Here is a 72,089-nt window from a genome sequence, read left to right as displayed (position 1 = left end):
AGAGAAAGAAGCAATACGACTGATAAGTTAGCAAACTAAGCTGGGAACCTTGGGGGGAAAAAAGAGCAAAAATGGTTCTGTTTAATATACAAGGATACAAATAGGCACTTCCTAGACCACCTTTTGGATTTTTGTATTTTCAGTGTCCTGTTTGATCTTATCTGATTTGACCAAGCCATGAGTTCCTTTTAAAGGAAAACCTGTGATTAAAGGTGCAGCTTGTACCCAGGTTTGATGGTGGCTTTACATTTTTAAATTTTTCCACCGCAATGCCACAATTTTAAAGTTTATTGGCTCTGCCAGGGCCCACTTTCCCCAAGATGGAGCGATTTCCAAAAATATTTGTGCAGTGATAATCCTTCTAGATTTATGCTCTCAACATGCAGTTCACCACCTGGGTTGAGGATTAGCAAAGGATTAAACCAAATTTCAGATAAAATTATAATGTAATGAAAAAACTGCAGTTTCTGATTTGGATATGCTTTCCTTGTTGCAGTCTATTCGTAGCAACTTTCCCTTTCCTCTTTTACAAATTTAAGTTCATGTGTTATTTTCTTCTGTTTTCTATGTTTCGATACAGTACTATTAATGTTGTAAGTTTTGATTAAAAGGTGAGTAGTTTGTGCAAGAGAAAATATCTTGGAAAGTATCACTTTAATTCACACAGCTTGCACACTACTGGAGTCCTTCCCAATATCAATTCTATCTACTTCTTTCTCATAAATATTCACAGAAAACTCTCCTTAGCTTTAAAACCTGACCCCAAGATCCATCAGCCTTACTGTCTCACTAATGCTATTGGACCAGGATTTTTATCGTTGTAATCCTGAAGAGCACTGCCATGGTAATGCTGGTTTCTAAATGGTAAGAGGCAGTCATCTATTGAAATGAACACCAGAATAAGTATTTTTTACATTCCTTCAAAAATCAGAGACCTGAGGGTGTTTTGCTCAAACTTTCCCCAAAATGTTACCTTTTAACAGGAGCATTGATAATTTTAAAATAAAGGAGATGTGGTTCAGAAAATCTTGAGCAGGGACCTCCAAATTTTGTTCACAAATGGATGCTTAAAAATGAGAAATCAGGTTAGGAGTGCTATATAACAAAATTCATCTTCAATGCAATGCCTAAATTAATTGCAATGTCTCAAACAAAGCCTTTCTTTGCAAGTCTTCTACAAATTCTTTGCAGGTTGTGTGTGACCTTTGGGAGCATCTGGGAAGCTCTGGCTCAGAGCCATGGAAACAAAGGTAACTGATATTATTTGGTTTTGTTATACTGCCTATTGTTTTCAATGAAGTTGAAGATGTGGCAATAGCATAGACAAGAAAAAGAAAAGCTCTTAAAAATTCGCTTGTCAGTACACTTTTCTTGGTTAAAATTCACAATGGCAAATGATGTGGAAGAACTTAGATGCACTGTCAGATAAAGCTGACATGGACTGTCTACATGCCAGCTGGAATGGAAATTAGACACTTTTTGATCGCTGTCAGCAGAGGAAACCTCTGTTTTTCCATTACTCAGTTTATGTCTTATTTGGGGTATTTCATCCATTTATCACTTGGTGGTTATATAGAGAGCATTAATGAAGAAATACACCAGCTATCAAGGTAGTGTGCCAAAAATAGAAGTCTGAACTCAGCTGCAGCCTTCTGTCTGCCCTGCTTGCCTGACCCCTGCAAGCATGTTACTCACTGGGAGATGGGGGATTAATCAGAAAACTGGTAATGATAAAATAAACTGTGTACAGACTCTGCAAACCCTTGCTCGTGATTCATATCTAATATTAGGTGAATTCATGAAGCCAGGATCAAGAAGGCATGATATGCAGTGCCAGCACTGACACACAACCTTGATTTCCATGTGAAAAAATTATAGCATAATAAAGATTATTACAGTATTATTACAGCCCAGTAAGCTTTCTCACTTCCACTCAGGTCAGACTGATTCTAAGGAGAGAGCTCCCTGTGTGTTGTTACATCTGTGTTGTAGAAACTCCAACCATTCAGAGGAAGATTAATTTAAATACCAAACAGTATCAGAAGGTAAAATTAAAGGGCTAGTAAAAATCAGGAAAGCAAGCTAGACTCACTTTTTGTACTTGACTTACCCAGTTGATGTTAGGCATCATGTTTGCTGAAAACTGCATCATCTACCCTACTTCAGTAGAGAAGCTTACTTGGGTGAGTGCACTGAATGTAAATGTCTCTGGGCTTTTGGGTTTAAATCAGCCATTAGCACTGCCTTTTATTTTATCTGATTAACATTTATGCACTCAGTAAGGGAATACTTTCTTAGCCTAGCAATAGGGGTTTGTATTTTCCTCTTTACATCCTCAAGTACAGACAATAACCCCCTAATGAGAGTTGAGGGGGTTTTTTCATTTGATACGTTCGGAGGGAAGAGATTTCAGTGGGAAAAAGTGATTGGTGATGGGTAATTGTCGTTTCTTTCTTGAAATTTTGCTGGAAGTCTAGAAAGGCAAATAAGCGTTAAAGGCTGCCACATTCCTCAAACAGCAGTTTATCTCCTGTACTAAGGGAGAGAACAGCTACCACACACAAATGAAGATCACAATGCTATTTTAACTATAAATTTACGCAAGCTATATCCTTTAGCTTAAGCTGTATGCTGCAATGAGTCAGCTAATAAAGAATAAGGTTTACAGGAAGTTAATGAACCAGAGAATGTAGCAGGACCTAATTCAGTTTGATGAACTAACATGCTACATTCAATGTGAAATATGGACTATCTTGGGAACACAGCTGGGTACTTTGTGGACCAGGGTCTTGAACCAGAGCCTAACTAATAGTAAGGATTCTCTTCTTGTAGAAGTAGTCACTGGAATTACTTCATGTTCTCCCAGGTGTCTGCCAGGCTCTAGTGCTCTTGGTTATACCCACCTCAAGAGTTTTAGAAGGAAAGAGAACAGGACAGCCCTGCTCCCTGCCACAAGCTCTCTTTTTAACTCCTGATAAAGCGTTCTGGGCAGCTGCTATGAAACATGGGTAATTGTCACTGTGTCTCAGTGCCATGCTTGCTAGATCAGGTTAAAACCATCTCTTTCATGGGAATATACTCAGATATGTTGTGGGGAACATACAGCAGATCAGACAAACAAGGAAGACATATCAGATTTTTTAAAAAAACAAAACCCTACTCAGTTGTATCACTGATAAAGAAGCATAAGATTACAGTTGTCATAAACTTTCTAATCCTCAGGAAGATTACTGGAAAGTTCTCCTCTAGAGTTGCTTATGTGGCAACATCAATAACAAAACAAAAATAAAGCTTCATTTCTCCCTGAAGTTCTTGTAAGTTAAAACTATAGCTCTAGCTACCCATATCTGATGAATAGAGAATGCAGCAGTATTCTCAAATTTCTTAGGTTTTATAGAGACAATGATTCACCCTTAGAGTCACTGGTAGTTGTGTGATAATTGAAGATAAATCTGAGATTCTGTGAAAAAATGAAGAAGCAAACAGTCTCGAGCACCTTTTAAAATAGAGATTTCCCCCCCCCCCCCCCCCCCCAAGTATTTTGTTCTCAGCAAATGCACATTTAAATGTTTGTGTTGGGGATTGCAATCTGTATACTGTTTATTTTAGGGAGAAGCCTTATAACAGTTTTTTTCTTGTAAGTAGCAGAAGTGGTAGATCAGAATATGCCTGACTTTTATCAGAGTTTGTATATATCCACATTTTGCAAAGTGAGCCTTCTCATTTTGCTACAGGTCACACAATTTTTCCCCTTTTTTTCACCCTCATAAAGTTAGTGACACTTCTAGTAGCTCATCGCACGCTTCACAGCACTGACAGATGCAGCCTCAGTCTAAGTGAAAGGTGGGGAGGCTTGGTCGTTACATGAATGTGGAAATGAATGTGTGTTACGTGAATGTGGCTTATGTGGTGAGTCCTTTGTCTTCTGAGGTAGTCTGAACAGTGCTAATTATCTTGATAGAAAAATATTTTCCTTTTTACCTAATGCTGCTGCTTTCTGTGTAATGGATAGAAACAATTGAAATATCCTGGTTTTCTCCTTGGATTTTCAGCTGAGGAGAAAATAAACATCCAGGCACTGTTCTGTGACAATGGCTCTCTGGGGAAAAAGAGATACATGCTCTTTTTTTTTTCCCATTCTGCAAAAGATCCCCAAGTAATTTGTCCAGGTCATTTTATACAGTCAGCATAGCTCCCTGACACATGTGTCCCTTTTCCCCTAGAGCAGGGAACACAATAACTCATTACTACTGTAGGAGTCTTCCTCAGTGATTTAGTCTCTGACTCCCTGATTAATTCACACGGCTTCCTCAAAAACCCTTAATAAAGTGACAGAGTTCTGGCTCGGCAGGTTCACACTAGCAGAATAATCCTGTGGCCTTCTGCAGCACGCAGGCTGCTGGAAAAGCTTCTGGGTCTGGACAGGCTGTTTGAAAAGTGACTTGGCTGCAAGACAAAGCCATGCTGGCTGAACCTCCACGCTATCTCCCAAGGAGATTGCCATGGTAGTGCAGATAGCCTATTAACAACCTTCTCTGTTTGATTCTGTCTCACTGGGCAGCAAAAATACTTGTTTAAAGGCAAACACAAAGGCTGTCAAACAGAAAGGGAAAATAAACAGCTGAGGTCTGATAGTACATCCCAAGTCATGAATCAGTGGCCAAGTGCATATGTGCAAATCAACACATGGTTAAGAGCTACTTATACACAAATGCCACCTTTTAGAAGCAACCATTTTTCCTGGTCTTCCTAATCTGCACCTTGGTTTCATCAGCCCAGAGGTCATCATGCCAATGTATCACTTCATGCACAATCACTAGCCCATGTTTCTCTTCGCCCTTCCCTACCTTCCTCTTGATTATGTGTTTTCACCTTTTTCCTAGTTGTCAGTTGGTATCTTAGCATATATCTTTGAATTTTCTGTTCTTTATCAGCAGCCTTCTCCCTCATGGCCAATTTCTATTTCACGGTAATACGCAGAAAGTGGATATATAGGTAAAAGAGCTAATTAGGAACTTTGAACTGAGTCTCAGAAGACCCAAGTTCTGTAGTTATATTTAAAAAAATACTTTTTGTCTTCTGAATATAAATCTGAAAATATATAAACTTTCATAGCATCTTGGAACAGAACAGAAAAAGTCTGTTTCCTGTAAATACAACAGTTATTTTTACCTGTTGTAAAAAAGGCGATTGGACGAGATGACCTTCAGTGGTCCTCTCCAACCTCAATCATTCTGTAACATCTATACATCTGAGCAAGGAAAGTCACTTCTAAGGATCTCTTATCTTATTACTAAAATAACCCTGACAAAATCATCTCTACTGTTTCATGCATGTTGTAATTATGTCTGAGAGAAGGCAAATTAGAAAGTTTATGTGTTTCACAAAATGAACAAACTAAGTTGTAACTGTGAGGTGGGACTGGGAATGCTATAACATCAACAGCGTGCAGCGAGCGGGGCTTGCCACTATTTATTAGTTATTTCAGAAGGATTCCTTTGACAGGCCCTAACAGACATGGACACCCTGTGGTGCAAACTCTCAGTATTTGTTCTTACTCCTCCTTTGCAGAGAATGTGCAAAACAGAGTGGTTTGTAGTTTGGAAATATTTCCTTCTATGGTTTAACATTATGTCTCAGAATATTTTAAATAGCTGTAAATAGCAGTTAGGAACTTGAGACCCCTTTTCTTCCCATTAGATTAATAATTTCTATAATGTAATCATGGATGTGTATGGGCAGGGATCAGGTCTCCAGTCTTCTGAGAACATGTAAGAGAAAAATATTGTCTCAGACAACTTCTAGTTATATAAAGCATAAGAAATAGACTTAGTAACACACTTGGATGTTAAGTAACAGCACAATGTTCATAATTAAAGAACACCACTGTGTTCTTTATGGACTTTTCAGTTCAGTGGCTGATCCATAAAATTATGGGAACAATCCTTTGGAAGTGTCCCCTCCAAAAATATTTTGCTCAAAAACAAATTAAGATATTTATTTCTTCTGTTTGGGCTGGTTTTTCACTCTATTTGTAATTAAAATATTTTCATTTTCTAATTGAAACAGTTCTAAAATTGAAGATTGAAATGCTCTATTTATAACATGTTAACGTCAAGTGATTGCAATTATCCAATGACACCCTCTCCATGGCTATTATTGCTTTAACCATAATTGTCATCAAATATTTTGTAGGCAGCTTGGTGCAGGATATTTAACACTTTTCTAAACTGTGTCTTCTCTTCCATGTACTCATTGCAGGAAGAGTATCAGATGATAGTCACTAATATGAGGCAGCCAAAAGATTTGTCTTTTGTTCCTTCATACATTTACCCCACCATGTCACTTCTTACATTCTAACAATGTCTCTGATGATGAATAAGGAAACAACATATCTGCAATGTCAGAATAAAAATGGAAGAAAATATAAAACAATAGAGGCTTTTGTGAAAATTTAATTTGTATGATTTATACTTTAATTATAATAAAAGTAGATTAGAGAGGATGGGGGTGGCATTGGGATTGTTTTCTCTGCAGGCTTCTGCTATCTGGAGCCTACAGAGAGACAGTTTTGAGATAAAGTGGGAAGGAAAATAAAAATACAGCTAACTATAAAAGATTATTCATGTATTCTCTTTATAGTTATCCTCAGCATTCTCCTGAGCTACGATACTGAAAAGATTTTTTTTTTGATTTAGATTTATACTGAGTTTTGCTGCCCTGAGTTGCTGTCCAGTGGTTTGGGAACACCTAAATAACCTCAGGTATATGTCTTTCTGGGATAGAACCTGTGTTTGTCTAGCTGGTTCTTTGACTCCAAAGGCTTTGGAAGAGAGCATAGAATACCTTGGGTAGTGTAACAAGCTCTGCAGAACATTCATACTTCATTCATATTACATAAATTTAATTTTCTAGGACTGATATTAGGGATGCTAGTGGCAGCAGGCAGAGGTAATTTTATGTCTCTTATATGAACAAAGAAGACAAACAGGAAATATTGTGTTCTCAGGCAGGACAAGCTATATGCTAGAGTCAGCTGGAAAACATAGTTTCTGTTTCATGTGAGTTGTTATGACCCATCATTACAATAAAATTGGAATTCCATCTTGAAATGCTTATCATTAATGAAATCTATCATACCTTGTTTACTCACTCTCCTTGTCATTTTGTGGAGCGGTAGCAGTGATTGAGCAGCTATTAATTTATCTGCTATAATGTGTTTATTTTAGAGAAGACCATGTCAATGAAATCCACATAGCAGTTCAAGCAAAAGATGGGAAGAATTGTGAGAAAATTAGTTCCAGGGAGAATTTCACACTGCAGATTTACTTCAGCTCCCATATGACTGCTTTTGGCATGGCTGTACTTTCCATGTTGTAACATCATGTCCTTCTGCAAATAGGCTAAATAGAGTCCAGGATCCGAGAAGGTGATGGAGCCCACAAAGATTAGGACCAAGACCTTGAACTCAGCTGAAGATCTGTGAGAAGTAAGCATTAACACTCAATTTCTGCCTCCTGTACTTTCAGGTGAGATGTCATTCTTCAGTGCCTATGGATTTGTTTCAGTTGCAGGATCTAGCCTTTATCTGCATGCAGTCACACATAGATTCTATTCTCGTAACAAAACTTTACTTAGTTTTCGCACCTACTTCCAAAGTATGACATTGGGCAGTATTTCTCTAGAGCTAAAGTAGGTCTGCCAGGTTTGTTCCATGACAGCTGGTGCGCTGCAATGGCTGGGTGAACGGAGGGTGAGGCAAGATGTTGTCCTGTATCATTTCTGATCTTAGGTCCTAGTGTTATTCTGCTTTCTTGAAGTACAGATGCTGTAACTGGGAGTCTTTTCATTAATGTTTGCACCAATGCAGCAGAAGATAAAGCATCTTCTTTTCTTTACAACAGTATTTCTTGAACTGCTGTGAGCATGACCCATTTATGGGCTCCAGCCTCTTCTCATAACTCTCCTTTCCTCTCCCTCTTTCCTGCTCTAAGAACTCCTGCAACACTTGCACCTTTTATTCCTGGCAGCAACTCTGCTCATCTAGGGCGGAGGGATGAGAACCAGTTAAAATTACAGAGGACAGTTTTAGGAAGACAGAGTTGTGCCCAGCAAGTCTAAACTAGTGTGATTTTTGTGACTCATTTATGGCCACTACAGGGCTGTAAGCCATAGTCTGAGAAACATTTTCTAGGAACTCAGCTCTGGTCACTTACTCTAGAAACTAAGGTAAGTTATGATTGGTTAAATGCAGTATAAATAAGCTCAGACTTGGGCCCAAGTCTGAAAAATTTTTATTCAACACATTTTTAAGCTAAAATACTTATAAATGTCACTAAAATGTTAGACTGAAATGTCACCTGTTCTTTCATTACCATCGCCATTTTGTATCACGTTGTGTTGACTTTCATATCTCAGCAACAACGCAGATGCCATTCTCATTTGTCTCTGAGGCAAAAGAAAAAAAGAAATAGAAGCAAGACAGACAAAAGCATATTTCCTGCATAGAACAGGGTAAAGAGCCAACCAGAAAATACACATTTTTAAAATTAATGTTTACATTTGATTGGAAAAGTCTGACCTTTATTGCATGGGCATGTATTTTTCCTAATCTGCAAGAAAGCAGAACAGTGACTGGTGATAGAAAGGTCTAATGTGTCAGAGAATTTACGTATAATTTGCATATAATTTCTTTTTATATATATATTTTTTTAATTTTTCTTGCTTCTGTTTTGCAACCTGCAGTTCATTTCATTTCATCTTTCTGTATTCTGTCTGATGAGACAGAATTTTAGTTACTGAGTCATTTTCAGGTAATCTACTGCTTCAGCACATCAGAGACATTTCATGGAAGAAACTTGGGTATAGTTTGGGGAGATAGAAGAAAACACAAGATCTAGTTCTTCTTTCTTCGGTAGTTTAACCCTATTTCTTGCAGTAAAGTGAATTGTTTAACAATAAAGTATATGTATTCATTTCCTCTGAGATTAGATAAGTGTTATTAGGAATTAAAATTCATATATCAAAGTACACAATCTAATGTGTGCATATGCCCATTTTGTGTGCATACACGCACCAATATGCACAAGAGTGCAAATGTGTGCTCTTTTATCAAGCAAGTTAAAGCAACATGCACCAGAAGCTCTTCCTTGGGGAAACAGAAATCAGAAACTGAAAGATAAAATTTCCGTTACTAAAAACATATTCAAACACCCAAGCCTTTCAACTGTGTGTCTCAGCACTTTGCCCAGTTTACCTTTGAAAGATGAAGAGCTGGGCAAATTACTTCAACAGTGTCTTTGAGGTAAGAACTGCAATTCATCATAATAAGTCACAGATGACTCCTGTGCTCCCTTCAATCTATATCTATCTGTAATTTCTTTCCTTATATTGGTATCGTAAGCTCTGCTGGGGTATGAAGTAGGTTTTGTTCTCCAGCTGAAGTATATTCCTCACAGTGGATTTCTAATTTGTGACTAGAACTGTTGTTGTGATATTATACTGCACACAGTAACATATTTTGCAGTGATACAAGGCAAAGACATGGTTTTCCTCATTTACCCAACACTACCGAGTCACTACTAGTCTACTCCCCAAATCTATGGAAGCAAAGACATTTCTGGAGTAGCCTTCCCTGCTCAAATGAAGATCAGAAGACAGTTGAAGACGGATAGAGAGTAGTAATACTCTGAGGGAGAGACCAAAAGCTACACGCAGCTGAATGATCTCAAAACTTAAGGTAATGACTTAGAAAGGAAGACATCTTCCCTCAAGCTACCCATATGCAAAAGTATAAGTAAAGGAAGTTCCCAGTGGATTGTATAATTCACAGGGTAACAGAACTCCTGCAAACCCAGGAGAAAGCAATTGAATTTCGAGGATTAAATAGAAAGATATTAAAAAAAAAAAAAAGAACAGGCACAACCAGCTCATCAAAGTATTTATTCTGAAAGAAGGCTACAGGTCGGTATGGACATTAAATCTCAAGAGACTTGTTAATTAATTCATTCCCTTCAATATTTTAGCCTAATTGGTTGCATATTTTTCAGGCTGTGCAGTCCACCATTATGCTCCATGGGATTCGTGTTCTGAGACTGTCTCCTTAAGAAAAGTAAAAGACGACATCTTCATGTGATCAAACACACCATGAGCAATCACTCTAAGATAGCAGCTCAGTCACATTTAATCTCCCCAAAATATTACAAAGGAGCAGTCTAACTTTGATTACTATTAAAATAAAGGGAGGGAAATGTTCTTCCTGCATTATTTTTTTTAGGCAGCTGAAGCAGTTTGCAGCCTTGCTCATCAGTGACCCTGAAACTGGGGAGCCTGATGCAATCAAAACTGTGCAATTGGGAATGCGTGATTAAAAAGAGGCAAAACAGCAGATGATGGCAGTGAGGATAGAAAGTGCCAATAGGGACAGCCTTAGTTCACCCTTGGGAATAACTGAACAATAAAAACATGATAGAGAAAATGGATTGCTTTTGAATTGAACAGTGAATGCCACAGAGTAGCACAGAACCATTAAAATGATTAAGGGATTGAAGTATCTGTCATAGATGGAGAGTCTGAGAGAGGTGGGACTGTTCAGCGTGGAGAAGAGGAGGCTCACGGGCATCTTCTCCACGTGTATAAATATCTGATGGAGGGAGAAAAGAAGATGGAGCTAGACTCAGACTCTTTTCATTGTTGCCCAGTGAGGGGACAAGAGGCAATGGGCAAAAACTGAAATACAGGAAATTCCATTTAAACTTAAGAAAACACTTTCTCACTGTGAGGATGCTCACACACTGGAAGAGGATGCCCAGAGAGGCTGTGGAGTCTCCATTCTTGGAGACATTCAAAATCCAGTGGGGCATGTCCCTGGGCAGTCTGTCCTAGCTGCTCCTGCTCTGAGCAGGGCTTGGACTGGATGGTCTCCAGAAGAGCCTTCTCACATCAGGCCATCCTGTGATTCTCTGAGCTAACTCATTTACTTAAAATCAATTAGTTTTGCAGCACTGTTTGGTCAATGATGTAAGTTGGTCAATTTTCCTACAGCTACAATTGCATGAGTTGCCTCATAAGCAGGGAAATGACCCATAAAACCTTATAAATACCACAGAAGTTTTTTCTGATCCATCCTTTAGGAACATCACTGTGGCAAAGCTATCAAAAGATTGACAAAAGTAAGGTAGGTTTTGTTTACTTCCAGGTGATGCTTTCTTGAAGTTGTAGCTAAGCCTGCTTCTGACCCCTTTTTATTTTTGCCCAATTTAAAATTCAATTATTTTCTAATAAAAATGTATTTTTCATTTAAAAAAAAAATAGGTTTTGAAAACTTAATTTTCCTTTGAGAATATTTTTGGGATATCATTTTTAGCCTTAGTGTGTTTTTCTGCTTTCTGCATTGTACTTACCAATTTTCTCTCATCTTACAGGATAAAGTCTGAAACTAACATTCTTTGGTATATATTCATCCAATGTCTAGTGTGAAGTGCCTAGCACCCCTACCTGCTTTCAGAGAGAAAATTAATAGTCATAGTAGTGATAAAGCTGATGCTTAAAAGGTAAGTTTTCCAAAATATCCACATTTATTTACCAGAGTTTTCATAAATAAGTAGTTTTACCTGCGCTATCTGCTGTCTTGTTTTATATCCTTGTGTGTTTAATGTTGGTTCTATTGCATATAAACCTAAGTAATAATTTTCAAAGTCTTATTAAGACAAGATATAAAATTTTATTTGTGGAGGACCTTAGAAATAGAAGCAAGCCTTCATTCTTCTAATTCATGGGAGAGAGGAAACAGCTCCTATTGTTCCTACAGTTCCCAGTCTGGGAGGAGGAATCAGCCTTTTCAGAAGCTTTCCTTTGTTATTTCTTTTTTTTTTTTTTTTTTGCTAGCCTTCCGTCCATATACTTTCCTGATTTTCCTGCAACATTTCTTCTTCTCCTTGTTATTACGTGAATATAACCTGCCTTCAGGGCAATGGGAGGTCACCTTACCCTTACTCTCTTAGAAAATTCTGTATGAACTGGCTGAAGACAAAAATGGGGTAGAGCCAACCACTTTTTATCATAGTCCTTGCAAGTGTGTGTCACTAATTGTCACTCACAGGCATACAGACACAACAGGAAAGTGGGAGAATGTGAAGCAAAGACTGTGAGCTTGGATTACTGTAATATTACAGTACAATCAGTACATGCACATTACTTCCACAGAGTAAAAAGTATACCTTATCTTTACTGCTACCTGAGAGGATGGGTGGGTAGGAAAAAGGAAACAAAAGGAAAGGGTAAGAAAAGTACAGTTAACATGTAGTTAATACATGAAGTAGATTGTATAAAAGGGATGGAGATGTAAAAAACATATTTAACAATCAGAGTGCTTAAGTTTTGCTTAATAAACTGTCCTTATTTTAAAAGTACTTTTTTGCTGGATTCAGCGTTGTCTGCCCTTGCTTAAACATATATATGCTAAAATATATACTAAAAACTAGCAATTTGACATTTATATAGCTTATTTGACTGCTACAGATGTCCATGAAATCACAGAAACCCGGGGTGAAATTCAACATTATTGATCAGCCCTCTTTAGGTCCTTTTTTAACTTGACTGGCTGATAAATTTGTTAGTTTCCCTGGAGATGGATGAATTTTGCTCGTAATAATTAAAAATCAGCAAGGCTACGAAATTTCCATGTGTACTTTGCCAATGCAAGGCAAGCATTACAGTGACATTATCTTCAGGCTTTTCAACCTTCTTAGCAGAATCTAATAAGGATACCTGATCAATTGTACTCTACTACATATCTATGAAAGCAGCAACATTCTCATCAATTTGATAGAGTACTAAATTATATCACCTGTTATCTGAGGCATCCTGGGTACCACAGAAAATTAGATACTGTGTTTGTATGTGAATCAATACTTAAAACATCACTGTCATTGTCATTAAGTGCTAACTAACATGAATTAGAAAACTGATGGCCAAAGGTAGCTGAGCACTTGAGGTTAGGACAGGTGCTATCTGTTCTACCTCTGAAATGTACAGCACACTTAAATCAGACTTAAAGTTTCCTTAAGGGACAGCAGAGAAGAGCTCATTAGCATGAACTGTCCATTTCCAACAGGCTTTCTGCAGCAAGCATCCATGGCTGTGAATATCAATATCATCCAAGCGCACTTTCATTTGTATTACGCAGTTAGGTATCAGAGTGAGTCTGCAGAGTACTATGAATCACTTCTGATGGAATGAGCTCTAGGAACATGAAGAGCTGTATGTTTGTGAGAAGAAGCAGGAGCCTAGATACTTTCTACTACTTTCATAGTAGTAGGGAGGGCAGGGACAGGTGATGTTATAGTGAGAGTCTGTTACAGGCCACCCGACCAGGAAGACGGAGTGGATGAGGCCTTCTATAGACAGATAGGAACAGCCTCACGTTCACAAGTCCTGGTCCTCATGGGGAGCTTCAACCATCCCGATATCTGTTGGAAGGACAACACAGCAGGGCATAAGCAATCCAGGAAGTTCCTGAAAGGCATTGATGATAATTTCCTTCTCCAAATGACAGAGGAGCCAACAAGGAGAGCTGTTATGCTGGACCTTGTTCTCACCAACAAGAAGGGGCTGGTGGGGAGTGTGAAGCTCAAGGGCAGCCTTGGCTGCAGTGACCATGAAATGGTGGAGTTCAAGATCCTTAGGGCAGCGAGGAGGCTGCACAGCAAGCTCGCTACCCTGGACTTCAGGAGAGCAGACTTTGGCCTCTTCAGGGATCTGCTTGGCAGAGTAGCATGGGATAAGGCCCTGGAGGGAAGAGGGGCCCAAGAACGCTGGTTAACATTCAAGGATCACCTCCTCCAAGCACAGGAATGATGCATCCCAACAAAGTCAGGCAAAAACTCCGAGAGGCCTGCATGGATGAACAAGGAGCTACTGGACAAACTCAGACACAAAAAAAAAGCCTACAGAGGGTGGAAGCAAGGACAGGCAGCCTGGGAGGAATACAGAGAAACTGTCTGAGCAGCCAGGGATCAGGTTAGGAAGAACAACGCCCTGTTAGAATTAGAACTGGCCAGGGACATCAAGGGGAACAAGAAAAGCTTCTATAGGTACGTTGGTGATAAAAGGAAGACTAGGGAAAATGTGAACCCTCTTTGGAAGGAAACGGGAGACCTGGTTACCTGGGACATGGAGAAGGCTGAGGTACTCAGTGACTTTTTTGCCTCAGTCTTCACTGGAAAGGGCTCCAGCCACACCACCGAGACACAGAAGGCAGAGGCGGGGACTGGGACAATGAAGAACTGCCCACTGTAGGAGAAGATCAGGTTTCAGACCATCCAAGGAACCTGAAGATGAACAAGTCCATGGGACCTGATGATATATATCTACAGGTCCTGAGGGAACTGCTGGCTGAAGTGGCTCAGCCACTATCCATCATATTTGAGAAGTCGTGGCAGTCTGGTGAAGTTCCCACTGATTGGAAAAGGAGAAACATAACTCGCATTTTTAAAAAGGGAAAGAAAGAGGACCTGGGAAACTACAGGCTAGTCAGTCTCACCTCTGTGTCCAACAAGATCATGAAGCAGATCATCCTGGATACTATGCTAGGACACATGGAAAATAAGGAGGTCACTGGTGACAGTCAACATGGCTTCACTAAGGGCAAATCATGCCTGAAGAATATGGTGGCCTTATGCAATTGGGTTACAGCATTGGTGGATAAGGGAAGAGCAACTGGCATCATCTACCTGGACCTGTACAAAGCTTTTGACACTGTCCCTCACAACATCCTTTTCTCTAAATTGGAGAGACATGGGTTTGATGGATGGCCAGTAAGTGGATAAGGAATTGTCTGGATGCTCACACTCAAAGAGTTGCAGTCAACAGCTCAATGTCCAAGTGGCGAGCAGTGATGAGTGGCATCCTCAGGGGTCGGGGTTGGGACCAGCACCATTTTAACATCTTTGTTGGTGACACGGACAGTGGGATCAAGCACGCCCTCAACAAGTTTGCTGACGACACCAAGCTGTTGGGTGCAGTCAACATGCTGGAGGGAAGGGATGTGCCATCCAGAGGGACCTGGACAGGCTGGACAGGTGGGTCCATGCGAACTTCATGAAGTTCAACAAGGTCCTGCACATGGGTCAAGGCAATCCCATTCACAAATACAGGCTGGGCGAGGAGTGGATTGAGAGCAGCCCTGCGGAGAAGAACTTGGGGGTGTTGGTGGATGAAAAACTGAATATGAGCCAGCAATATCCAATTGCAGCTCAGAAAACCAACTGTGTCCTGGGCTGCATCAAGAGAAGTGTGCCCAGCAGGTCAAGGGAGGGGATTCTCCCCCTCTACTCCGTGTTGGTGAGACCCCACCTGCAGTGCTGTGTCCAGCTCTGAGGCCCCACACATAAGAAGGACATGAACCTGCTCGAGCAGGTCTAGAGGAGGCCATGAACATAATCAGGGGGCTGGAGCACCTCCCCTGTGAGGACAGGCTGAGAGAGTTGGGAGTGTTCAGCTGGAGAAGAGAAGGCTCTGGGGAGACCTTAGAGAGGCCTCCCAGGACTTAAAGGGGGCCTGCAGAAAAGATGGGGAGGGGCTCTTCATCATGAGGTACCATGAGGGGTAACAGTTTTAAACTGAAAGAGGGTAGATTTAAATTAGATATAAGGAATAAATTCTTTACTCTGAGGGTGATAAGACACCAGAACAGGTTGCCCGAAGAAGTTGTGGCTGTTACCTCCCTGGAAGTGTTCGAGACCAGATTGGATGAGGCTTTGGGTAACCTGATCTAGTGGAAGGTGTCCCTGCCCATGGCAGGGGTGTTGGAACTAGATGATCTTTAAGTTCCCTTCCAACCCAAACCATTCTGTGATTCTAGGATTCTGTGATAGTTGCAGAGGACACTTATTTATATTTGTTTGAATTATGTTCTTTATGCTGGAAAAATATTGTACTTGGAGATTTTAAAATGCCAAGAAGGAAGCAAACTGAGCAAATAGAAGAGCAGAATTAGTATCTGGGCACTACTATTTCATTCTCTAGAAGATCTATGCTTGGCTGACATCTACAGGATTTAAATAGTGCAGATTTCAATCTTTGGTAAAAATTGAAATGGATGGATTTGTGTCCTGTCGCAAGCATATATGTTCTCTCTTTGATCCATTGTGCTCCACCAAGAGTATGATGGACATGAATCCTAACGACCCACAGGAAATAAGATCAATGCTACTAAGTGATTATAAAATATTTTTTGGACAGAATGCAATGTTTGCACTTCTAAGTAACAAAAGCCTTGATACTAAGTCTAGTTTAGCAAAAACTGTGATAGTTGCTTGAACATAGTATATATGAGGACCTGATTTTGGTTTTATTTGCAGAATAATGCCTAACTTGTAGTTCTTGGAGCATATATGGCTCACAAATAGATGAATTGTGGCTCTCAAACTTTGCCTATGAGGAGTTCACTCATCCTTCAGGTACGTGATATATATCCAGTGAGTTTTAGCTATATCAAGCAGGCAGTCTGCAGCATCAAAATTATTGGACATCTTTGCATTAACTAAGTACTTTGGCCCTGTGATGTTTGTGATGCACTCTCCCATTTAGTAGCCATGTAGCCTGAGTCCAAAGAAACTGTAAACTATGTCATCCTCCCTAAGAATTATATGCAATACACAATTCTCTGGCTCATAACAGTTTTTACATCTATCCGTGATAGTTTCCAACAGGCTAGAATTTGTAGGTGATAGGACCATCTTACACATAGATTCCACTTGAATGCCCTTGAAATGGGAGGAGAATTTTGTTCAGCCACACAGAAGCTTTAAGACCAAAGACCTAAACTACTTGTAAATTATTTATCCAATGAAGATATAATTTAGGTTTGATTGCTAATCTCTCTGTAGAAAATAAAGAGGCTAATCTCCAGAATCAGAGCAGAAAACAGAGGTAAGCTGGACCTTGAACCTGATTGTTATGTTCCTTGCTTTTAATAATTTTTGTTTTCCAGTAAAACAAATCTGTTAGAAAAGGATTGGACAGGCACCCCACTGCTTGCCTAGAGTGGCTTATAATAATGTAAGGGTTTGCATGAAGATGATCTTTTCTTCAAGAGCTAATCTGCCAGTGGGTCTCAGTGTGATAGATATGTGCACTGGCAACAATGGCTCAGTAGCAAGCCTTTGACTGTATTACCACATTTCTTTCGCATGATGAATAAATTTTTATTAGGAGTAGGGGCTATAGATTATGCCTAGTACTAGTAGTTCATCATGGAGATGTGTTTTGTGCTGCGTTTCAATGCAGGCATAGATACGTCCCTGTTGATTTCAGAGATGCTCAATACTCCTTATTTTTATCAAAGGTAACCTGTTTTTCTTCTGGTTACTTTTTACTGAGAACTCTGGGCTGAACAAGCTGCATACTTCTATCTTACAGAGCTATTATAAAGAAGTGCATTTTACACGTAGATATTTTTACTAGCTCCTCATGTACCTTTCTTGGAAAAAAGGTGAATTTTTTAAATAACTGACTTGGAGGTTTAGGGACCAGGGAATTTGGTTAAAGTTTTTCTTTCATTTATGGTTGCCTCCTCCCTGATTACCCCAAAGTATAACCTTTTGAAAGAGCACCAGTTTTCTATCTATCTGATCCAATTACTTTTATGCAACTGCCAGTTGAATGATGAGAATCACATTTTACTGATTTGGACAAGGTGTAACAGTATTTCAGACAGAAAAAGTGGAAAGCCTCTATTTATATTTATACACTTAACCATGACCTCAGTTCAGAAAATCACCTCTACATGACAGAATATAAGGATGTGCTCAAAATTAACCATGTTCTTGAAATCATACTAACACCAAAGCCTTCCAACAGAAGAGGCTAACTGCTTCACTTTCAGAAGTTGCAGGGAGTAGAAATTTCAGCACTTTCATAACTTTTTTTTGATTCAAGCTAGCACTAGCATTTGAGTTCAAATATTTGGCTTTCCTCTTTTAACACCAAAGAATGTCCATTATGCCTAAAAAAAAATGAAATGGCTTTTTAATGTCTGTGCACCCTAGTATGATGGCAGGGATTTTATATCACCTATTGTAACAGAACAACTAACCTCATCAGTGATCTAGGACAATTATATATTGTTTAATTTTCCTCCAAAAAAGTGAGAAGTGAAATTATATTTGATAATGACTATACCTGGAAGATATTGTGGAAGGTGGCTTAATTCAATCCATCATTATAGCAACTAAGCTATAATGAAATGTGGGGGAAATTGAATTTGCCAATTTTGGTTACATGCAGCTTAATTATAATTGATTTAGTGCTAATGCTGTATAACTCATGCAGAAGTCTGACTGGGTAAAGGATTTCTTAAAATTCACCAAGGCCCCTTTTCCTCTCCAGTTTTATATTGCATACAGTATACTTTTAAACACAGATACTTTATCATAGCTGTAGCATGACTATTGTTCAAGTACCACATGAAATGTTGTTTTATGTCTACAGATCTCCCTTCCTCCCTCTCTTCATCAGATCTGACTGTCAAAACTGGGCAAGTAATTGGGACAATTAAGGTGCCCCTGAGATATAATTATCCTTTATAATTTCTCTATATGTTTAAGACAAATGATGATTGGCTCACAAAAACAGGTTCCCTACGGTACAATGAAAAAGAGGATACTGGAAATGAACAAATCAGCTTTAATCTCTTGCATTTAAATAGTCCCTAAAATAATTTAGGCCCAAACTCTTCCTTCTGTGCCAGTAACTTACACCACAAAGCAACACTTTAAGTATGTGTAGACAAATAAATGAGGATCATCTCTGTTCAAAGTATCCTTTGGTGTATTAGGATCCTGGTAATGACACCCAGTTGCTAGCATGAAGAAGATAAATGTGACAGCCATTTTCCCATGCCCCACTAACTCACTATTCATCTAGCTAAGTACACAGACAGTCCTCCGAGTACCCCTCCAGCCTCAGAGCTCCACTATGGCTGAGCAGCCTTATTCCCACTTTCATAGAGGAAGAACTGATTTAGACAAACAGAATGTCTTACTGTTATTATTTGGGCTGTTTATGGGGGAGAGACTGGATGTCTACCCCCACCATAGAACTGCTAGACCAGTAGCACTCACGAGGCCAGGGAGGCAGGACCGTGACTACCATGAAGTCTCCAGCATTTGCAACAATTCACAGACTTGACCCTTGACGTCAAAGGTCTAGGGCTTCTCAGACATGTTTATTGTCCAGCCCAGAAATTTTATTCTTCCTCCTCCTGCATCTCCAGCTGATTATAAATTACAAAATTAAAATAAAAACTTTGATTTAATTTTGTGAAGAAAATTTATATTAATAACATGCAGCATTATTATTGCTTAGACTGAATGAAGAGATGGTTGTGAGATATTTTTAAACACCAGTGTACTAACAGAAACTCTCTTATCTCCAGACTTCAAAATACAACTGGCATACTAAGGAGTTAATAGTTCCCTCAGGAAACTGAGGTGCACCATTTACTTCAGTTTCCAAAGAATTCACACATTTAAAAGGGTAAATATGACACAATGGTACAGGAATAGGTGTATTCATGAGAAAAATATTTATACCATATCTATTCCCCTGGCAAGAACACACTCTTTCCCACCTCCACACCTCAACTGTATGTTTCTACAAATCCACATTTATACAATCAAATTCCTGAGGAAAAAGGAGCAGTGATTGCTTTAAATTCATCTCCTTTCAGCCCAGAAACAGTTCTTACACTTTCTTTGCAATGGCTATCAAATCATTGAATTCCCTGACATGAACTAAATTCTTATTTAAAACACATAGCCCTACAGAAAAAGTTAGTCTTTAAAGTCAAAATATGGTACTATCCTCTCATAGGGATTGCAAAGAATCAGTGAAACAGAAATCAGAATTTGGGGAGATTAATTGCAGTCTCTACCCAGATCTAATTTGCCTTCTATATACCCTAAATACTACATCTGTGCAGATTAAAGATTTCAGGAAAAATTTACTGTTGCTTAGCACCTTGCATAGTCACGTACATTCAACAGTGTATAAATATACAGTTTACACTCTCCCAGCTGAATGAGACAGTATTTTACATTTGCTTTGCATTCTCCCTGCCTGCCTGACAACATGTATCAGAAGGCAGTTTAAAATCCAGCACCCCAACTTATTTTCTAATAAGCAAGCAAAGCAAATAGCAGATACTTCTTTCACCCCTTTCTCACCTGGAAAAGGTGCATGCCTGGGTCTGTTGAGTGAGGTTGAAGACCAGTTTACTGTACTAGCAGAAAAGACAAAAATAGTCTCTTGACACCAAAAGAAAACAATGTATTTCAGATACCTGAAGAAGAGTTATGTCCAGATTCAGCCAGCCTGAATTATACCTGTCTTTGTTCCTCATGCCTCTTGGATACATCGGTCTAGAATGATCTGGTTGAAACCATGAGGCCCAAATAGGCTGATCTGAGCCTTCCCCATCTCTAACAGCCCTTGAGCACACAAAGGGCCAAGAGTTCACCCCCATTTATTGTGGCATTATTTGGCCTTGAAACTCCTTGTCACCACCTACGTACATCTGCTGACTTCCAGGAAGCCTTAGGGATTTTTGAAGTTTGGTTCTGGAAGAAAGAAAAGAATATGTGTTTCTCCTTTGTATTTTCGTTTTCTCTGTGCACTTTCATGGTTGCTTCTCATTCACTTGCTGCCCCTGGATTGAACTGGCTGCAAACATAAAAGGGAAAAGAAATGCAGCTGACTATATTGGCAGGCATAGAAGAAAATGTGAAAGAGGGTTGCTTGTCTAGTCAGAGAGGCTCAGATTCTTCAAACTTTGCTTGTCATTGTCCCTACATTAAATGTGTGTCATACAATTCATAGCTGATTTCACCATTTGCCTACCCAGATTAAACATTCAAATATTAAAGGAGGCTTTGAGATGTGTTTACTTCCTCTGGAGAAGCCATTCCCTTAGTTCCCATTTGTTCAACGTATTTACCTTGCTCTGAGCCTGTCCCACCCCTCCTATCACTCTGTCACCATCAACTCCCCTTAGGCAAATTTGACCCATTGTGCTGGTAATACAATGATATTTAAATTGCAAAAAATACATTAAGATGCATCAGAGGAGTGTGCTCATCTTCATATAAAATAATAACTTTCCATTTTCCTGTGGGAAAGGAAATACCTCAGAACAATCTCTTGGGTCTCATAGCAAAATATCAGGAAATAAACCAGAATTGTATTTCCCCTGAGAAATGCTCCAAACTGCTGAAAGAAGTGTCCCCCAATGGCCAACCCGACAGGATTTCTATAGCCACATGAAAAAAAATATACTGAGGTATGTGCCATGTTCACCTGAATTCTGTTTTGGTTTATTTTGCATTGTCTTACTGAAGTTTTGTGAGGTATATTATTCAGAAGGGTTTCTAAAGCCTTTCCTACTAACTGGCTTTTGTTAGAGGTGATGTCAGTCAGTACAAGATGCGCGAATGTGTTGGCAGAGCAGGGATTTTGAGATGTTTATAGTTCCATTTTCAAAACATATATATATATATATAAAGAATTTTACATTAGTATGGACAGGATTTGTTCTATTCCTGTGTTCATTCCCTTGGCAGAGGCTGAAGGTGAGCTGAAATAGAAATTGCGGTCAGTTCTCCTGGTTTAGAAGAAATAAATGGCAGCTTGCAGAGTCCTCAGAGTTCATGGAGATGTGGACAGAGAAAAGGCAAAGGCAAGAACTGGTGCTACACCCAGCAGTAGGACTCATGGAAACCCACAGCATCCCTTCCTCCCTCTATCGTTTCTCAGCTCTTTTGCTCCCCATTTACAATTACCAAAACAAAAAAGTAGAATCTAGCATAAACGTTATTCCTTTCTTACATTTTCATGTGAACTCCCTTTTTTAGCCTTTATAAGTGGTCTTCAAAATATACAACTAATTTTGGTGAAAAGAAAATAGAAAGTTATGTTTTTAATTTATTTTCAGTTTTATCACCTTTCCCTTTGTATATCTGCTCCTGTCTTCTGATTTATCTCTGGAAAAGGAATGGGAACAAGGCAGGGAATTATATGCATTTTAAAGGCTTATTTTCGAACAGTTTTAATGAAAACTTCAGTTTCAGTAAGAGGATAAACTTTCAAGTGATCTTTTAGAATACCTAAATATAAAGAGTCTCAACCAACTGTTTGGACATATACGTTAGTAGCATAGTAGTCATAGTATATAGCATAGAGTGGTAGTACCTGGGCTTATTGTTTTTGCTAAATATCTAAAATTCCCATCAATCCAGTACAACACAGTTGAAATATTACATTTTTGTTTATGTTTGGAGATATGTCAAATATTAGAGTATTTCTGAGCGTCAGGAGTGAAAAGAAAAGATAAAATAACCTTATTGTTATCTAGCTTGAACTGAAAGTATTTCCTTAGAACTAGCCTGGTAATTGTCTTCAGTAATTGCAAGGCTCCTAGGTACTTGCTGCATTATTTAAAATCCTGGGTCATCTTTCTGTAATTTTGATCAGCATGGTTTTCGCTCTGACATGGTTTTCACATTCTAAGTATTATTACATGGTCAGTGCTGCAAAGTACAAAAGGTAGCACATTGTATTATCTGAGTGCTATTAAAATGTATAATGGAAAAATTGTGCATTAACAAATTGTATCTTACAAATTAATTTTTAAAGCAATGCCCTGAGCTTCAATGCCCCACAAATAAAGTATTACAGATTCCCACTCTGTCTTAATTTAGTCTGCGCAGGTAAAGAGAAAATACATGAGATTAATGTAAGATTTTTTTAATTTTATGAGATGTGATCCATGTGAGACATCCATTTCTGGGTGTAGGTACAATTATTTTGTTTGCTGCTTTACAGAAGGTCTAATTCTGAAATGTCAGTTGTCTACTGAATCAGATGTACAGTACAGGAAACTAGTAAACATAAAATAACAAATGCATACCACTGGGGTTTTTTTCCCCCTACAGATTTGGCCATTGTGGGAAACCTGGGTTAGTTTTCAAGATATTTACATGAATGTTAATCTTGGTTGTTTACACTGAGTATTATATATGTCAATAATTTCTACACTGATAATTAATAAAAGCAGCATCTCAAGGCATAAAAAAGCTACAGAAAAAGTCTCTGCAGTTGAAAATAGACCAGTGCCTCACCTCCACAATTCAGGCCTGAACAGCCAGGTAATCTAAGCTTGTATAACCTGCAAGCAAGTGTTTGGTTGTACATACTTTGAGCCTCATGAACCTCACTAACTACCACAGTGCAAAGCAAATATGACCATCTTTGCAGAACTGAGGAGCAAATATAATATCCAACAGATGTGCAAATATAAAAGTACTAGTTCAGCAGAACCTGCTAGAAACCACCTTAAATATAGGGCTATTTGATTTTAACTTAGTCTGCTTGAGTTGAGGATGAGTCTAAAAACTGTCTTAAGTCTAGACTTTTCATACTTTTGTATTTGATAGTCCTTGTAACATGGGCTAGGGCATTCCAGTCCATTTCTCTGGGATATGTAAAAGATAGCAAGCTGTGTCTTCACTTGGCTGAATGAGTTGATGTGAAAACTAATAACGGAAGTGTCTGTGAGGCAGAAGTATCTTTCAGGAGTCTGGGAGCTCTTCAGCAGATTACTGGGAAGCATGGGATGCCATCATACTCACTGAAGAGGCCTCCTATATGAATCCTGTCTTTCTTGGAAGGTTACTGTATATATTAACATAGTCTTTTGTCTCTTTTCCCTCACTTGTTCAATAAATGAACAAACCATTGAGAAGTTTGTAGGTGATAGAAGCATTCCTTGAAATCATCTCAAACAGAATGTAGCCACAAGGTAAAATTCTTCCAAGAGCAAAAATTGGTCATGCATGATTACTTTCTGACACACCAAATAGCTAGCTCAGAGTTTATATCATCATTAAATAAATGGGAACTAACAAAAAGTCTTTTTTTTTTTTCTTTCTCTGTCCTTATTAGTGCAGAATATGTTTTGACAATGTTTTCTGAGTTAATTTGGACCCAACTCAACCTTGCTCTTATTCTGTATAATGACTTACAGTAATGCAAAGAGGCTATATAGTGCTGCATTTTGGATTTCATAGCTTTTTTATCCCCACTGTTGTAGGCATGTACAGGATAAGTGAAGGGGATGGGAGCTAAGTCTCAGTGGTGACCAAGAGGCGCTCCTCTGCAGTAACATGGAAATAAGGCTGTATTGTAGCGTGGCTTATCCCCACTGCTAGATCAGTCATTGATGGATCAGATAAACTTGACACAAACTCTAGACATGTCTTTACTCCTCATTATTAATAAGAGTAGACTGCCTTCTGATTTACTATGGGCAACATTCTGATAACAATAGCCATACTGAATAATACTTTCTTCCCACATAAAGTCAGTGAAATCTGATATGACTGAGGATTTCTGAATTGTCACCTTTTCAGGAAGCCATTTCTGAGGGCAGGCAGCTTGCTCTGTTGCTTACCAGAATATACACAAAGTCTTTGGAAGCAATGGCAGCTAACGATAGCCTGTAGTGCTACTGCTTTTCCTTTCAGTCCTGGCACTGTGATCCATTATATCACTGTGTGAATAAGAGCAAATGGGTGCATGTTAAAAAAAGAAAAATGTCGATAAAGGCATTGCTCTTTACTCATCTTACTCGGTTCATCAGCACAGATTTACTAAATGGTTTAGTGAGATTTAGTCCCTCCTTCCTGTTACCAGCAGCCAGTTCAGCTTTCCTGCCTACATGGCATTACAGCCCCATGGCCCTGCTGCTCTCCCTGTCTCCATACCAACTACATCCCTGCCTCCCCAGACAGTAAATCACTGATCTCCACAGTCAGTCCCTTTGAAGTTAATTACCCCACTCCTAAAAGAAGATTCTACTGAAAACGAAAAAAAAAAAATGTAGAAAGTTCAAAAAATATAAGCTGTATGACTCAGTGGTCAAAGGGAATGGAGATAAATGTTGATCTGTAAACGTTTAACAACCAGAGCATTAATCAAATGATGTAAGGTCATCATTCTCCTCTAAGATTGACTACAGAGGAATGAATAACAAATACAGCATCTTCCAGATGTAAAAATGAAGCAGTAAGACTGAAATCCAGATTCTGATTTGACTCTCACCCTTTTGATGAGAGATTAGTAGTCCTACACTTCACTGAAGTCTCTGAAAATGACAGATGAACACTAAAAGGGAAGTAGAGCACTTCAGACATGAAGCAGTTATCAATCCTGGCCTTCTGTGCATTCAGTATTTGAAAAGAGTATCTTCACCCGCAAACAAGAACCCGCAAATAATAATTATTACAGCCACTTGATATTCACTTTGGATTATATTGTCATAACCCATTTGGCAGAACAAAGAGGTGTTTATGGGAGAGGAATTGCCTTTCCTTAGGCTGCTGCTCAGTCACGCTGTCACTGAGCCCACTGGATATACATGGGCTCAGGTAGGAGGCAGGTCACAGAAGCAGAGTTGGATAATTCCTTCTTTGTATCCATGACAGGCAGTAAGCTATTTAACAAGCAGGTGTGAAGTTACTCACTCCTTATGCAAGCAAGGGAAAAACACTGACTGAGTCAAATTTGTACCCTGGTCTGACTGTATTGACTATTTCACCGTGCACTCAGGATCAAAGCAGGCGGGTGTCAGCCAGGAGCTAGCTTAACTGCATAGGCAGGGGAAATGCTAAAATGCATCACAGCCACTTTTACTTCTGACTGTGAGATGAACTGTAATCTTGAGAGTAAGACTAGCTATGAGGCTCTGGTTCAAAGTCAAGTTATAAAACACAGAAACATATTCCATTCCCAGCATGACACTAATGGAGTATCTCAGTGGTGAGTGGTTGTTTGAGAGCTGGTGTATGAAATAGCATAGATATAAGTGATACTTATGTGCTTCAAACTTCAAGAAAAATGACAAATGCACCATAGTTCCTGTTATGATGATTAGCTCTGAGTGGAACACACAGATCAGTTTGGATATTTTTTGCTTGTTGAAAATACTCATGACATTACAGGGGGCGGAGGGGGGACAGGATGGTGTCCTGTATTTCCTTCTTTATGTTTTCCTTTAAAGCTGAAGGTGCCACAATGTGAAAAGTCATCTGGGAAAGTACATCGCTTGGGTTAGACCTCATCGCTGGTGTGTTTGTACAGAACAGGGCAGGGCTTCTGGGCCTGGGACCATGTTCTCCCAGCCACCACCGAACAAGTAAGTTCTTTGTGGGGGGCTGTGGTGCCAGGCATGTGGTTGCCTTATTCTTGTTCAAAGAACTATTAACTCTGTTTAAGGCAACTAGCTCTATTCAAGACAACGTCCATAGTGGCTCACTAGCTTCTTTAAAACTGAAGTCTCTGACTGTTGTGCCAAGCCTTTCGTCTGACCCTTGACTTGTTTTCAGTCTCCTTGTCTCTGGATGCTAACCCACGGGTAACAGCCCTTCCAGAGGCTGAGTTACCAGTCCTGGACCTCTTTACCATACCTAGACAGATTCATCAGATATGATACAACACAACTGAATTAAAATCAAAGACTTGCATTAATTTACCAGAAAGAAAATCTAGGTGAATATATTTTGCACGCTTGCTATATAGCCACATGGTTTTCCGTACAGAATGCAGCATTCCAATGTACTTTTTTCATAAGGCCATTTACAGTCTATGTATCCAGACTGTGCAAGAAAAATACCAGTAAAGCTTACTAGATTTCAGTGTGATCTGAAATTAGAGTGCCTGTGCATTACTTTTGGTAAGTAAATTGGCTATGGGATAAAGGCAATATTCTTTTCTATAGTGAATCACTGCAAACCTGATTTTTCACTTCTTTCTTGGAAGATCACCATAGCAGATCAAACAATATATGATCCAGTAAAAAACATTTATTTTCTCTCTCTCCTTTCCCCCCACCTCCTTCCTTGCATCACTAGGAATAAAAGTTCCATGAGAAGAATATATATACAATTGTATCCTGCTGTATTTTGCTTCACCTTTGAGTAAAGATGGATTTTTTTCCCCCAAAGAGGAACCCAGTCACTTCATGGCCATGACTTCTATTATCTTCTTGCCTGGAGAGCTTAGATCTATTCAACTGTGAAATAGCTTGTCCCTATATTATGCAACCTTGATAATTCTCTGTTTGGCATTACTCACAGATGCTCAGGGTGAAAGCATCACCTCTAGGAAAAGAAGGTAGGAAGTTGAATGTGCCACCAGAACTTTAAAATGGGAGGGAGGAGGAGAAAAAAGAGATTCATATATCTTAGGAAAGTGCAAAATAAGAAAACTGAAAAATTATCTTCAAAAACTGACAAAGTGTCTTTGAATAGAGTGTGCGATATTTTTGAAGAGCAAATCCCAGCTGTTTGTGGAATTTTCCATTATCCAACTGAGCATTTCATGCCATCAGAGAATTTTTTTTCCACTGTCTAGACTCAGCAAGTGATTAGTTTGTATATACACTTATACCCATGCTCACACATTATGGAGATGTCAGAAGTGATGCCACAGTTAAAGATGGTTGGTTGAAATGTACAGTTAAAGCAGTACTAAAATCCCTTTTCTTTACACTTCAGTGACTGAATTTGGCATCCAACTTTGACAATCTAACTCTTTAGAAGAAAATTTAATTCTGGCTTTGGTTTTGGTAAATAATAGCTTGCAGAGGAAATCTCCTCCTTCTCTTGTTTGTTCTATGTTTACAGGTTGGATTCAAACTTTCAAAATTGCAGGGTTTAATTCTCATTTAAGACATTTGTAGGAGATACATGGTCCCTTTTACAGCCAAAGGTAACTGTAGGATATCCCAAAAATTTCAGTGTACTGTGCTTCAGAATTTCTTCTGTGTATTGTACTGTTTTGGGAAGGGGTATGTGTGAATGTGTCTGTGCAGATTACAGGCTGCTTACATGAAAGAGTGAGGCAGCAGATGTTTTTGTACAGCCTGAGCAATACCTTGGTTTGACCTTGACAACAGATTAAAGAAGTAGGCTTTTGAGGTAACGTGGCAGCTGAACAACGTTTGGAGCTGTAAACATAAAAACCAGCCTCACTTGTTTCTCTGTACACTCAAGAAGGTGGGTTTTTGTACATTTTTATAAATAAACAGAAATGTAACAGTTCCACCATTTTTTTCTACTTAACCAGAATACTCCCAAAAACATTAAATATTGATTCTGCTACTTGGATCAAAAGAGATACTACAGCCCATATCCTTCCAGGCATTCTCTAGCTAAAATAGTATCTTCTCTTCCTGCTCTGTCATTGATATAATACCCATAGTCTAATAATATCTTGAACATAGTCCAATTGTGACATTTTAAATGTGAACAGATTTAGATTCTGTTTTTCAGAACACTTTGGAGTGAAACATACAGAGATTAATCAGTAAGGCTGCTCCAATCTCCAGCTACTTTTATTTTACCTTATTTCAAACCAGCTATTTAGGCCAGGACATAGGATAAACAGCAAAGAGAATGTATGTTAGTGTTAGAGTGACTGGAAGATGAAAAGCAGGCATGGTTTCATATGGGTTGATGAAATTTTGCAGAATAAAAGTTAAATAGCAGAGACTTTAAGAGGTGTGGAAAGCAAAGGCAGATTAGTATTTGTGTGGCGCCTGCAGGTAGATTCCACGTTTTTGAGATGAAATATCTATGTGATTCCTTACCCACCTCCCCCCTGGATGTCAGCTGGGCATTCCTGAGTGCAAAAATGGCAGTGGATGTCCAAGTCCATACTGATTTTCATCTTGTTCTTTTTCAAGAGCAATAATATATTCTTTAAAATTGTTTGAATGACAGATGACATTGACTCGGGTGGTTCTGTAGAAAATAATTTTATTATCTACAATATTTTTCATTCCCTCAATAATTTAGTTACAGATTGTTTTGACTGCCTTACCATTAAAAAGCTCAGTGTGTTATAGAAGGCAAAATATAAATTTGACAGGCAAAAACATTTTAAAAGAATACGGTTCATCTCTGCTGCATCACACAACATTGTAAACAATTATAAAGACCAACTCCAAACACTCTGAAAGGTTTTCAAGGAATTTTATGGTTTAGAAATGTTCATCCATGTAAAAGTAGCATAATTTTTTCAAATTACTGATTCAGACTGATATGGAAATAGCTAGTCCCAATTATTTTTGTCAATGAACTTTGAGACTGTGACAGATGAACTTGACGCCTTAACCAACCTAGAGGTAGTTTGGTTCAGGCTCCAAAGAAGGTAAAGGCCTAAGCCTTAAGTGGGTTAAGAACTTCTCTAGTACCAATCTGTTCTCTGAAAACCCACAAAGCAGCAGAGTGACAGTGAGTACCGATGCATATAAGCTTGGAACACCAGTCATGTGATTAACACATCAGTAGTGGGTGGCTTTTCCAAGACTCATGTATCAAAGATCAAAGGAACTTGTGGGTACAGGGGGTCTCATGTATAGCTTTTCCACTGCATGTAATCTGGCCACAAGCCAACCTCTTTCTTCCATAAATATGGCAGCCTAAGCGAGCCTTCTTTGAGCTCTCCCTGCTAAGCAGAGTGGCTGCAAGGCAGGGATCTCCCCTTGAGCTGGGTCACCTCTCAAGGTTGCTCCTTAAGGCAGAGAGACCTTTCACCAACAGCAGATCTTTGGTAAGCAGCCGATATTGTGCATAACCTTGTATTGTGGTAACACGGATTTGTGTCTTGGTAACTTTGATTTTGTCTTGGTAACTTTGACTCTGCCTTGGTAGTTTTGAATCATTGTTCAAATGATTGTGCAGAACAGTAAGAGAGTGAATCTTGCCATTGAACTTTGTTAATACCTTTGACAGTGGTTCTTTAAGTGATCTAAATCACTCATTCATAACAAATTGGCGTAGTCAGCAAGATCCTAAATCAGGATTCATGACAAACTGGTGTAGTCAGCAGGATGGCAACTAGTATCACTGAATATTTATGGAAGCATGGAATAAGTCTGTGTCCCAGATTCTCAGAAGAAGCGGCTCATGACCACTGGCTATTGAAGAACAATTAAAAGTAGCAAGAGGAAATATTAAAGATGGTAAAGGAAAAGGAATTATTTGTAAGATGTTACGCACCTGCCTAGAAGCCGCCTGTCAGTATAGTAAAAAACATAATAGAGGGAGGCAAGATCTAAGAGAGGAAATAGAAGGTAGGAAGGCAGCTGAGTTATTACTGTCTCTGCAAATTGATCAGCTACAGAAGCGGTTACAGGCAGGAAGAAAAGGAGAAAAAACAAAAGTTGGAAGAAAAGATTGAGATGATGCTCATGTGGGCTCCACACCCCCCAAACCCCATGCAAATTAGGAAACTATTAGTGTCCCCAGAGGATTGGGATGTTTATATTTGGGGTGATCCTGATGACCATGATGAGGGAAATGTTAACCCCCTGCCCCTTTCAGACTTCTCTGAATATACGACTAGACCCATCATTAAAGCAGAATACTCTGAAGGGCCTCGGGGAGGTGGTCAGCAATATACTGTGCAAAGCACTCCATGGGATGCTTTACAATTGGCAAAATTTACAATGAAATATGGCAGAAAGCCAGGTGAAACTGAAACTTAATATTTGTGGCGTGTCTGCATTGGCAGTGGTGACCAAATAATGTCAGGTGGAGAGAAAGCAAACAGTTATTGGGGTCTGAGAGTTTTCTTAAACCTAGGACCCGGCCCGGTAGATGAAGCCCATTCTGTCACCAGCAGGGGAGCCTACTGGGCTGGGGGAATAGATGCCTCGGATCGAGGGCAACCTTCTATGATTGCCATTTGTTCCCTAAGTGAGCTCTCCACTGCTGTCACCAAAGCCGCCTGCACACAAGCTGTGCACAAACGAGGAGAATCCGGTGATACCCCACTACCCTCTACTGTAGATTACACTGTGTTAAGGCCACTAACTAGGGGAGCCTCAGCAGTTCTCAAACCCTATTTAATTGCAAAAGGGGATGAGATTAAAAGAGACACAGATCACAATGACGAATTAGGCGGTGACAATCCTCACAGACAACTCCCTACATGGGCAGAATTAATGCACAGTATTGTAAACCAGGGCTGTGAAATGGGGTGGGACGGTCTGTCGACTGAGAGATCAGACCCAAGACCCCAAGCGGAAAACCACTGGTGTGACCCACAACACAAAGACCCCCACAAGGATTGGGAGGCAGACAAATGGAACATAAAAACAAAGACCCACAAGTAGAATCTAGAGAAAGAATAAATGAGTTATGGAGAAAAGCATTAGCGTTAAATGTTCCAAAGGTGGCAATATAGGGACAACCAGCAAGTATAATACTAAGCTTTAATACAATCATTCCAGAAATTGAGTGGAAATGGAGGGACTAAATGTCCCCCTAATGCCCGACCACTGACACAGACTCCATAGGGAGGCCAAATCACTTTTAAACCTCTTAGTAGGGAATTGCAAACCTTGAAGTCAAAAAGCGAATAGCATCAGGATAGCAACTGGACCTGCCTATCTGGTGAGTGGAAACCTACCAATGGCTAAATGAAGGAGGCCCTAACATTTTAATTCCAATTGACCTTCAACAACAATTGATAAAATTTCTAATATATACGGGAGCACAAAAATCAATACTAACCGAGAAGAACGCTAAAAACTGGGCTTGCGACCCAGAGAGCAGAGAATTAAAGCCACTGGAGTAAAAGGAGCAAGTGGTATTTGCCAAACCATGAAAGTTAGTTTATGACTCCCGGGCAAGAAGCACATGTTGTCTGCTTGCTTTGCGGTTAAAGATCACAATGAAAACATTCTGGGTTTGAATCACTGAACCTGGATCTGCTGGATGGCAGCATATGATCCTTTGGTTCAAATGTAGACCCTAACTCTGATAAAAATCAGGAGGCTACTGTTCATGTAGTCCAGGCAGCCCCTGCTCTCCCTGATTCCAAGATTACTAATGTACCTCAATACCCGATTTCTGCTGCAGCACAAAATGGAATTTCTGCGGTAATAGCAGACTTGGAAAACTGGCACATTACTTCCAGAACCCCTCCCCATACAATTCACCCATCTGGCCAGTTCGAAAGTCGGATGGGAGATGGTGTCTAACAATTGATTATCGGTGCCTAAATGCCAACACAGCTTCTCTAACTGCTGCAGTACCCAATATTGCAACTTTAACAGCCACACTACAAGCAGCTGCACACCCATGGCTGGCAGTGCTAGGTGTCCCCTTGCAGGAGGAGGATAAAAAGAAAATTATTTTTACTTGTAGGGAATACAACATACCTTTAACATGAATATAAACATTCACCTACAATTGCTCGTGTTGCACTTGATGAACTTTTACAGTCTCACTCCCTCAAGATGTGAAACTGTACCAATATATAGATGATATTGTAATCGGCGGGATCTCCCCTGAAAAACTGGGAGAAGTGGCAGCAGCAGTGTGGCAAGCACTAACTAAAGCCATAGTTGAAGTTCCACCTGAAAAATGTCAGGGGCCAAGTAGAGAGGTAAAATTTTTAGGCACCTGGTGGACTGCAGATAGTGCAGCAATTCCACTGGACACCCTAAATAAAATGGAACAATTGCAGATGTCCCAATCTGGGAAAGAATTTCAACAGTTTCTGGGAACTTTGGGTACTGGAGGAAACATGTACCTGGATTTTCCATCATTGCTCATCAACTGTATTCAGTTTTATGAAAGGGAAGACCATGGAAATGGAAGCCAGAACATGAAGAGGCAGTCAAAATCCTAATACAGGAATTGAAGACATGTCAGTTACTGGGGGCAGTACACCCCCGCGACACTATTATAGCAGAATGGGGTTTTGCAGAACATGGTACTTCTTGCAATCTACTCCAAACCAGGCCAAACAGGCCAAAAGGGCCTTTAACCTTTAGGTTGACCACATTTAAAGAGACAGAGCAGAGATATTCCAAGCAGGAAAAGGGACTTTAGTCCAACCAGTTAAACAAGTTGAGCCACTAAGGGGTCACCCAGCTGGAAGAACCCTGCTGAGGCTTGTATTGGTTTCCGTTTCCAGGAAGGAGGAATGATACCAGCACACCTCTCCTGGAGATCAGGTTAACCATCAGAGGATTGTTTATCCTTCTCACAGGAGTAACTGCCAGCAGGAATCAAATTCAGTTCACGTGTCAACAAACCCAACCCCCTCGGTGGAGACCCTCACTCCTTTTATTTATGCTAATCAATATGGTAACTACAGTACCTGCCGCACCACACACGTTTCTCATTTGTGGGTGGAATCCGCTGTAACAGCAATTATACAGGAAGGTGATGAGGGCACCTTGCCCACTGCGATTCAAAAGGTAATTTGGGATAATGCAGCTCAATTTGAAAGGGATTTCCAGTCTTGGTGGCATCTGGTTAATTTAACTTATGACTCCACCGACAGTAATGACACAACTTTTGTTTTGACAATACCCAGTGCTTCAGTATCCACCACATACCCAATCACTGTGCTGGGATTAAATCACCACGGAACTGTACTCTATCTGTTAGAACACAGAGTGTGAGCCCAACAAAATGGGAACAAATAGTAACCATTGGTGCTGATGCATGTGTTGTACGGGAACAACCGTGATTTATTTGTGAAAGCAATACCATTAAGGCCCAAGACACTTGTCTTGACACTGAACAAAATGTTTGTCATTTTGAAATACATCCTGATGAAACCCCTGAAACTGTATTTGTATATGTTGGAAATGGATGTGTTTGTATGAGAACCCTTTGTGATTCTATATTTATAGACAACACCACTGTAGAGACAAATAATCACTCAAATATCTGTATTTGTAATTTTACCAAAATCATGAGATGCAACTTTAACTGTTCAGCTCCTGAAACATCCCACTAATTGCTATAAACTAACTATACATGGTATGAAGATTTGCTACCTACGCCCACTGGAATGAATCTCACATTGGTAAGAAAACATGATGACCTGAGTCAATTGTTAAAATGAATCCAGAACAATGGACAAAGAACCCTGATTACCATCCAGCATGATTCAGAGGCAATACACTGCATCCTAGAAAGAGCGAAGAGAGATGGAGAACATCACTGATGGGAAACTCTTTTTGGATGGTCACAAACAGCAACTTGAATTTTTAATTTGATGATGCATGCAAATATAGTTCTGTTAGTTTTGACCTTGTTATGTTCATTGCTTAGAATCATTCTGTATATCAGTATTTGGCAAAAGGTGAAACAAATTGTGTCAATCCAACATGTAAAACATATACAATCAACTGTTTCTGTATGTGAAATGGTATATAACTAATATTAAATGTGACACTTAAACTAAACAGCTTATTAGATAATTGTACCCTTACCACTGATCTGCAATATGCCACACATTTATGACAGAGGCAAGAGGTAACCGTACTACCACGGTATGAGTTGATAAAGTGGATTAACTGTAGTCATAGGGTGCAGTGTGACAGATGAACTTGACGCCTTAACCAACCTAGAGGTAGTTTGGTTCAGGCTCCAAAGAAGGTAAAGGCCTAAGCCTTAACTGGGTTAAGAACTTCTCTAGTACCAATCTGTTCTCTGAAAACCCACAAAGCAGCAGAGTGACAGTGAGCATCAATGCATATGAGCTTGGAACACCGATCATGCGATTGACACATCAGTAGTGGGTGGTTTTTCCGAGACTCATTTACCAAGGATCAAAGGAACTTGTGGGTACAGGGAGTCTCATGCATATTTTTTCCATTGCATGTAATTTGGCTACAAGGCAGCCACTTTCTTCCATAAATATGGCAGCCTAAGCAAGCCTTCTTTGAGCTCTCCCTGCTAAGCAGCGTGGCTGCACGGTAGGGATCTCCCCTTGAGCTGGGTCACCTCTCAAGGTTGCTCCTTAAGGCAGAGAGACCTTTCACCAATAGCAGATCTTTGGTAAGCAGCTGATATGGGCCGTCAAGGTATTTTTAAACAGTATTTACAGTGTTAAATTCCACTGTGTAATCACTGAGATAATTAAGTGTTTTATGAATAAGTTAGATTTTCTCTAGAAAAGAATAAACCACAAATGCATATATTAAATATCAGTAGTGATATCATACTTGATTAGGTGTTAGTTTGGTGAATACTAAAGTGGGAGTGAAAATAAGCAGTTGTCTCCTGGGAGAAGATTTCCACTTCACATGACAAATAAATATAAATGACTCATCAAATTAATCCTCCCCATCATCAAGGAGAAGGTTGTGACCCATCACTTCAACACAAGCATCCTCCTCTTAATTTTATTTGAGCTGAGTCCTGAGGGACAAAATAAATGGTGTGGTAGAAACGGTGCAGGTATTGTGACATCTTCCCTCATTACAAATTAGGTAGTGAGGTACTTTAACCTGGAAAATGGACTTTGTGCCTTTTGCAAAGTCATAATCTTACTCTTAATGTTTTGGTACTCTAATTAATGTAAATACACAAGTCTGAATAATTGCTTTGGGGTCATCTTAATTAGAACTTCCATCTTTTAATTGGCAGAGAGATTAATTAAGATATACCATCAACCATCCACTAAATCCCATCCCTTATATTCTATGAAGAATTATTCCATCTCTGCTCAAGTGCAGGCCAAGAATACTAATCCTACCTCACTCTTCCACTCTGTCACTCTGTAACATTACAAAGAAAAAACTTTCTTGTACATATAAACTACACCACATGGATACCCTGGCATGTAGCTCTATGCATTTCCCACGTATGAATGAGCTATGGAAGAAATGACTGTCACCACTATAACTCCTTCCTTGGAAGTCCAGAGTAAAAGACAGGGCAGAGCAGAGGGAGCACTGCCCCGAGCTGGAAGGACTAAAACAGAGACCAGGCATCTCAGAGGAGCACCAGACATGTCCAAGCCTTGTCAGCTGCTTGGTAGCCTGAGGAAGAGGAGCTGCAGGCCTGTAGCTGTTGTAAGATGCCTGGAGAGGGGAAGGATGGGGAAAGACCTTAAAAATAGTGGGAGAGTTTTTAATGCATAACTTTCTTTTCTCCAGAATGCATGAATTCTCATGAATTTCACAATCTCATCACTATAAACTAAGTTAAGTACATCTGCCCTGAGTTTTCAGGGGAAATTAAGTGAGAACTGGAAAAAATTTGGAAGGTGGCATTTCCAGTCAGGTGCCTTTGCCAGGTGTAAAAATTTCTGCAGTTATTTACAGCCAACCCTTGGTGCTACTGTTCAGTTTCTGTTGACATCTCACCAGACAGGGGTTTAATAGGCCTCGGAGGACAAACTAAAGCCAGGTTGCTTTTGAGTACGCCCAGCACTTGTCCAGTCTGGGAAGAGGCATGCCTCTGCAAACATTGAGATTTCCTGATGAAAAAAGAAATCTTAACTACCAACTTATGGCAAATGAAATCCTTCTGTATTACCAATCATCCAAAGAGCACTCAGGATACTCTGGTGTACGACTGATTAAATTTAGTTGAAGTGTTGCAGAGTAAAGACAGTTAACAGATTTATTGCCAAATCAGATACTTCTTGAATAAATACGTGAACAAAAAGTTAACATTTCCTCCTTCAAATAGGGATTCTGTCTTGTCTATTCAATGTTAGATGAAAAGTGTGCCTGGGGTGCTGAGTTATACTTTAACAAATAGTGTCTGTTGAAACCCCATTTACACAGGAGGTGGACCTGGAGCTGTGGTCCCACCAGAACTCCACTGCCCTAGAGAAAGCTAGGAAAGCAGATGAGTTGAGATTACCACTAGAAGTTGCAGTTTCTTTTAGTGTTTTCCTCAGAGGAAAATGTATAAATAGCTGTTCCATGGACTGGTACAATCTGTTGGGAGGGCAAGAGTGCTATAAATGTGTTCCTCCTGTTTCTCTTTCACCAAAAGGAACCCATTCTTACCACAGCTGCGTATAAAAATTTGGGTAAATTAGAAAGTAGAATTGAGGGGATTTTTATATGACAGATTCAGACTTCTGTATAACAGCTCAGAAACTGTAAGTGTAAATAGTCTTTGTTACTAACAAAGCTGCCAATGCCCTGCCATGAACAGAAACACCTCTTTCTAGTGTTTCCTTCAAACACGGATTTAGAAATAAAAGCCATACTACATCACCAGATAAAACTATGGAAAACATGCTGCTTCAACCTGTGAAGCCAGGCACACTGTATTAATAACACTGTATAGCACAGAATATTGTACAGACAAAACCCCCTATATTGATAAAAGTATATTTGCCTCCAAAATTGTTTTGGTGATGCAGTGAAGTCTCAGGTAGCTGTGTACACTCGTTACTGTACCAAAGTCAGAAAAGAATGTGCAGAACCTTTATTAGTTTCTCATTAAAAACAAAACAAAACATACATTATCTCACACTTGCTAATCGAAAGACATAAGGGGGTTCAAACCCAGCTGGCTTTTCCAGCTTTTTCATAATGAGATGCTGCTAAACATTTAGCTGTTAACAAATAAAAATAAGTGTGGGAAGAAACTGAATGGTCTTGAAGACAATCCTGCCAGTTGAAGGAAACGGTCACTCTGCAAAACATGCATGCACGTTCTGCTCAAAAAGGCTGGACCACCTCAATTTCACAGTTTGAGGACTTACTTTCAACAGGTTTGCAACAGTGGCCCAGGGCAGTTTCTGTAATAACTATTACACCAGCTTTGAGTTAAAACTGGAGAGCATAACCACCATCAGTGATGAAAGGTGTCAGAATAACCTGTCAGCACATTTCCTGCCCAAAACAAAGCCACATGAGAGTCACTCTAGACCATTAATAACAGAGGCAGAAGATACTGTGAAGCAATGCACTTGTGTACCTGTATGTGCATGAGACAGAGGGAGCCCACACCTCTACTTCTCTGTAGTGCAGCCTTGAGAAAACTAGAGAGAGAAAAAGCACAAGAGGTGTTTTTCTTCAGCCTGGCAGACCAACACTTAGAGGAAGAAGCTGTGAACAAAGACACTGCTGCTTCTTGTTTGATTCATCCAGCATTCAGGGAAACAGGTCTCTGAAAAAAAAATCACAGGTCTGCTTCAAAGAGCCACTGGTCTTCATCATATTTCTTCTAAGCAGAACACCCTGCAAAATCCTAAATGTGTGGCTGAATGCTCAGGTCAAAGGAGCAACAGTTGCTTCCAAGTTGTCTTGTCATCTAAGTGGCATTACTGAGACCAAGGCCTCTGAAAGATCCTGGCAACAGGGGGCCTCCCAGAGGTCCTGTGAAGAAATCAAAGAAGTCATCCAATGAGGAGTATAATCGTATTTCCCTTTCTGAAATGAAGACCTCCCTTCTGACCTCCTGGCTGCTCAGAATAATTCCAGCATTGTTATGACACATTCATTTGCCCTCAGGTGCAAGGTGCCTTCACAGGAACATTTCCACCCAGGGACATTAAATACAAGCGGACTGGGGTTGTGAGTGAAAGCCATGTGTTAGAAACCTTCTCATCTACAACCTTCCCTCTCCTCTGGGCATAAATATCCCTTCTCTGACAGGGTCCTCAAAGCACTAAATCCTGTGGAGCTATGTCAGAACGTCACAGTGATGAGCTACAGCCAAGTGTGTGACACGCACCAGGCTGATCTGGATCAGGGCTGTGAAATTGCTCTGTCGCAACTCAGATGTCCTGAAATGATGTAACGCTTAATAAAACCAAGCCAGGTACTGAAGAAAAGTTACTCTTAGGAAATATGTATAGGACTTTTTTTGAAACTTCTTTACCTCCTTACCAAATGGAAAATATGTCAAAACTAGAAGAGAAATAAATAGCAATTTCAAAAATTACTATTTTTCTGTTTAAAGACAATTATGGAAGATCTCTACTTTTGTATGGATCCATACTTTTATGTAGGCTTTTGTCTATCTTACAGGACCTGGATAAATAAATGACAGATATGTGACAATGGAATATAAAAAGCACATCTTAATATAGATTACTTTCCTTGATAGCACATAAATCATAGACTTCATGGTGGATGAATCATATTTTGCCCAGTCTTCATTAAAAATAATCCTGGATATTATTCTACTGTCTTGCCTAAGAGAGAAGCAGAGCAAGGCTGGAACTAGTCTGAGGCTCAGTCTGAGGCTTGTCTGTAGTACCAGGCAGGAGGCAAGACAACTGGCACTTTTGTGGCTACGTCCCTGCTCAGTGATGACTTCTGAGCTATTTGCCAAGGAGTTTGGGAAAACAGAGTGAAAATGCCTCAGTCCACAGCAGCCAGGAGAGGAGAGGAGGTTGGAATGGCAGCTTCCCTGCCCCCAGGGGCTCCAGCAATGAGGTCCAGCAATTCGGGACCATGCAGGAGCTGCTTAGTACCTTGTGAGCACACACAGCTGAGCTCTAGACAGCCTGTTTGGACCGTCTGATTAAGAAGTTGCAATGAATCAACTATAAAAGTCTGTTCATGCACAGTCTGAGGAGGTCTCAAGTTCTGAGCCCACCCACCTCCCTTTTTTTTTTTTTTTTTTTTTTTTTTTCAGTTTTTGCTAAGCATATAACAGTGTTTTGAAGTAGAAATTTAGATTCCCTTCTAGCAGGACTGCTTTTCTTTATTCTGGTCAAAACTGAAGCAAACTGAAAGCTAATTATTTCCTGCTTCAAGCACAATAGAGTGTTTATTGGAACGTTCCTTATAATCCTATCAGAATTGTTATAGGAGCTCAGGAATAAATGAGTTTCCAATTAATTAAATGCAGCTCTCCATATAGACAGATCACGCCACAAACTGTCTTTCTTTTTTTTCCTCCTGCATCAACATCAGTTATTACAAAGCAGGAAGAAGGTATTCACTGGATTTTAATACAAAACATCATGATTGCAGAATGTTTCACTCACGGTGAAATTCATCCTCAGTGAGTTAATGTTAAAAACTAAATAGAAATATTAGTTCCACTGTTAAAATGTAATTTATTTGGGTACAGTTTTTGCACTTGCTATTTTTTTTTATTTAAGCATTCTAAAATTGGTAATGTAAAATTGGAACTTCCGTCATTTTTAATAGGATTTTAATAGCATTTCTCTCTAATTGCATTTAAATTACATTTTAGAGAATTAACATTCGTTCTTGATCAAGACAATATGAAATACAACAAAAGTTATTTGTGTATCAGAAGTGAAAAGAGGATGATTTTGTCAAATGTTAGAAGTGGGATGAAAGGGCTACTTTCAAACCATCTCGATGCGCGGAAACAAACTCTACAACTCCGGGAGAGTTATAAAGTAGATATGTTCATTCCGGCATCGGGGTGCAAGGGGATTTCTCCACAAAGCTTGCACCCCAACAGCACATTTTACCAAAAATTTATAGAGTGTGGATATACATATTCATCGGATACATAACACAAACATACATATGCATGAGTAAGGCTGGGTTAGTTCGAAAGGCTGGTGTCAGCAGTTTATGTTCTCTTTGCACCTGCACATTGCCTCCTGGGGGGGGTCTTTGGGGGTCTTCTGGAGGAAGGCTCACAGTCTTCCTCACCTTCTACTTTTCATCCCATTCCTTGAAGCATGTGCAGATTCTCCTAAATAATTTCTTGAACAAGAGTGGTCCCAGCCGGTTTACTCCCTCTATCTTATCTAAAAGCACCAGCATACTAGTTTCTACTGTCCATACATGGCTATCTGTACTCTACAAAGACTCAGCTTGTTAGAACCCAACTGCTTTCCAAGGACATGTCTCTTATTTTTGCCGAACAAAGTAGTTCTTGGTAAGTTTCCACAGAAAACTGCTTTGTTTTGATGAACACAGTAGTCCTTGGTAAGCTTCCACAGAACAGTCTGGGCAAGCAGGATTATTAAGCAATATTAGCAAAATTAGGCTGCAGGGCACTCCAAAGAAAACTGGCCTAAGTGCATTCATTCCTCTACAGTGCTAAGGAGTTGCTAAGGAGTAAGCTTAAAGCATATAAAGTGATCCATGAAGATGCCCCTTTGGTGTGCTCTGTGGTATGTACGCTGTGGGGAAGGCATGAAAGAGAAGTCAACTCTTTGGGTTTACTCTGGCTGCAGAGCAGCAAGTGTGCTATGTGGCCATATTTCAGCTACCCCATACACTGGGAACGGCACTTTATTATAATATTTATGTGTAGGCGCTCAAAGGTAAAAAGAATGGACTTGGGCAGACATACCCGAATCATCTGTGCTTCAGATCTCTTGGTTTCTAGGAAACTGGTGGCTTATTTATTTATATGCAGTGTGGAATATTGATAGCATCTACTGAGTTCCTGATTAATAGAGGCACCTTAGGAATGGTGAAACGAAAGAAAAAAATGTTCCTTTGCTACCTAAGAAAATGTTTGGTACCAAACAATCAAAGACAAAAGAAAGTATAGATGTAAAGGGGGTGGGGGTGTTCTACCTGAGCTACAAGATATAGGATACAGAGGATGCTGGTTGGTGTGACAGCCTCTGCTTCAGGCTATAGTGAGCCTTAACAATAACCTGGGGCATGATTTTGGATTCATAAGGCAGGCAGAAGTTCAAGTGCTCATTGAAAGAGATCATACTGGAAATAAGGAATAAAATTTATGTGTGAGAAAAGTTTCCAGGCACTTACAAACAAGGCAGAGCAAAAAAGGCATTCCTACCACTCAAATTAAAAACGTGTCTCCTCAGCTGACTGGCACTAGTAAAACAGCTGTCACTAACTGATTCCTGAGGTCCCAGCAGTGCACAGCCAGACAGCTAAGTTGCCTTTTCAAATAACACCCATTCCAAGTGCATCAAGGAAGCAACACCGAATGACCAGGGAAACAAAAATCCATCCCTTTTGTCTTGGTGCTACAGGCTTTCCTGAGCCAGTGAAGTACTGACAGAATTGCAGCCTGTGATCTTCCAGCTCAGAAAAGGGAGATGGCTGGACAGAAAGGCTGACAATGCCGCAGGAGAAGTAAACACTCTTTCAGGCTGCTGGCCTGTGGAGCCGGAGGGCTGCAAGAGGCAGGTGCTTCTCATCCTGGCCTGAGGGAAGTGTGATGCTGAACACATCCAGCTCTGGGTGGAACAGCTAAACCCCAAGATCTGATGCACCAGCATCTGCATTTTATCCTCACAGTTATATGGGGGGGGGTGACTTTTAAGCTGAAGTTCCTGCATGGAAAGTCACTGTTAAAACATTTTCATCCTGGACCTGTGTCAGTGCCTGCTTTGACAGGGAAAGCTACAAAGGCTGAGTGGGTCTGCTTAAAAACTTTGGTCTGTCTACCTTTATCTCCATTCATAGCAAAACCACCCTGAGCTCAAACCTCAGCAGCTGGTAGATTTTTGTTCTTTCCAAAAAGTGTCAGTTTCTCCACCTGAAACAGTGTGCACAGCCCTTGCTTTGAAGCTTCTGCTTGATAAGAAATCACTCTTATTGAAATCTCTCACTAGGGCACTGACTTGCCCCATTAAATGGTCTTTATAAGTATTCTTTATTATTTCCTTCCCCTATAATTTATACTAGAAAACACAATTCAGAACAAAAATTAGTAACAACAGCCCCTGAAGATACGGTGGTCAAACTGATCCAGGTTGTTGTTAGTAGCCCTTGCATCTGACTTACCATTGTGCCTGATTGCTTTCCTGTCATTTATGCGTGTAGAGCTGGGAAATCTCCTATTTGTTTAGAGCAGCAGAGTTGGAAGAACAAATCTCTTGGTGAAACTTACAGAGAAAAAAATTTAGTATCAAAACTAAGAACTGGATTTAAAATTTAATTCAGGGTTTTAAGTATATATTCTGTCTAGAATTTGGTACAAGTGACAGTTGTTGATTGCCTGAACTTTTACTAATGTTGGAGTAACATGGGAAAAATTACTAGATTGCTTTCTGAGATGAAAATTGAGTCGTTTGAGGGCATGTTCGTATTACTATATTTGCTTTCCACAATCACGCCAGGTAAAAATAAGAAGGCATAAATATTTATGCAGAATACAGTTTAGGGAGGCACAGCCAGACCATTACACAGGCATTTGTAACTATGTGAGTTTGGGGCGTATTCATGACATAAAAGACTGATGCTCGTGAGCTACAGAGGAGATTTAGCCTCAGCAGTTCTTCAGGTCCCCATAATCCAGGTGTTTCTTCAATTCAAAAACCACAGTTAGCAGGAATGATTACACTGTTGACACAGAAGTTATTAGTCATACACAAGTATTAGTCATACACATAAATACAGAACCATTTATGAAAAGCTGTTAGTGGGCAACTAAGTTATGGGGAGTTTGTTGTTTTGTTTTTTGTTCTGTTTAAATAAAGGTGCAACTGAAATGGCTGGTGCTTTTAGAGGTTATGGCTCAGTTGTGATGCAATCATATCAGCCAGGCCATAATATAGAATGATATTCAGGTTAGAGAAGAGCTGGTACTGCAGGAGCTGTTCATCCATACAGATTTTCATTGAATAAGTTTGATTTTAGTGTCTCTATATATTTGCTACAACTATTTAGATTTTAAATGTTCTGTCCAGGAGATTGCAAATGCTGATATGGCATTTTAAAGACAAAAGGCACCCATGGTAGGGAGAAGTGATGGGTTAAGAGAATGGCACCAGAGTGACACCAGTTAGTTAAAGGTTATGAAATAAGAGCTACTTTGTAATGGACACATGCAGAATAACAACACTTGTTACCTTGTGAATTACCAGTTTTATAGATTATACAGCTAGATTATAAAGTCTGATCTGAGGCATAGATCAGAGCATTTTGCTGAATTGATTTTTGTTTGAATTACAGTATGTCTTCTAAGAAAAAAATCCCAACTTTATTCTTACATTGTCCTGAAGCCCTTAAATTCAGGAAAGGCTGCCAGTAATGTGAAATGTGAAAGATACAACCTCTTTCTTTCTGTTGCTCTCTCTCCCCTCCCCCCTGCCTTAGATATATGGAAGAGACACCATGTCAGAGAGAATCTGCAATTCTCTCACAGGTATCAAAGTAGAGCTACCCCAACTGAGAACTTGTATGCTAGCGGTAAGCAAGATTCAGCTGGGAAGGAAACATCCTCTGTAACATCATCAAATGACAAAAGCTGTGGGCTCTGGATTTTACTAGCCCTTGAACCTCCTGCTTTTAATCCTTTTGAGGGAAAGGCTTCATATATATGTGAACCCACAGGCACGTCCTTTTGAACTATAAAGACTGTAGAAGACTTACACAAAACTCAAGCAGTGTGAGACTTAAATTCACTACCATGAATGTCTGGGGAGAGAATGCTTGGGACTAGAGATGAAACTGATAGAAAGGGACCAGCTAGATAATAACTGTGTAGGGCTCCAAACCTCCAGAGTGGGCAGTAGTTAGAAGTATCTTACAATGGACGATAATTTTTTTTATCACTTTCACTAAATAAGTCCCCTGTGCAGCCTTACAATTAAAAGTAGGCTATCATCCCTTTCAAAAACCTATTGGGGTAGCAGGAAGAGATCCTATTAGTAGACTGAATGGATACAGTAGGAAAAAACAGACACACGTCTCAAAGCTGCTCTTCAGGTCTTAATGAATATAAATAGCGATTCTGGTGACTTGGCAGAGTTGAGCTCTTAAGGTCATAGACAAACTACTAGGTGATCTTTCTGTTTTAATTAATTTTGATATTTTGTAGATCTGATCTAGCACCGAGGCTAAAAGAAGCTGCAATATTTAAAAACAAACAGCATACAATTTAAAGCCATGCAACAACAAGTGGCTTTTTTCTAGGTCCACCCAGTTGTACTAGTCTAGTGCTGCCTTCCTTGCTTCCAAACCACTTCGATGGCACTGTGAAGATCAACAGGAAGGCCTTGTGCTATGATAAAGTTGTGTTTCACTACAAGAAACTAACACTGGGAATGACTGGAAATAACTATAACATGGCGTTTAATTTTGTGGTGTGAAATTTGTTGAATGTATTTGAAAAACTAGTGTGTCGATTACATATATTAAAGCGTACATTACTGAGAAAGGAGATGTAAATGCTACTTCATTACTTTCTTAAGCCTTGGGAATGCAAAGTCAACAGTGAGTGCAAATAAGTGCAAGTAAAAGCACGGGTGTCCTTCTTATCAAAAGAGAGAAACCTCCAAAATTCTGACATGAAAGCAGTCCCTGCTCGGTGGCTACCCAATGTCAATGTTTCAGCCCTTTTAACGTAAAATACAGAGTAAATGGGATTGAAAACACCTGAGCATTGAAAGTACATGCCAGGCAAAGGCGAGGGTGTCCATGACCCAGATGAAGATGTACGTGCATGACAACGTGACCCATAGTATTTCTCTGTAGGTCTTTGCAGTTGTCACACTTCTATATGTTTCATTGATTAGAATGAAAGGACAAAAAAACCTAAGGTTTGTGATCATGAGTTTTAAGATGTTTCAGACCTGAAAACTTTTATTGGAGGGAGAACGCTTTCATTTTTGAGCTACTTCATCCACTGTTATTTGGACATCATCAAATCATTTTATATTCTCAAAATATTTTTCAGAGATCCAGCTCGAAACTGCAAGATGATGTTCAGATATTTTTTTCCCCTAGCATGTGGCAATTATGATGAATCAGAATTTATTCTGTGTTCTGTCAATCACCATAGTAACCTGTACTCTCTGTATTTAACAGGAAGCAAGAAGTTATTTACTTGACAGAGATGGAGTTCTGGGAGGCATTGGCTTATGAACATTGGCAAAATATTTTAATGGGACTATTTGCTTCTCAGGTTGTTATGGGTACCAGTAATTTGATCTTCATCTGTCATGTAGACTTCACAAGAAGAAATTGATTGTAGTCAAAACACATTCATTAGGGTTACAGCTATTTTCTACTCTTATTGGTTGTTATATAAAGCTAGACAGTGCCCTATTCAGTCCAGATTGTTTCTGTATATGTAAAGCATAGTAAAGGTACCTTGCTAGCTATTGGGCTTGGTTTGTATTCTCAGGAACCAAATGGATTCCTAAACTGCAAACAAGAGATAGCAATTGTTTACTGTTATTTAATGAAATCATTGCTGTTTAGTATCAGAACTCTTAAAGTCTATTTTTTTTCAAGCCCATCAGATTTTAATAGTTCCTTTGATGGTATAAACTGATTTATTTTACTTTATGAAATGGAATTACTTACTTTTAGTATCTTAATTGAACTTTCTGACTGGTTACTTCTAATGGGGATCAATCCACTGATCTGCCTCATAAAAGTGGCCCCACAAAACACAGAGACAGCACAGGGCAATAACTGGTATCCAGTGTGGGGCAGAGTAAGCTATGGGAAGCTGAAGAGATCTTTCTGCCCAGCCCCATGCTCTGTGGGACTCAGACACCAAATACGCCTTCTTATTGAACTTTTCCTTAAGCAAATTTTAGTCTTAGAGAGTAAGCTGTAGGGAAACTAGGATGATTGCCAATGCGGTTTTTCTTTGTGAAGAGAGTTTCTGCACCTGCAGTACCCTGGTGAAAACATCCCATGATATGACATACTCTCAGAAATATTTATAAATATAAAACAATCCATCAGGAAAAGATGTGGTCATTACAGTTCTGACCTCCTCTACTGCAATGAATGCTTCGTTATTGAACTTCATTATTATATACCTAGAAACCACTTAATTTTTTTCTACCTTTACAACTCACCTAAACCACAATTACAAGCACACGCTACTGAGTTAGTCTCCAGTCCCTCAAGCATTCGTGTATTCTACCTATGTTTGGTTAAACATTTTAGCATGCTGCAGTGAAATATATTTTACAATGCATACAAATTTAAAGTTTGAATTTCACCAGTTCTATAGGGAATGTTTTACCCAGAAGGGTGAATTTATTTCTTCTAACTCAGGAAAAATTTTGATGTTAACTCTGAGACATTAGAATGTACCAAAAAAATAACAGAAAACACTTCTATCAATTCAGAACTTTTATTTTATTAGAAACACAGGGCTAGTATTTAATATGCTTATTTTATATACTTAAATATACATTATCTCCCATAGAAGCAGATGCAATCAATACCAAGCATCAAACAGTATGTGTACAGTGATTGTATAAAAAACCCCTTTCACACTCATGTTACCAAATAGGTTTTCTAACCTCTATTCTTTGGAATGCAATTTGGATGACATGCATATGTATGTGTAAAATGAACTATTATTATCACTTCAGCTGTGTGTGTGTTGGCACTGCAGGCTACCAATTTTGTTGAAGTAATAATTTGGTGATATCAAGGGATGGAAAACCAGATCATCTAAGCACTATTCAGAAGGAATTGCTGAGTAAGTGCATTGTGCTATTTCTTTCCTGCTAAGAGATTAAACATCATACCTGGATATTATCTCATAAATACCACACACAGAGTACTTACGACATAGATAAGGGAAGACTGGTAGCACAAGCGAAAATCAGAGGCACTAGGAGATAGCAAATGTTACCTGTGATAGATGCATTTCTCTAGCATAATGAGCTTCCTGGGAATGCAGTGGTTTTGCTCTACAAAACAGTTAATCAAAATATAAGCAATGTTTTTTAATCAAAATATAAGCAATGTTTTTTAATCAAAATATTAGCAATGCTTTTTCGTTCTAAAACCTGCAGAACACAGGGACCTGAGGATGGTGTGCTCGATGGTTTAACTTTGGAGACTAGGTTCAGATTTTTGAGTGGCTTTATAGCAAGCATCTTCATTCTAAATGTTCAAAGATACAGAAGTCTCATTTTCAAGTTTATTTCAGGCAAGTCTATGTAGGCAGGTGCACAAAGAGACAGGCTTTCACTACGCACACTCTGAAATGGCCAACACAAACTAGTTCTGAACAGGGACCATATAACTATGCCTAAGCTATTAAGCCCCACTGAACTTTCCTAACAGTCAGGATCATCCCAAGTGCAGGATCACAAGATTCATGCCTAACTCACGTAGGCACAGACAGGTAAATTTTCATTTACCCTTGCAGCTTTATCTGCAAAATGGGTATACAAACATCTACCTTTCACAAAGGTGTGGTATGTTTAAATAATATAATATAATATCAGATATACTGGATACAATAAGAAGATCTTGGATGGGAAACTGCATAAATGCAAAGCATTAGATCATTAATGCCCACAGTTTATGCTTTCACATTCTGATGATCAATGTATGCTTGCATCCTTTTGTCAGAAAATAAAAGAATTATTGCTGAGATAATGGTGAACAGCTTGTAGAGAACTTATATATATGAGTTGTACATAATTTATGCATTGAAGAATTTGCATAGATATTTCATTTCCTTCATAAATGTCATTAGTAGAGAGCACTGGCAAGGGATATCACATACAATACACCTTTTGTTAATTTACATAGAGCCACAGTACACAGGTCACACATACCAAATAGAAGACTCTAGCTCAAGAAAAGACATATAATTGTAGAATGGATTTGTCTGCACAAATGTATGCAAAATTACAAATAAAGCAAGAAGGCAGTATTGATTTTGATATAGCCACCCCTAAAAATACAGGGTTTACAGACTCAATACTGTCTTGATTTAGGTTCTAACCTAACCCAAAAGTCTCAAATTCAGCTCCGTCCACTTATTATTGCTTTGTCTGGCATGCTGGGTTGTTTTTTTTTTTTCCAGAAATGCTTTTCTGCTCTCAAATTTTAGCTAGCTCTCCCAAAAGAATGTCTAATACAGTCACAAAGAGCAATTCTATTCCTTACAACTGAGCTATTGACTATCGTAATAAAAAGGAAAGACAGAAGTCATGTCAGCTTAGCTTCTGACAGGACCTTACAGTGCTCCTTCATTCAAAAACACTTATGTAATCAACAAGCAATGAGTAATGAGTTGTAAAATATCAGCAGCCCTTAATTTTCTATCAGGTATGATAAAAACTTTATAAAGCTGTGCTATTTTTAAGGAATAAAAGACCTTATAACTATCACCAAGACATCAGTTCTTTGCTATTTTACTATAATACCTCATCCTTTTTATTTTTTTTTCTCTCCTGCTACCTGACATCTAAATGCCTATAATTTTAGACATCAGGACCACATAGTGGCAAAAAAAATCCAGAGGCAGAGAGCTGAAAGATATTATTTTTGCCATTTGTAGACAGTAGTTTTACTTGATGTGCATCTTCAGCACCTTCTTCATCTTCTCATGGTGTGGGGGGTTGGGGGGCAAGATGAAGGAGCACAGAGAGACAGTGCATCTTCTTTAATAAGCCTTAACAATTTTGCTTTGATTAAATTTGTACTGTAAAATTGAAATACTCTGGGTAGGGGTAAAAAAGCCCTGTTGATGTATCGTAAAGGAAATCAAGAGAGGAAATAAAGCCACGCTTAGAAGATATTAAACAAGCTATAAAGTTTTCAATATATTTAGCATGTAGGAATTACAAGACGTAAGTGATTGGCTGAGGTGCAAATATGTGTGGGTAGGAGGAAAGGGAAGTGTAAATTTGTCTGGGGAGTCAATCTACTTAGGTCATTATAGTTCAATATGGCCATGATACAGAAAAACACTTGAGCATATGTTTGGTTTTAACATGTGAGTCATGCTCTCAAAATCTGAGCTCTGCTTACTTTCTCAGGCTCAGGTTTAAGTGATTTCATCGTAGCCAGGATCCTCTTCTGAATTGTACCACTTAAAGCCCATAAGCCAACTAACTGAAAGACCGAATGGCTTTGGACTGGGTATCTACTTGAAGAATCTTTTTTCTGGACACACAAAAGTGCACACTTTGCTTTCCATTATGGCATGTGCTTAGAATGTAAACATATTTTTGCACACACAGAGGCTGAAGGAAGAAGAATGATGATGGCAGACAGAGGGGATGTGACATCAGGACCCTGCAAGATTTTAATTTCTGGAAAACTGTGCTAATATTTTGTGAGAGGTGGCACAACAAGATAATCAGATTTAACTTGGCCAAAATTACTATGCATTTAATGCTTATTTGTGTGGTTTGGTTAGAGGTGCCCGTGCTCGCAGGCTGCAGGGCCACAGTGGAGAAGGACTGGCTCGGGGCAGACAGCTGTGCCACAAGCATGCCCGAGGATGAGGCAGAGCAGCTCCTCCTCTCACCCCAGGAGCACAAGAGGGGGTCTCCAAAGTGTCTCTGTGAAGACACTTTATGTTGCAGTCATTAACTGCTGATAACAAGAAATGGATGCTTTGATTGTTCTTTCTACCCCAAGTTTTGGTGGGTTTTCAGACCAGGGCAGAGGAATGACTCTGGGAGAAGTCTAAGTCCATGGTTCTGAACCAATAATATGGGCTGATTGTGAAAAGAACTTGTGAAAAGACCACAAGTTTAAATCTTAGATATTTTTCCTCACCTTCTCATGCCTAGGAGTCCATTCTGCTTCCTCTCTAAAATCTTCTATTTTCTAGGGCAGAAGGAAATATAATTTTGTTTTTTCAGAAATGAACAAGGTAGAAAAGATAGATAGATACATGCCAGTGTCAGCAGGTACCATATTTATTTTTCTTAACTCTGTTTCCTGAGGAATGGGAATAGAAGAATCACAGCTTTCACTGAACAATAAAGTTAATTCCTAATTCTCAAGGTTTCACTGAAAAACATTAAAACATGATTCGTGCGATGTCACAAGTATCACTTGGACTTCTTGAACTTTCCTTGCTTCTGAGCTTGCTCTCTGAGGATGCAACAATTCACTTATACAAGCAATTTAGAGAATAGAGAGGCCTGTTTATCTAATATGGCACAGACTTCTTTTTCTCCTAGGAAGCCATGATGATGCACAAGAGCAAACATCTATATTTTTATACAACCAAAACGTTCACAAGATATTTTTTTGATTGCTGCATTGTATTAATAAGCTACTAGTTAAAAGGTTTCCTTGAAACAATTCAGAAATGGAAATGAAAAACTGTGTGTCTTTTTCAGCATCTTTATGTTTCATTTATTGTCAAATTCTCAGTCAGCAAGATGAGGTGGCTGATAATTATTCAGGGTTGCCAATTAACCTACTTAGCAGGTCACATAGGTAACTGGCATAGATTGTGTCAAATCTCATTATTGGGAATAATAATTTAATTAGCCAGTGCACTGACTGAAGGCCAGAGAATCTGGAGAATAATTTAAACAGGAAAATAAAACCAGTACCTAGACAGACATTATATTTAAATACATGAAAACAGTTTGTCACACAAAATTATGAAGCATACTACTCACTAGTAGAAACCTGGTGAAGTCTGGGGTGGGGGTGGTGGTATTGAGGGTGGGGGGTTTTCAATAATAATATCCAGCATGAGTATAAAAAAATGTTATGTGTCGCCTTGCTTTTATAAATGAAAGATTTTTTTACATATGAAGTCATGAGCGTGTGTGTTATTCTTTAGCATTTAGCCAGACTTGCAACACAATTGTCTTTAATGCAGTGTTACAGACCAGAACTTCCCAGACATATCTTATTTGTGATCTACGTGAAACAATCCTGGCCTCTCCTTTCCCATATATCCCAGCCTTGTTCAGTTCTTCATGTCTGGCTTTAGAGCAAAGACAAAGGAATGTCAAGTAAGAAGGTCACATAATGGATAAAATAATATTGCTAGATCTTTCAAGATGGTCAGAAGAGAAGAAAAATTACAATAAGTGCAATTGTTAAAGTCACAGAGCCAGTGAAAAAGCTGTGCTTTGTACAGTAATGCTCTACATTTCCAAGGTGACTGAGTAAATAGGAGGTAGGAAGAGTAGAGTCTGTCTGGAAGAAAAACATTTTTGGTGCAGGTAGAGAAAGTACTATTAGGAGGAACAGTAACATCTTTAAAAATGGGTTTGAGTGTGAAATACTTTAAAGAGAGGTACAAACATTCCTAGAAATTATCAGAGTTTTAAAATAAAATATAGACTGGAGAAAAAACACCACTACTAATGACAGGACCTAGTTGGTCCTGAGTGCGTGAGGTGTGTGGAGTCCCAGGCACGACAAAAGTACATGCAAGAGTCAGGAAAAGACCAGAATATGGTGAATGTGCCCTCATCCTCATAGTCTGTATCGATGGTTTTCTGCCTACAAGAACAAGAGGGCTATAAAAGAAGCCACCATTCCACCAAGCAGTGGATCATTCAGTTTAAACATATCTCATAGCTCTTATGGCCAAGAATTACAGCGTACCAAGCACTGCTCCAGGCCTTGGAATTTATTCACTCAGGAGGAAAAAAAGTGACTACCATATCAGCTCATGATAGGCCTGTAAAATAAAAACAGCCAGCATGCCAGGAATGAATGCTGATCTCTTAACTAGCTTTGCTTTTTTCTACAGCAATGAGCAAGGATACATGCTTAAGTTACTAGATGTGACCTAGACCACCCATGTTGTCAAATGTATTAATTTGAATCATAAATTATCTGGCTACTGAAACAGCTTACGTTACAGCAGAAAGGCTGAGCATATCTATTTCAATTCTGGAATTACAGAAACGACATGCAGCTCTTAAGTGTCTATTTTAACTGTGCCCACAGAGTACAGATGCTACAGTAGTCAATAACTTCTTAGATTTTTTTTTTAATAAAAGACTAAAGCAGGATAGCACTATTCATGGATGCTACCCACTAGTTCAGGAGTGCCAGATAACAGAAACTGCTTGCAGAGAAAAAAAAAAACCTTTCACCTAAGAAAACTTAACATTGATGAGTTAACCTTTCTCGTTAAAACTTTCCCTGATAAACAAGCAACAGGCTTAAAAATAGAGAGGGTTGTTTGTTTTTTTAACATAAAGCAAGAGCTCCGAAGTACTGGATAAATTCAGTGCAATGGCCTCTCAAGAGGTGTCAGCTCATGTAAATAAAGTTACTTTTTTCTAGAAGTTTGGAGGCTAAACTTCAGCTGCCAGCACTTACTGATTTCTGTGGACAGAAGGCCCACAGAGCCCAGTCTGCTTTTCTGGTTCTTGTGAGCACTTACAGTGGTTTCAGCTCATTGGTAATTTTCATATATTATGTACTAAAGTTATAAATGATTAATCAAACTGCATGGTAAAGAGTGACAGTAGATTAAGAAACTCCATTAGAATATATTTCACTATCTAGGTAAATCTGATTTTATAAATGCTTTGATAAGGCAAAAGCATTATCAACTCACTTCCATGACAGTCTAGAGAGCCATCATTTCAGGGGTTAGCCTAAAGCAATACATAGCCCAGACAGCATGATTCCCGTACTATGAAGTCAGGACATATTCTAAGTGGGGTTTCAAGTCTGGATGGAGGTAAGCCCAAGAGTGAGCAACAACATGGATCTGCAGATGTATACTCTGCTGTAGCTGTGAGGGACTGTTGCAGAGACTGAACATACACGAATTGCATCTTCCACAAAGAGGTCTTTCTGCATGAGATCTGCTTTGAGTGATCTCTGGGAAAAGGATCAATTAGAAACTTTTTGCTCCTCTTTCATTTATTTTCCATTTTTTAAAAAAAATATATTTTCCATTGTTCTTTCATATATAATTCACAGTCTGTAATTGTCATGCACAGTAACCCTGCTATATTGTTGTCATCGCACCATTTTACAACTCTTCATTTTAAAAAGTGCTTTCCAATGACACCATTATTTCTTCAGTTGCCAACAATCACCTGTGTATTTGTTAACTACAAATTTAATAAGGAGTACTAGCTGATATTAAAGTAAGATAGTGTTTTGGACAAATCCAGACCAGTTAAATTTTTATTCACGCCCTCCCCAGCAGTGTCCAGGCTTGAATATTCCTGTTCAGTGCTAATCTTTTTCATTCCTCTCCTTACCCAGACTTAGCACTGATTTAGCGCCTGTTCCCCTGTATAGGTGATGCTAATTGCTACCACGCTTGCAGCAAATTGAACCATCTACCCCCCTGGGACAGTTTGGGGCAGGGAATGATTTCTCCCTCTGGTGAAAATTATGACTGCTCACGGCTGCTAATTTCCACTGAAAGGAAAAAAGCAAGCAGGTTTTAATCAGAAGAGGGGAGATGAGGGAAGAAGGCAGCCTCTAAGCCTCCCCAGCATTATAGCAACTCCTCCACAAGGAAGGTGCTGCAATGCTTTCCAGGGTCTGCCCTCCCCTAACCCCAAGACAGAGCTAAACACGCTGCAGCATGGCCCTTTGCCCTGCTCCCCACCCTGGCTCTCACCCTCACTCCCTCCTCACAGAGTGCTGTCTCATTGGGGGAGGTTAGTTACAACCTATTGGGACCCTTATTTGAGCATCCACCTAAATGCCAGGGCTGCGAGAGCAAAGGGTAGACTGCATTTTTTCCCCCATCACGATTGCCTGTTTTTCTGGACACCAGAAATGGTTTTAAATCACTGCAAGCTGCGAAGAGCCCGGACTGCTCTATCCCACTCCCTAGGCAAGCATTTTATCACTAGGTTGTATTTTTTACAAATAGATACTATATATTATACTCAACACAGAGCACAGTAATCCCACTTCAAGCCCTGGTGAGAAGTGTTGGAAATTTGGTATAGGACACAAATTAGTCCCATATAACTTCCCATGCAGAAGGTTTCACTTGCTGCCTGCATCTGCGCTGGGCAATTCTGGCTGAGGAAGCAACAAGTCTTTTGGTTTAGGACTGCAGAATATGGATGATTTTCGTTTGCCTCTGTGGCTTTCACGCTGCTCACAGAAGAAATTCTTTATCTTTCAGTAAATGCATAGTTGAACTAATAGACTGTCAGGGATTCATTGCAAAAGGACAGTTTACTGTTCAAGATAACTCTAAAGATTCACAAGCGTAAGAGTCTGCAACCGAATGTAAAATATTTTAAATGTAATGCAGTGATTAACCATGAGCTTGCCATAATAATCATCGTTTAGCGATAGTATAAATAGAATAAAAGCAATATTGAAGCAAATAAATGACCTCTGACACAAAAATGGCTTGCATTTCATATTACTTTACTTAACTGCCCCCTCCTTCCCCCACCAAACAGAAGGTTTATTGACAAAATGTGCTCTGGTGATGTAGTCTGTAGACTTAAAGAATGTGCAGCTCTGGGAAAAACTGAATTATGGGTTCTATTTGTGAGATGAGGAATGGCATGTAATAACTTAATGAACTGGAAGTTTATTAGTTGTAAAAGAGAGAAGTAATGGAATGCATTGTCTATCAATCTTTTTTTTTTAACTCGAAAATGTTCAGGTGGGTAAGTGTCACATCCATTATGCATTTATTATCTTACTAATACAAATATGTGCTAGAATCTCAGCAAGCTACAAAAATATATCTCAGCTTCTAATTTAACGTGTATTTTATCAGTTTTGGAGGCCCTATTCTAAACCCCAGTCATTAGAATTGCTACTCAGACGTTTGGCCAGCAAAAAATTCACTTGAACACAGGAGCTACCAATTTACATCATCTAAGGTTACAGCCCTCTGCTCCCTGTACAGACTGTATGCATCAAAATTGGGAAGGGAAATAAATGCACACACAGTGATGATGACAGCCTCATTTCAATAGCTATTTATTGCTCTGAAGACACATAAATACAAAAGGACAGTAAGATAACCATATTAACAAGAAACACGTAGAGAAACCAGTCTAACATAAAATGTAAGACTCAAATCCTTGGCTGTTAAAGAAGTTTTCTCCACTGTGTAAAGTATAGGGATTTTCCTCAGCTATACTTTCACATGGACTTACTTATTTTGCACAACTGAATGATTTGCTTCAAAATATTTTCGATAATGGTATGCAGAATAATGACAATAATAAAGTAGTCTAAAATCTGTTAGGATTTTCTCCCAGTCTTAGCTGATATTATGTTAAAAACACAATGTAACAAATAGAATTTAGCCCTAAATACATTAAACATGTGCAAGTAACAAAACCTGGCAGAGTAGGAAATTCAAAGTTCAAGTCAATGCATATGAAGGTATAAGTAGAACAAAGCAGTCAGGTTCTACTCTATCAGCCCCAATGTTTCATGCACTGCATAGATCCTTGGATTGATCTATTTGCTTTGATTTTCTATTCCAGAGATAAAAATAGGCAAGGAAGGAAAACCTGCATTAATTTATGCTTCTCATAGGCTCCTGTGGGTGGACCTTTTTTGTTTTATTGCTTTTTTTCATGTGGCCAGTCTAGCAGCAGATGTCTTACGCATATTTAGCTGTTTAGAAGACCGGTCATAGCCATTCCACTTAATGAGGTAATAGCATACTATTGACATATTAGACCAATTCAATACATTTGTTTTCTTTATCAATTTACATTTCATCTCAGAAGTCCAATACAACGGGATTTTGAACCATTTGTGCTGAGCACAATCGAAGGGCCAGTAATCCAATTATTTGATTTTCTTGCTGAAGAGAACAGAAGAGAGGGAGAGACATCTTCCCCTCACTCCAGCAAGTGAGCTGCAGGCCTACATTAGGCTTTAAGCTTCCTGTGTAAAACATACCCCAAGGGCAACAGAAGGCCACTTAAATACAGCTTGGAGGGCATAAGTGGAACATGGCTGTGGCACTTTGGCTTTCTGCCCAGGAATAAATTCCAACCAGTAGCATCAAACACTCATCCTGAAGCTCTCATACTGAAATTAAATGCCATCTATCAAATGAATAAACAATAATAAATTAAAGTAGCACAAGTAAATTAAAAAAAAAAAAATCACAGTAATTTATACTGTGGATCATCTGTTGTGTCTTGCTTTCCAGACTGCACGCCTCAGATTATCTCTCAGCCTTTTTTTTTCACAATTGTATTTCTGCACATGCAAAATGGCCCTCGATGCACAAATTGAATTTATTAATGGCGTACTCTACGTGTTAATAAAAATATAGTTTTAAAGAGCCCTTGCTTTTCCCATGCAAATAATTTTGTTTACTTCTGCTAGACAGCAGAATCTGACCTATTTGCCACAAGGTTGAGTCTACGTGAATTGTATCTAAACAAGAATTCAGACAACAATAATTAAGCATGCAAAAATGTACCTTTAGATACCTCAGGTAGAACTGCACATTCTGGTTTAGGCAGTGGAGGATAATTTCAGCAGGCCTCAGAATCTGGAGAGCTGTGAAGTTAAAAAGAATCAGTCCTTTTAAAGTGCTCACAGGAAAAGCAGACTGTATTCTGGGACAGATTTTAAAAGGGGAATTTTCAGTAAGCAGAACTTAATTACCTAACTGGAATTTTGCCATGATGTCCTGGCTAAACCTTCACTTTTTGTGAAGAAGAGAAAAAAAACTCAGGGAAACTATTATGCTCTATCTGAACCATATCTGTTATAGCAATAAATTCAGCCCTGTGCCGGGATGGAGCAGTATTAAGAAGGAAAGCAAAGGCAAACATCTCACCTACTGAATATTAGTCTCATTTCCTGAAACAAGTTGATTCTTCCCAGGAACTTATTTCCCAAAACTTCCTTAGGGTATGAAATAATTGGCTATTAAGCAGTGTGTTCTTGACCCAAAGAATGGAGCAGAAAACATGCAAGACTTGTCTGGATTACGAGGAGAGATAAAAGAGAAATTAGAGTTGATGTGTACTGACTGAGCCCGTGTCTCTCTTGATTTTGCTACTTGAGACTGGGAGGGTTTTACCTGCACTTGTACTAGGGCAAAAGACCTGAGGAAAAGAGCAGGCAGAAAATGGGGGAAAGGAAAACAGAATGACACAACTTTCTCCCTTTTCAGATTTTAGTGGAAGGTGTCCCTGCCCATGGATCTTTAAGGTCCCTTCCAACCCAAACCATTCTACGATTCTATGATTTTTTTTTTCCCTGCCTCTTTGCCCTGCATTTAGTGTGGGGCTGTGAAAAAGAAAGGTTGACAGCTCCATAGCGTCATATTGCCAGCATAGTGGGCAGCCTGTCACCTCAAGGAAAAAGAGAAGTTATGGAAAAAGTGTCAGCACACTAAGAAAAAGAAATGCAAAATCGTACTTATCACCAAGCCTGTACACAGTCTTCTGAACAAGTGATAGTTTCTTTATTTTTTCCCTTGTAAATGTGATCACCTGTAACATACCAAAACCTCTGTGGGTCCCTTGAGGGCTGCCCCAGAGCCCGAGCGTGGGCAGCCAGTGTGCCAGGTGAAGCTGCTACGGTGGAGGCTCCAAACGCCATGCGAGGAACGGCTGAGGCCGCTGGCCTGTGCGGAAGCCGTTCCCGTGCCCTGCAATGATGAAAACAAGTCGTTAGTATGCACCACACAGTGCTGAAGGCTGAGCCCGCTGCTAAGGAGTGCTATGCAGAGGGCTCAGGTCATAGTTTTGCTAAATTCTGTGCACTTGGAACACCTGTGGACCACAACACCAAAACACATCTCGGCTCACGTCACCGTCCGAGTGCAGCACGTCACTACTGAGGTGCCGGGGCAGGTGTCTCTGAGCCATTTGTGAGATATCTGCCCCTTGATGTCAAGTGCTTTGCAAGTAACGAAGTCTTTATGGGTCTGGCAGGCCTCTGTTGGACCCGCTCTGCTGCTGGGGGAGGTGCCTCTGGGCACGGTGCTGGTTCATAGTGGTTCGTAATGGTTCCCAGTAAGTGCCTGTACACTACGGCACACAGCGTGGGGACAAACGGGAGGCATTAGATGTCCTGGGCTGGGCTGCAATCTCACTGGGATCACAGCAATGCAGTGCTCTAGCTGCAGGGAGTGGGGCAGTCAGCTGCGTAGAGGGCTGCCATGGATGGGTTCAGCTCCTCGGGAAGGACAGGCCAGGACAGCAAGGAGGGAGAGCTGCCCTTGATGGGAAACTGTAACTGGGATGCATGGTCCTGGGCTTTGGGACAGATGATGAGCCAGCTGGCAGCTTATGGGTCAGGATTAGAGGGCAGCCCATGGTGGGTGACATTGTGGTGGGTGACTGCTACAGGCCACCTGATCAAGAAGAAGTAGATGAAGCTAAAAACTGGAAGAAGCCTCGTGCTCACAGGCCAGCAAGGGTCAGAGCACTGAAGCTACACGGAGCACTGCTAATGAAGTAGCAGAACACACACATACCATGAAATGCTCCTAGTAGATTCTAGCTTGACTCTATCTACCTTAAAAGGTGGCTCTCATCCTCTGTATAAGCCCTGTGCTGCCTTTCAGAGGATGGTGTGTGCTACCTGTATAGCGTAGACCTTCTCAGCAGTCTCCAAGAGGGTTTCTTTGCTGTCTTACATCCCACCAGGATGTTCCGCAGCAGAAAGCAAGCTTCTGGCCTCTCCAGCCTTATCCTGCTGATCACAGTTTGATGCCCTGAATGTGTAACGTATGCAAAGAGGACGCACTGGCTCCAGATTCTGGGAAAGCGTTTATTTTCATACAGGCAAAAAGGAGGTTGTACGCGTAGGAGGTGTATGTGCATACACCTGCTTTAAATAAAGCTCCCCCATGTTTCCAGGTTAGATTGCACTCTATTTCAAAAGCCTTCACCTGCCACATATCCCAAAGCATCTGAATAGAAAGAAAGGGGATTGGAAAAGCTTTGCTGACTACTGTAAAAGGAAAAATTACTCTAACGTAGGTGTTTCAGCAGCTTACATGATTCCTAAGTTCTCACCCTTATTGAGTGAAGGATGCCTTCAGGATAGAGATAAGTGGTACTCAGTTGTAAGACAATAAATTTTCACTGGAGATGAAAGTCAAGGCTGAAGCTTAATGGGGAAGAGTAGTATCCCCAACAACGTGCTTTGCCATTCCTACCTCCGGCAGGAATTTCTCTGATTTTGTTACAGCCAGAGTCCTCCATATCACAAAAGATGGCAGGCAGAGGCAGTTTTGCCTCCGTATAGGAACAGTCGTTACTTGCTCTTATGGTGACGTGCTAATTCCCTCAGGATCTCTGAAAAGATCACACAGCAATCAGAAAGTCCTGTGGTATGTTCTAGGGATGTGGGACCATTTCTAGAGAATTTGAGGGAGGAATTTTAATGTATTGGGAATAGCTAGCAAGGATGCCATTTAGCTGCAGGAGTCTTCCCTCCTCTGCTCTTTACAGACTACAACTTCAAACAGAAATTAGGACCCTTAATTTTCTTTAAACTGTATGGCAAACTTCAGATTCTGTGAGTGCCTCAGGATCTTGCCTCACTACACCTACATAGTATCAATGCTTTGCTTATTCCGTATTTCAGTAACTTAATTACACAATGAATTCTCTCATGCTGCAAATTTATCTTCATTGAGCTAACTTTTGATCTCAGGCATTAACTCTGATCAGCGCTAACACAGAGACAGTCTATCCAATTAGCAGGTGGCAGCCTCAGAAGCTCAGGACAGAGCACCTCTGTTACTCTGGCTTCCAGGAGCTTTGACCTCAACATACTTGATGAACCTGGCCATGGTATTTTGGCTGCCTACCTCAGCTCATCTGCTTGGATGGCATTTTGCCTGTTAGCAAGGTAATATGCCTGCTAGCAAGGTAATAAATTCAGGAGATGCCAGAAAAGGATGGGTTTAGATCTGTAACTTGCTAAGCTCTGTTAAAATAGCTTTCTTCTGACACTGAGCAATTACATAAAGTATCTTAACTTTCTCTGTATAAAAATGACTCATTATCAGAGACTTCCTTGTATGGAATCCAAATAACTTTTTTTTTTTTTTTCCAACATCAGCAAAAAAAAGTATATATTTCAAAGAAGATTGGTTTTGTGGTTTTTGGAGGCTGTTCTGATATTTACAACATCAAGGAATCTCTGTGTATCTCAGTAGTTACACTTGGGGCAATGACCATCTTATTCTGTGTTTTCCCATGTCTAGAGCAAGGGGCATCTGAGCCATAGTCCAGGTTCCTGGCACTGCACTAATACAAACTGCAGTACTACATTAAATGTCAAGTAAGCCCACCACTTTGTTTTGTTGGCAGTTTCAAAGTCACAGGGAGAATCCATGACTCGGCTCCCATTAAAGCCACTAGTTAGTTGTGAACACCCCTACCTCACCACTTTGTACCTCCATTTAACCTGCTTGTATCTGTTTGTGTCAACTGATGCCTGTTTGCTTTGACATGGCAGAGTCCCAAAGCTATAGAAACAAGAATGCCAAGATTTGAGAGTGCGCTCTAAGTTGGCTGAAATCAATGACTTTCCAGATGTTCCTGGATGCCTGAGGATGTGTCAAATGAGGCTGTGTTGAAGAACTCTTAGTTGACTTCATGTGTGAAATGCCTAAGTGTGAAGAAAACGCTGCAGCAGAACCACACTTTGACCCTCTTTGCAAGCTCTTGGTAGCTAATTGGCATTTGACTCTAAGGATCCAAATCAAAGCTGATCACTACACTGTATGGGGGACTGAAATCTTACATGCTCAGAAGAGCCTTTCAGTCTGCCTCTTTGGCACACCAAATCTGTGCTTGCAAAACATAGGCAAGAATGGAAAAGTGAAACTCCCAGCTCTAGTAGTGGTCAAGATAATTTCTGAAACTAAGCCTGATTGACTGTATGACTGTATTAATTCAGCATCTCAAGTGGGTCATTAACTCTGAAACCTATGGGTCATCATGCAAATAGAGCACTAGAACATCAAGAAAAATGCAGGGACCTGTGTTCTTAAATTAGCTTTGGCTCACTTGCCTTTGCCTAGTTGGGAATCACCACATTGTGGCTTCAAGGGTCCTTAACAGGAAAGGAGAGTACGTGGGGCTTAGTCATGCCAGAAGACTGGGTCACACTGCTGTTAGGGCCAGAGGAGTAGAACAGAAGTAGCACTGGCATCTCCTGGCTTTTAACAGCCCAATATACACAGAAGAGAGAAGAATCCTGTGACTGCCCTTCTGCCATATGCTGCAGAGATCCTCGGTCTGTTCCAAGAAACAAAGCAAAGTGCAGCACGCACTAGCTCATAAACACCATAGAGATATCAGCTCACCTCAGCATCACACCAGGACAACTAGTTTCAGCACTGTTTTACACTGACATGGCTTCCACTTCCAGCATTTGATTATTTCTGATAACCCCGGGATCTCCAAACTGGGCTCTTAAAATGGAGTTCACACCATTTTTCTTTTGCATTCCCACAGCAGTCCCTTCTCTGTGCTTCTTCCAGTTTGGCTACTTTTTTTTTTTTTTTTTTTTTAACATTATTGATTGGAAGTCTATCTTGTCAGTCTCTGTTCAGTCCTGTTCTTGCCAGGCGTTTTACATTCAGTACAACAGATCTAAAATCTAGAGCTGAGATGAGAAGAAAGAGATCACAGAAACAGTCAAAAAGGATCAAGAAGAAAATCCTGCAATCCATCAAGAACATTGCTCTTTTATGACTGAAGTGTGCTGTATAGCAACAGTAAAGAAGCCACAGAAAACGGCTTTAATCTAACATGGAGCAAGGAACTTCATTAGAACGAGAAAAACCATATGACTGCTGAAATTACAGTGCCTTTCTTGAACTTGCTCAAGCCACCCCATGCCTGGATTATTGCTAAGGGTTTAGAGAACTAAATACACAGTACTCTTTAAAAGGATGTGGGGGAAAGGGTTGGAAGTGAATGAACCTGGAATGGGGAGGAGGACTATGAATGCAACTTTCCCCATCTGCAAAATCAATTCAATTAAAATTGAGTAAAAGAACAAGATGATGTCTCCCTCCTACATTCCATTCCATTCTTCGTGTATACTGACATAAGAAGGGTAAGCATGAAAAATAGCTCTATTTTCAGTCACACAAAGATGAAAGAAGTTTGAGGATATATGCAAAAGAAGTTACAAGACTTCAGCCAACACTTTCCTCTGCTGTAAACTTTGCATGGTCTCCTACACGGGGACTGGCTCTGCTGGCAGTGTTAGACAGGCTTGGAAGGCCCTCTTTGGGGGCAGAGAAGTGATTTTTCTACTGGCACACTAGCAGGTCGCTTAACTATTGTTCCTATAGAGATACAAGAAGCATGTTCTCAAAGGCAACCTTCCAAAGAGAGTTGAAAAGAAGATTACCTTTCTGAATCAACAGTAAGGTCCAGAGCAGGTATGTAATGGGAGCCTGAAAAACAACTTGGTTGCTGAAACCGCCACCCCCACCAAAGAACTTTTGAATGGTCATGCCCTAAACTATTCTTTCCTTTATCTTCCAAAGACAATGTAGCCAACTGAAAACCAAATTATCATTTAGTGCCTAAGCAGTGAATAATGTTAGCACTCAGTTAAATAAAGATTAACTGCATGGCTCATATTAATATATAGGAAGATCTGACGCATAAATTTTAACACAATGTACCAGCACTGTGTTCATTTTTGTTTAAAATAAGAATTAGTAGAATCTGTCTATCAAAAAGGCTTTTAATAAACTCAAAAGTACATGGTATTTTTCCCATAAAGGGAAAAGTGTATGTGAATACACCGACAGAGATGAAGGTAATTAAAATAGGAAAAAAGATAGCAAAAACAATTTCAGTTAATTCTCCTTTTCAGGATCTAATTAACCTTAAAAACTGTGAGTCTCCAGCCTTTCCCATGCATTTCAATGCAATGGAGAATGTCTCTTGCTACAAACTACAGGTCTGATTTAATGGAGTTTTGATTGAGAATAAAGACAGATGAGTCAGTCTGTGGTACCCTCTCTTCACACGGAAAAGTGTCCAGTTCCAAAGGCAAATGCACTCAGCTCAGTCATCCCAATTAAAGTGTCGGCTGCTATTCAGCATAAGCAAAGATAGCACAAGGAATGTGAAAGAATCAGCCATTACAGCATATTTACAAAGACGGCACAGAAATTGATGTTGGCTAGGGACAGCAAAGGAAAACACATGTTATTTAAACAAACAGAGGTACATACATATATGTATATATTTACACATACAGAGCTCCCACACACACATAAATCACATAATAAAATTACATTAAAAAAAGAAAAAACCCTTTGCTCTCTTTAGGTCATTCTCTTGAATCTTTTGTCTGTATGAAAATAAGCAGAACTACAGCTGAAGCTGCAGCATCTGGCTGTTGAAACAGTATCTTCTTGCTGCAAGTAAAAAGTGTTAAAAATAAATAAATATTCAAAGACCTTTTTTTTTTCCACGGGTGTCTATAACAACTCATCTTGTATGCACAGCACACATAAACCCTGATCTTACGCTGATGTCAGCCTGCTGTAACCCCTCATGCCTCAAAAGGAATTTCTGTGCTGAGACCAGGATCCCTCTCGATGGCGACTGGGTCATACCCTGCAGTGGTGCCAGGCACAGATCTACTGGCATCTCCGGAGGTTTTGTATCAGTGCTAGTGGCAGTCCGTTAAATTCAGGTCAAGTCACCTGAAATGCTCCAGCTTCCTTGTTTCCCAAATGCCTACCGGTTACTATATTTTTATCAGAAAGAATGAGAGAGACAAAGAGACTTCCCTGCCAAAGGTTATCTCCAAGTTCATACTGTGTGTCCTTATGCTGCCACATCCAGCAAATCGTTAACGCTGTCTGTTCCAAGCAGGCTTCCCTGGGACCGGTTTTGTGGGGCCAGCACGAATTTGGGCAGGCTGCTGCAATATGGAGGACAAGCTGGGCTGGCACCACAGCTCTCTGTGGATGCAGCCAGCCTTCAAATGTTTGTGAAATGATCTTTCAAAGTTCAGCTTTCAACTGCTACTGTTGTTTTCAAGAACAAAAGAGCCACAGGCAATCGGAGTCTGCTCAGCAAGAACACAGCTCGCCCAGAGCAGTGGGCACCTCCTCAAAGTCCTCTGTGCTGGTTCGAAATGCCCCAGAGAAGGGCAAGGGATGCTCTGCTCCCCTCAGCCTCCCTGAAGAGCACCAGCACTGGTGCTGGGGCCCACTGAAGGAACCATCCCAGGGCTTTTGGCCTTGGTGGCTGCTCATGCTCACACACAAGGAGCTTCAATCACTTCAGCCTACCCATGTAGATCAAAATTACTGGGGGGAAGGACTGCAGTGTAATGCTGTGACCTCCCAGTAGTGGGGGTGAAGGTCATTTCTGACTTCTCTTATTTGAGAGGAAATTCACTCCCAAAAGCTAACACAAGACATTGATAAAGTCCTTCTTAAGACCTTGAAGATCCGCCTCAACTTCCTATGCAACAGCTGTCATGGGTTTACAATGCACGTGAGTAAACTGGTACATAGCCCATGCCCCTGTACTCAGCACAGTGACGGACTTTGTACCCTTTTAACCCTTTGTACAGCCCGACGACCCAGGCTAGCAGCAGCAGGATGCCACTCTGAAGTGCAATTATGTTATAACTTCTACTTATTTTTTGGAATATCAAAATTGATGACAATCACAAAAGCAGATTGATTAAATCCTTAGCATAAACACACCAGGACAGAGAAGTTGTTTTGCTGTCATCCCAAGGAAGCATCTATTTGCAAAGTGCATGGCAATATCAAAGAGCTCTCTATTGATTAAACTTTGAAAATAAAATTGTACCACTTATCATATGCTGTTTGCAAAAATGCCAATCATTATAATACTCACATAAGCATACTGTGTGTTCCCCCTGAACTCGTTAAATTTATTACTGAGACTCAATCCTGAGCTGCCTACATGTGGAAAAAATATCTTTCAGATAACACATTAACATTTATAACCAGTATTTAAAACCGTGCATGGTGACATCTCAAAAGATAAGGGTCTTGTCAGCATTTCCAGTATAAGCCTCATTTCAGGGGATAGAGGGAGGGAGTGGCAACACTGTATTTCAGCTATTTTAAATGACACCAGCAAGAAGCCTGACATACAAGTTGTCAGTCTTTCAGAGATAGGTGCATCTTTCACCTCCACATTCAGTTTAAAAAATAGTGAAATTCTCAGTAGATCATTGTAAACTACCTGGCAAGCGCTACCATTTTGCTTGTGCATATGGCATCCTGCACAATTATAATTCTAGATCTAAACCTTCATATTACAAAAGCTTTTAAGGTGTGGAACAAAAATTATATGCTACTTTATCACAGGTATACTTGTACTCTACAGAAGAAAGAAAGAGATAAGCAAAGCAATAGCTAAGAATACAACAGTGAGGGCTTGGTCCATGACTCATGTTATCAGATGTTCCTGCAGCATCAAAATACTAATAATACTGAGTACAAAAGTTAATGACAAAAAGGGTAAAAAATAACAATGAAAAATGTTTTTTTGGGGGAGAAATTTGTAGGTGCAATGCATCTGCCATTGAGCCCAGTTCCGCTACAGATACAGCATAAGGTGTGATTTGCAAAATGAGACCTGTTAGCTGTTGATGTCAAAGCATTCTGTCAAGAGAAAAGATATTTGTATTAGCCAAAAAAAAAAATTATCAAAAGTCAACAAGCAGTTGTCATAAGGAAAGAGAGGCTTCAGAAGGTCACAACAGCTCTAAAGAAGAAAGTATTGTAATGCTTATATTTGAGATGATCAGGACAACCAACCAGTTCTTAGCCAAATAGCTATAAAGGAATGATCTCATCCCTATATAATTTCAAGTGCATCAGTATCACCAGCTAGAAATAATAAAGCCAAACACTTCTATCTGCAAAAGCAACAACACCACTTCTAGTCAGAAAGCTCAAATGCTAACCAATGTAGTGGTTGCAAAACAAAAATGCTGTGGAGCAAGTACGTGTGCAAATAACTGGTTTTGCCCTCAGTTTTCAAGATTCCAAGCCAGAGCTGATTACCAAAAGTGACTGAGCTGTCCTCTTTTACCAGCTTCACTTGCTGCTCAGTCATGAAGCGGACATTAAAATCTCCTGCCGTGCAAATGATGTCATTGTTTTACAGGAAAAAGACTGATAGATGGTAAAAAAAGATGCCAGAGCAGTAATTCATAAATTACATGCTTTCTAAGGGAAATGCCACCAGTGTTATGGAATGCATACACACACTTTAGATCTAGGCTAAATGTTCACTCCCTCTTGCCAAAGCTGTTCCACTCCACGTGGAATCTGATGGACGAGAAAGAAACCACACATGGAACACGATCCCCCACGTGTGGCAGTTCAGACACATACTTACCCACTAATTATTCAACAGTTTCAGATGTCCCCTGGCATCCCCTGGCATTTACATCAGAAGGGAGATTACTAAGTATCTTCATCATCCTGGACCACAATGACTGCAATATAAAGCAAAAGTATTACCATAACTTCTTCCCTTCCCATTGTGCTTTCAGTTATGTGCCATGCTTGGCACATCCCTGTTTTGCTTTGAAATGAGTCTATCAAGGCTCTGAGGATGCCCAGGAAAACAACTTAAAGCCCAGACAAACTGTAATGTTAAAGATAGAGATATCAAGCAATTTTAAGCACCATCAGAATTTGATCACTGTCAATAGGGGAGGAGATTCTGAGTATGCCTATTTGCTACCTGAGCCCCTAAATCTCACCATAAAATGTCATATTAGATACCTGAGATTTGTGTGTGTTTGTGTCTAACTCACCAGAGTAGAAGTCAGCTGAAATCCTGGCCCCATGAAGTCAAAGGGAGATTTGTCAGCAGCTGAAGTCTAGGTCAGGATTTTATGTATGTTTGTATTGTGCTTTGTGCACTAACAACTCAGGGAGCTACTTCAGATGCCAAATAAATTTTAAGGTTTCCCTGGAGTTTGGAATTCTTTATTCTAAGTGATTCTCCCCAACATATTAATGCAACCACCATTCTCATAAGTTCTAATTGTCTCATCAATTTCTTTTTATGCCACTTTGAGTTATACATCACGCTTCAAAGTCATTATTTGTAACTGAACAGCCACCACAAAGAGAAATATTATAGGGTATTTTTCACGTAAATGATTACTGCTCAGAGACAGCAAAGTTTCTGGCTAAAGTGATGTGGAAAAGACTGCAGGAAAGTAGGGAATATTTTACTTTAGTCAAAGAAAGAAGTCCTTAATTCTCAGAGACTTAACTTTTCTATCCTTGGAAAGTCAGAACAGAAACTATTTCTTCCTAAGAGCTTCTTTTTTTTTTTTTTCCTTTTTTTTTTTTTTTTGTTCTGACTTATTATACCCCCTTTTGAGAGATAAACTGCTTGGTTTTTCAGAGTAAGTTTTTCTTTCTTATCGACTCAAGGTGGCTTCTTGGCCTACACTGTGTTGAGTGACTAGCGATAAACTAGCTTCACCTCTGACACCAGAAATCACCATCTCAGCCCTGCACCTATGTAACTTTATAGTGAAGCCTCACATTGAGCCTGTGCAGAAGGAAAACCATGAAACAGCCCTGAAAATAATGGTGTGTTGGATCTGAAGTGAAAACATTTTCAAACCATAGGGCTATTCCAACCCATTATTACTTGATATTGCAGGATCCTGCAAACAACAAGGCAAATGCTTAAGAACACGTCCCCTTCCCTGCTCCTGACAGGCAGCTGGGTGAGTCGCCAAAACAATTTTCAGTTTTGAGCCAAACCCTGATGTGGATTTTTCTGATAGATAACAGTGGATGAGTGTGGTGGGTTGACTCTGGCTGGACACCAGGTGCCCACCAAGTCGCTCTATCACTCCCTTCCTCAGCAGGACAGGGAGGTGGGGGAGAAAATACGATTAAAAAAACCTCATGGGTCAATATAAAGGCAGTTTAATAAAGCAAAAGCAAAGGCTGTGCAGAGAAGCAAAGGAAAGCAAAAGATTTATTCTCTACTTCCCATCAGCAGGTGATGTTCAGCCACTTCCCAGGAAGTAGGGCTTCAGTTGGCATAGCAGTTGCTACAGAACACAGATGTCATAATAATGAATGCCCCTCCCCCCTCCTTTCTTTTAACTTTTATCGCTGAGCAGACCTCATACGGTCTGGAATACCCCTTAGGTCAGTTTGGGTCAGCTGTCCTAGCTGTGTCCCTTCCCAAGATCTTGCCCACCCCCAGCCTACTGATGAGGGGGGATGTTGGCGGGACAGCCTTGGTGCTGGGGGCACTGCTCAGCAGCAGCCACAACACGGGGGTGTTATCAGCACCTTTCTAGTGACAGCACAAAGCACAGCGCTGTGAGGGTCCCGTGGGGAAAATTTACTCCATCTCAGTCAGACCAACACAATGAGGCCAGGCTGCAACCTTTCATCTGGTCGACACAATTCTCAGTACTTCTGCTGAAGAAGTGGGAAACTAAAATCTGGTTCAAAATATTTCTGAAAGGAGGGGACCTTGACTGACAGCCAGACATATACACATACTGTGTACATACAAAAAGCACAATTACATTTCTGTTAGAAACCAGGTGAAAAGCACAAAAGCCAATGACTGCCCAAATTTTTCTTCAGTCAGCAACTGTTCACAAACGTCTCAAGGAATGAACTTAATAGAAGGAATTTTTGGGAACACGTGGAGTCTGAAAAAATACTGGGTTTTTTTCTACTCATGTCATTTTTTTCTGGAGCAAACCCAGAAATATGTGACCTCTGTGCATAATGACAACTCAATGACACGGCTCTCATTCTGAATGTGGAATATGAAATGCTCACTGTGAACTGCTCAAAAATAATCCTCAGGCCATGATTATTCATAGAAATTATTTGGTGAGTAATTTCAATTAAATAAATTCAAGGAATCAAGAAAAAGTGGCTAAACTAATAGAATGCATTATTTATGATGAATAATTCATTTGGAGGAACTTTCCCCCCAACACCATTGCAGAAAGCCAGCTCAAGGCATAGGACACTGGAGTCCCACTTAAGCACTGTTTTGAGGTCTTAATTGGGGGCTTTCATGATGAATCACTCTGGGCTGGCCCTCTGCCCAGGACTGAATTTCACCCATTGCTCCTGCTCCTTGCATATTGCTAGATATGTCATTAGCACAGTGGGATTTGGATTCTTTCAACTTTACTGTCATAAAAATAATGATATGAAGAGATTTCACTACATTTCTTTTACCACTAACGAATAAAGGGAAGAAACCTCTCACATCAACCCACCAGACTTTCAACAGTGAACACTCATCATACCCCTACATCAACTGCATTATGCAAATATGAGCCCCATTACTAAGGCATGTCCATTCAGTAAAACAAGAAAACCTGATCATTTCATTGAGACTCTCTGAATTACTAAAAACGCTTGTCTGCACTTGTGCTTGCATGATGGGACATTTCCAGTGAAAAACACTCACAGTATGTAACACATAGATTATGACCCTGAGGAAATCTGAAAAATTGCATTTATAAACGGTAGTGGTAAATATTAGTGTAGACATTCACACATTTGAAATTAATGGAACAATAAATCCATTGTTGGTTTAAGGATGGAAAAAAACTTTTTTTTTGTTCTTGATGTTCAGCAACATCATCAGGAAGATTCATCTCACTGTTCCTAGCAAAGACCCATTGACCCGATGAAACAAAACACTTCGAAAAATATTTAACCCACTCATTAAGACCTAAGTGTATGCTTTTAAGTTGAACATTTGTTCAAAGATCTGATTCAAATCCCACAGAGATCAGTAGGAGTCCTTTCACTGACACCAAAGGGCTTTGGATCAGACATACTACTTTGCTGAATAGGATGAACACATCCATAAATATCAACTGTCTTACAGTACTTTGCTGGGTCCTATGCTAAAAGGGGGGGGGGGGGGGTACAAGGGGAGGGCAGGGTTGTTTTTCTATGCAACAAAGAAAAAAATTGGGCTAAAGCTAAAATAAAGTGCAATCTTAATTACGTAGTGGTGAGTCGATCAGTATCCCCAGTGCACAGGCTACCTAGGATGCTTTCTGACAGACAGCTTCTCTATCACATTTCCTGCTGAAACCAATATTACTGCTATTATAACTCACAAAATTGGTTTTTTATTTTTAAAAAGTTAGGGTTCTGCATTAATGATACAAAACATCAGAAACTGATAGTTTTACTGCTGAGTTTTGAACCACCAGTGTAAAACCATGCTGTGCTGTTACAGCACAGATTACCCCAGACATACTGAAACAAATCACGGCAAAGCCTCTTTGCAAAAAATTATGTTGTAATTAGACAATGGGTCTCAAAAATATGTATCCTTGGCCAGGGTCTGAGCCCTTGCAGGAAGCAGCAACTGAGGGAAGAATTACAAAGCATGTTGATTTTAAGTCATGGTTCATTAAATTCTTTTATTTATACAGTAGATAGTCATGAAGTTGCAGTAAACAATATTCTGAAGTAGCCCATGGCTCTCCATATGCTTGAATGGTTGGGGGAAACGGAGCTAAAAAATGTATCTGGAAACCAATGAAATTCATTACAGGTAATAGCAAAGGCAATTACAGACTGCCAGCAAAAAGCAACTCAGCAGACCCCACGCGCTCAGAAGGCACTGGCACTCAGCAATGCCCCTCTGCCCACAGACTGGCACGTCCACCGGCTCTTCGTCCACCAAGACTTCATCACAAACACCTCTCTCCTCTGCCTCTCCTGGGCATGCACTGCACCAGTTCGCTGTCGCATCCCCGCCAGGGCCACGGAGGGCAGAGCCCCAGCTCCTTCCTCCCTGTCTCTCATGCTCAGCCTCCTCCACTCGGCCCTTGCCCAAAGAAAGCAAGCGAAAGCCAGAGCCTCCTCTCTCACCCCTTCCTTTACAGCATACTTCCCAGTGCTGCTGGATGAGGTAAAACCTTGGATTATAAGTAACAATTATTTTGCACACTGCTCACTGCTAAATCTGGAAACTGTTTATTTCCTTAATAATGACTTTTAAGTGAGGCACAAAAATATCCCACTTACAGTACAGGAAATATTCCAGAAAAGTACATGCTCAGGGAGAGAGAATGTCTCTAGCTACAAATAGGCACACATACACACACGAGAGCATAAAGAGAAACATCCCTTTGGAAAACAAGAATATAGGGTACTTGTTGAATAGTAATGATGATTATCTAAAGCTGACAAGGAGTAGGCATCTCATATTATCGTAGTTCAGGATCACAGGACGAAGAACACATAAGATCACTAAATAGCTAAATTTACACATTCTCATTGTTTCACCACATCAGTCATCATGTTTTGTTCACAAAAATCAATACTGGCATCTATTTTATACTACATTAATAAATCCCTCCTTACCCACCACCAGCACCCAGGCTACCTTGGTAGTTTCTAATGATCAGTAAAACTTAAAACCTGACCTCCATCCAATTCACAGAGATTTTTGCTTAGTTTCCTGCTGCAGCCTTTTCTTCATTCCATGAGACTTGGTGGATATGTTTGCTCCTTCTTCATTTATACACAGAGAAACAGAAACTGATAGGTAAAAATGCATAAGTAGTGTTTAGCATCCATCTGCAGATACAATGTGGGGAAAGAAAATGATCTCCACCTTTCCAGACTTATTCTGCTCCTTGA

General features: G+C 39.8%; 2 long non-coding RNA genes across 2 annotated transcripts; one reads left to right on the top strand and one right to left on the bottom strand.

The window, feature by feature from the left end:
- Positions 1-9,525: 9,525 nt before the first annotated feature.
- LOC141949140 (uncharacterized) lies at positions 9,526-11,513 on the top strand. Its single transcript, XR_012630667.1, has 3 exons — positions 9,526-9,739; positions 11,133-11,176; positions 11,424-11,513. It is a non-coding gene; the product is annotated as an uncharacterized LOC141949140 (long non-coding RNA).
- Positions 11,514-37,319: 25,806 nt separating this feature from the next.
- LOC141949351 (uncharacterized) lies at positions 37,320-66,903 on the bottom strand. Its single transcript, XR_012630736.1, has 4 exons — positions 66,802-66,903; positions 57,909-58,055; positions 56,874-56,953; positions 37,320-38,218 (listed from the first exon to the last, which is right to left on the bottom strand). It is a non-coding gene; the product is annotated as an uncharacterized LOC141949351 (long non-coding RNA).
- Between the last annotated feature and the right edge of the window lie 5,186 nt (positions 66,904-72,089).

The sequence above is a fragment of the Strix uralensis genome, chromosome 13 (genome assembly GCF_047716275.1).
Source record: "Strix uralensis isolate ZFMK-TIS-50842 chromosome 13, bStrUra1, whole genome shotgun sequence".
In the NCBI taxonomy this organism is placed as follows: Eukaryota; Metazoa; Chordata; class Aves; order Strigiformes; family Strigidae; genus Strix; species Strix uralensis.
This window is presented reverse-complemented; position numbering and strand designations above follow the sequence as displayed.